A 71,388-nucleotide genomic window follows, 5' to 3' on the forward strand; every position below is an offset into this window, starting at 1 on the left:
ATCTGGGTAGGACCAAGGAGCAGGAGAATGCAACCCCCTGCCCAGAGAGGCTGCTTGGCAAAGTGCCATGGTGGTGGGCTGGCCTTAGCAAGTATGTGATGTCCAGAGCACAAGAGTCCCGGAATCAGACTCTAGGAATGTCAAGATCTCATTGGTTAACAGCATTCTGTTTATGGTATGCTAGACTGATGGAGTGGGGTTGTGCTTTTGGGACTGGGTCATTTAATACCACTTGGGAGACTAAGACCCTTGAAGACTAAGAGAGGCCGAAGAGGTGCCCAGGGTCCCACAGGGAGTCAACAGAAATTTCCAGAGACTCCTGTGGTCCTTTGGGACCTCACGCAAATTCTGAGGTGTTGCTTAGAAATCTTAGAATAAAATTTGGACCCTTGATCTTGCCAAGGTCCTGAATGATATGGAGGGTCCTGCCCATCTTCTCAGAGATATTGTCCCACATTTTGCCCTCTGGGACTTTTTTTAACCTCAGTCACAGAGGGTTGAGGTGACCACACCCCTGGACTCATGATGTGCTCAGTATTCCCTGCTTTAGCCACACAAGCCGACTTCTCATCTTGCAGACTTATTACTCTCTCCTTGGCCTCTGCTCTGGTTCTTCTGTTCAGAGGAACCCTGCATTGGCATAGCTGAGGCCTCACTTCTTCTGGGAAGTGTCCCTGACTTCCTACATGGTAGACTGGGCCAGCTTGCCCATTGGCCCCTGAGCTGTGTGACTCTGTCCTGTGTTTGGCTCAGCATACTCTTGCAACATGCAGTAGGATCTCCCAGCTCCTCTACTTACTAGTCATGAGATCTTAAGCAAGTTATTCAACTTCTCTGTGCCTCAGTTTCCCATCTTATAAAATGGGCTTGCATATAGTAGGTATGTAAGCCTGCTGATGAGCACTTACCTATAGGAGGTGCTCATTCTGTGTGTGTTCTGTAAGGACAGTTGCGCCGGGAGCACTCAGGATTCATCTAACACATGTTTGTGGGGTTCTACATAATAGGTGGTAACCTCAACAGTCCCTGGTCTCCTTGGAGGTGACATTCAAGGGACATAAAATTGGGTGAGCAATGGAGGGTGCTGGTTCCTAGACAGGGTGGCCAGCAAGGGTCTCCTGGAAAAGGTGACATCTAAGCAGAGACTTGAGTGATGAGATGGAGCCAGCCATGGAAGGAGCCAGAGAAAGAGAGCTCCGGGCAAAGGCTTCACAAGTTCAAAGACTCTGAGGCAAAAATTAGCTTGGGCCAGTTCAGGAACAGTAAGGAGTGGGAGGATATGAGGTCAGGAAGTTGGCAGGGCCAGAACCCAGAAGGTGTTCAATAAATCATGAGTGAATGACTATGGGGTGAGTTGTTGCTCAGTTGCTAAGTCATATCTGACTCTTTTTGACCCCATGGACTGCAGCATGCTAGGCTCCCCTATCCTTCACTATCTCCCAGAATTTGCTCAAAGTCATGTCCATTGGTCGATGATGCTATGCAACCATCTCATCCTCTGTCGCCCTCCTATCCTTTTGCCCTCAATCTTTCCCAGCATCAGGGTCTTTTCCAATGAGTCTGCTCTTTGCATCAGATGGCCAAAACATTGGAGCTTCAGCTTTAGCATCAGTCCTTCCAATGAATATTCAGGGTTGATTTCCTTTAAGATTGACTGGTTTGATCTCTTTGGAATCCAAGGGACTTTCAAGAGTCTTCTCCAGCACCACAATTCAAAAACAGCAGTTCTTTGGCACTCAGCCTTATTTATGGTCCAACTCTCACATCCATACATGACTACTGGAAAAAACCATAGCATTGACTATACGGACCTTTGTTGGCAAAGTGATGTCTCTGCTTTTTAATATGCTGTTTAGGTTTGTCATAGTTTCCCTTCCAAGGAGCAAGTGTCTTTAATTTCATGGCTGCAGTCACCATCAGCAGTGATTTTGGAACCCAAAAAAATAAAGGCAGTCACTGTTTCTACTTTTTCCCCTTCTATTTGTCATGAAGTGATGGGACCAGATGCCACGATCTTAGTTTTTTGAATGTTGAGTTTTAAGTCAGTTTTTTCACTCTCCTCTTTCACCCTCATCAAGAGGCTCTTTAGTTCCTCTTCACTCTCTTGTCATTACAGTGGTATCATTTGCACATCTGAGGTTGTTGATATTTCTCCCGGCAATCTGGATTCCAGCTTGTGATTCATCCAGCCTGGCATTTCACATGGTGTACTCTGCAAATAAGTTAAGTAAGCAGAGTGACAATATACAGCCTTGAGAAACTCCTGTCTCAATTTTTCATTGTTCCAAGTCTGATTCTAACTGTTGCTTCTTGACCTGCATACAGGTTTCTCAGGAGGCAGCTTAGGTTGTCTGGTATTCCCATCTCTTTAAACATTTTCTACAGTTTATTGTGATCCACACAGTGGAAGGCTTTAGCATAGTCAATGAAGCACAAGTAGATGTTTTTCTAAAATTCCCTTGCTTTCTCTATGATCCAAAAATTGTTGGCAATTTGATTTCTGGTTCTTGGGTGAGATTCAGCCTTAAAAGGTGGATCTATTCAAAGGTAGATCTTTAAAGTTGGAGAATAACGTTTCACTGCTCACATAGAAGTTGTTAATAGTTATTGGTGGTGTAGCCATATTTTCTTGAGTTTGTACTGGGATGTCTGTCCCTTAGTGGTGCTTAATACAGAGGAGTAAATAATGCAAGTGGGCACCCTTGAGTTCACTTCTACCTGCCTGACGATCCTACCGTTCCAACCTTTTCCATAAGAGATGGTAAAACTGAGCCCAGAGAGCTTCCCAGCACAGTGAGGGTCCAACAGTGAATTAGGCATAGAACTGGACCGAGACTGGACTCTCCCTCATCAGATCTTCTCAGTGGGCAGGGTGGAGAGGTAATCCCCCCTTGAACTGACAGAGAGAGGCCCACAGAGTGATGTATCCAAGGTCCATAGTTCACTATTGTTGGGTTGAAGATCAGATCCCAAGTCTCTGACCTCTGGCTAGTAGGTGGTGTGGGGGGTGTCCTTAAGCAAGGATGAAATACACAACCTCTGGCATGGTTTCAGCTCTAGGACACCATGGAGGGCCTTCTGTCTCCCAAACTTCCCCCCAGTACTGGCTCACTGTTTTCAGAAAAGCCATGTTTAGGAATTCATTTCTCCAAGTCACATCAAATAAGGAAAGAATTTTAATCCCAGGAATGCTTGCTACAGCATCAGAGACTGGAATAAAAGCCTCAAGTTGGAGAAAATGGGGAGGAGCTGTGAGGAAAACATTCCCTTGATGGAATATTCTGCAGCCATTAAAAATTATCATATGGAGGAAGACCTTGTCTTTCAATGAAAGACACAAAATCTTGAAATCCCTTACAGCACGTTTGCAACTACGGGCCAAAATAAAGATAAATATGCACAGAAAAGTGAAGAAGGATGGCGGAACTATGTTTCTCTACCTTCTTTTTTGTGTTTTCCAAAAAGACTATAAAATGTTTTGGTTCAAGAAACACTTATCTTGAGCACTTGCTAACTTCTCCCTTACTTCGGAAGAGAAGAAATGATAAAATTTCAAAAAACATGTCAGGAAACTCATTCTTCTGACTTTTGAGAAGATAGCATTGCCTATGGCAAATTTCTCCAATGACAACAATAATTATTACTATACCAACAGTGGCTTCACGTGCCTGGCAGTGTTCTAAACATCTACCCTTCGCAGAAACTGGCCTTGCCAGAGGCTTTCTGTAGAGGGCTTTGGAATCAGCCTGTTTTCAGTTCTAATCCGTGCTCTGTCATTTCCCAGCTTTGCTTCTCCGTACCTCCACTTCCTCATCTGTAAAATGGAGATTTTAAAAGGGATTATCCCTCGTGTTGTGTACATGCGTGCTCAGTTGCTCAATCATGTCCGACTCTGTGATCCAATGGACTTTAGCCCACCAGGCTCCTCTGTCCATGAGATTTCTTAGGCAAGAGTACTGAAGTGGGTTGCCATTTCCTTCTCCCAGGGATTGAACTGCATCTTCTGTGTCTCCTGCATTGGCAAGTGGATTCTTTACCGCTGAGCCACCTGGGAAGCCCATCCCCAGTGTTGCAGTGAGGATTAAATGATAATGTATCTATCTGTAAAGGGTTTAGAGCAGTGCCTGGCACACAGTCATTTGACTTGATAATTGTTGACTGTACTTTTGTTTATATGTCATTTCTCATCTAAGCCTCACCATGTCCTCATGGGAGAAGGCTCTGTTATTGACCTGTTGACAGATGAGGGTGAAATGACTGGCCCAAGGCCATATGGTTATTGTGGGGAAGAGCTGGGGAGGGTCTCACATCCCTGTGCTCTACTGCCTGCCTCTCCAGGAGTCCCAGGCTTGGCATAACTGGTTTAGCTGGTGAAGGCTGCAGGCTCTGCCCTTTCTGCCCTACCGATCTGCTCTGCTGTCCTTCAGATTTCAACCCTGTCTTGCCCATCACGAAGGAGGGGAGCTACTAGTGTCTGGGTATGACTCGCAGTGCTGTGTAACCCCAGCTAGCTGGCAGAGCCACCTGAACCTCACTCTGGACATCTGTAAAGAGGGGCCCAGGCATTATATTCAGGCCTCACTCCATGGTATTAGAAAGGAGCACCGCTCTGGGAGTCGGAAGCCTGATTCTTCTCTCTCTGCTCCTCCTCTGGGCTCCAGCCTTCTGGCCTGTCAAATGGGCATGGGACAAGTTGGTCCCTGAGCTGCCATCCAGTGCCAATAATGGAATTCTGTATGAATTCCAAGGAGGAGAGTGGCTAAATGCATCCACTTGATGTTGATGGGGCTTTTTCTCTGGTAAGCTTCCTTAGTCTGCCTGTTTCTCCAGTGTATTTCTCCAGGCCCTCCCTCTTCCGAGCCTAAGGAAAGAGGGTAGGAGAAGCCTGAAACTGACTTTTCACAGCTCTGTACACCATGACTCGGAGACAGTGGCCCAAGGCCTTGCGGGGGTGGGGCCTCTGGAATCTGATCCCTGTTATATTCTCTCTCTGGTCAATTTGGTCCCCGGAAGCAGATTTGAAAACCAAGATGGAAGTGCAACTTCCCATGGATAACACCTGCAAGAAAAAGAGGTGCGCCTTCAGACTAGGGCGCAAGTCTGACATCTGTGAAAGGAGAGAAGGAGACTGGGTAAGAGGAGCCCCAGGCAGTGGTGCAGCTTGAAGGAAGTCTGGCCAGAGCCACAGGGAGCTCTGGGCCCAAGACTTCCTGCAGAGGAATCTCATGCTGGGTGGAATACCAGGCCCTGGTTCCCCACGGTGCCCAGTCATCAGCCGATTGTCCTGGAAGGAGGGTGGCCTCAGCTTAGATGCTGTGGCCGACTGAGAGGGCGCTGCAGTGGGAGCCTGTCAGGGACTGCAGTCCAGAGTGGCGGGCACCTCCCTTCGACTGCTGCATGTTTTTCTTGATTCATTTAATAAACATAGCTCTGGGCTATGTGCCAGGTACTCATCTACACACTTTATAAATATCACCTTAGTTAATCCTCACACTCGCCTTTTGACTCATCAGTATTGTGAGCCCCATTTTCAGGGGAGGAGACTGAGCCCAGAGAGGTTAAGTAACTTGTCCAAGGCTTTACAGCCAGTAGGTGGTGAGCCATGGGTCCAGTCCAGACAGCCTGTCCCAGAGGCTGTGGTCTCACCACTGCCATGCCGCCTCCTCTCCTGGGAACCTTTCCATTCTCATTTTGTAGAGGGCTCCGGAGCTCAGAGCCTCAACAGACTTCAGGAAAGGGCCTGACTAGTGCAGCTGAATGTGTGGCAGGGTCCCACATGCTCCTGGAGCTTCTACCCTATTCCTCAAAGCTTCCCACCTCAGGCCTTTGCAGATACTGTTTCTGCTGCCCGGAGCATGCTTTCCCTCCCTCTTTGCCTAGTTAACCCCTCCTCCATTGCTGCCCTGCTTGACTCCAAGATCTAGCCCAGGACAGAGATGATATGCAGTGGGAAGGAGCGTGTTGTAAAGACACAGATGATAATAATGCTAGCTGACATTTATTGAGCACTTCTTATGTGCCAGGAGCCAAATCTAACCCTTTCTGTGGATTACCTCATTTAATCATCACAACAGTCTTTGAAGTGGGGGCCCACAGCTATCCCCATTTTACAGATGAAGAAACCAAGGCTCAGAGAGGCAAAGTGACTTGCCACGGAGATCCAGCTAGGTGTCAGGATTCAAACCCTGATCTTAAATATACAATCCCTCTTTCTAACAGGGCCAGAGGTGCCAAAGGGAGTCTCCCTCCTCCACACCCCCCAGGGCTGACTGCTCCTTAATGGGGGTAGGGGCCCATATCTCTTCCATTCACTGCCACACTCTTATTACCTACATAGTGCTGGGCAAATAATAAGTGCTCAATAAATATGTATCTTAAATGAATGAATAAACTGACTGGAAAAACCTCCTTGTGATGCATCTCCCCCAACTCACCTTGATCCTTTTTGGCCTGAGCTTGGGTTAGTTCATCAGCTCTCAAGGTTTTCCTCTCCTTTGAGGGATGCTGCTGCTACTGCTGCTAAGTCGCTTCAGTCATGTCCGACTCTGTGCGACCTCATAGACGGCAGCCCAACAGGCTCGCCCGTCCCTGGGATTCTCCAGGCAAGAACACTGGAGTGGGTTGCCATTTCCTTCTCCAATGCATGAAAGTGAAAAGTGAAAGTGAAGTCGCTCAGTCGTGTCCGACCCTCAGCTACCCCATGGACTGCAGCCTTCCAGGCTCCTCCGTCCACGGGATTTTCCAGGCAAGAGTACTGGAGTGGGGTGCCATTGCCTTCTCCACCTTTGGGGGATAATTGAGTCCTTATCCTGACTACCACAGTCCTTGACCTTCCCCCATTAAAGCATCTTTCCTTCCAAATTTGAGATGTTCCTGAACCATGGCAAGGTCACCCTTTAAGCAACTCCCTGAAACCTCTGAAAAGGACTGGTTGCAAGAATCTGATCACTGGGCTCCCTGCCAGGTCAGGGGGCCTTGGGACAAGCCCTCAGCATGTGTCAGGGATGGAGAGGCTAAACAGCGTCTCACAAGAGCCTCACATTGAAGCAAATGAGATAGCTCAGAGTTTGGGCCTGAGTCACCCTGAGCCAAGTGTTAATCCCAGCTGTGCGTCTTCAGGCTGTGTGATTTTAGGCAAGTCACTTTGCCTCTATGTGCCTCTGTGTCAACTTTGTAAACTGAGGCTAAATAGGGCTCTATGAGGCCTGGAGCATAATCAGCACTTGATAAATAGAAGCTCTACTTGAACAGGCTTCAGGATATCAGCATCATTCCCTGCCTATCCCTGTTTGGCAGTTGGGGAAACTGAGGCATGGAACAAGCAAGTGCCTTCTTTGGGACTTTTAGGCTTCTGTCTGCCAGATCAAGGCTGGCTCCTTCACCCCACGGTGGCCTCTCCTGCCTCCATCTCTTCCCTACCAGCCGAGCTGAGAACCATCCCTGGCAGATGCTAAGGCGGCTGCCGAAGCTGCAGAGTTGGCATTTCCGGGCTCCCAGGGCTCCTGGCACAGAGGAATCAACCCTTCTCTGCACCCTCTAGCTCTGTCTCCTGCTTCTGCCTCTGCTCATATACCAGCTGGGACCCATCAGCTTCCGGAGAAAGTCAGGCGGTGGCCAGGTGCATGGAGGCAGGGGGCTGTCAATATTGACCTATGCCTGACCCCAGACTAGTGGACAGACTCCTAAGAAGTCAGAACACCCACAGGCTCCAAGTGCACCCCTTCACAGCCTCCCCTCTCTCTCACTCTGGCTGTAGAGGGCCAGGGGAGCAGAGAGGTATAAAGCCTGAATGGCCTGGGTTCAGATCCCTCCTCTGCTGCTTATGGATGAGTTATGTACCCTGGGCAACTTACCTATCCTCTTTGTACCTCCATCTCTTCAGCTGTCAAAGACGATGCTAATGGTACCTCCTTCACAGAGCAGGTGGGAATCCAGTGAGATGTTTAGGATGCTCGTTCACACACAGTTGGTACTCAGTAACATCAGCCATTCTGAATGTGGAGTTCACTCTCTCTGTTGACCTCCTAAACCTTTCAGGCCCAAGGAGTATCTCCTGTCGACTCCTGAGGCTCCAATGGTCAAGGCCCTGCAGTGAAATCCCACTGACCTGGCACATGGTAGGGGCTCATTAAAAGGTCTTCTTGGCTATGACACAGGAGCTTCCCTGGTGGCTCAGAGGGTAAAGAATCTGCCCGCAATGCAGGAGACCTGGGTTCAATCCCTGGGTCAGCAAGATCCCCTGGAGAAGAAAATGGAAACCTGCTCCAGTATTCTTGCCTGGACAATCCCACAGACAGAGAAGCCTGGTGGGCTACAGTCCATGGGGTCACAAACAGTTGGACATGACTGAGCAACTTCTCTTCCTCCTTGGCTGTGATACAGCATGAACTCATGGAATTTTCATGACTGCTTTTGGATGTAGTAAGATGACACTCAGGTTATAAAGGGCCACATAGGCACAGACAAGTTAAGAAATTGCCCAAGGGCTCACAGCTCGTAAGTCTTCAGATATTTACTGAGCATCTACTCTGTGCCAGGCACCATGCTCAGAACTGAGGATGCAGCCGTGGACAGAACAAAAACCTGCTCTCAGGCAGCTCATGTCCACCCTACTGTACTGACAGATAATAAATAATAAACAGGTCGATATGCCAGCTTCCTGTTTACAAAGTGTCAGGAAGACAAGTGATGTGGGGCAGAGACAGAGTGGGGCTGTTTTAGATGGGGTGTGTAAGGAACCTCTCTGAAAAGATGACTTTTGCATAGAGTCCAGAAGGCAGCAGGTGCTTGGTTGGGACACAGGGAATCCACACTCGTGTTGGCTGTGGAGGTGCAGTCTGCAGTCCTGGAGATCCCAGGTCTGGGGGCACCTAGAACTCACCTGTTTGGGTTGGCGTCAAAGTGGATAGTGATTCCCTCTGCTTCAGCTGGCCCACCTCTATGGAGGAGTTAAAAGAACAGGGCAAATGACTTAATTTCTCTGGGTCTTGCTTTTCTTACCTGTCAAATGTGCATTGGTAAGCACATCACACCCTGGGGGGAGAGGAGATGCTTAACAGAGACAATCCAAGGAAAGTGCTGAGCACAGAGTCAGGCACAGCAGAGGAACCCAACCCTTGGTGACTGGAGTGGACAGGTGACCTTACTTTCAATTGCCCACAACCTTCCAACTACCTGGTCTGATGAGTCCCCTTCTCCCACTAGCAGGGTCAGTACTGGCCTCCCCCATGTCCTCTGTAGCCAGGGGCAGTCATATAGTCAGCCCTAAGCCCATGACACACTGGCTAGAGTATGTCAGCCTCTACACTGAGTGTCCAAAAGCACCAGGGACAAAGATCAGGGACTCAGCCTCCAGCGTTGGCCTTGGGGCCCATTTAGCAGGGACATCTCCCTCAGGCCAGGCCTATGACCTATTTTTTTCTTCTTTTTTATTTTGGACACAAGAAGCCTCTTATCCTGGTGTCTGACCCTCTTGGAGATTCTTCAAGCGTGTTTGCTACCATGGATCCTTGATGACTCAGCAGCCATTGTCTGGAAACTCCAGGGTACATGCTGAGTTGCTTCAACTGTGTCCGACTCTTTGTGACCCTGTGGACTGTAGCCTGCCAGGCTCCTCTGTCCATGGGATTTTCAGGTAAGAATGCTGGAGTGGATTGCTGTGCCCTCCTCCAGGGGATCTTCCCGACCCAGGTATCTAACCCTCAGTCTCTAATGTCTCCTGCGTTGGCAGGTGGGTTACCACTAGTGCCACCTGGGAAGCCAGAAACTCCAGTAGTATTATTTTCCCCAGATTGAGTGGAATACCACAGGTTCCATCCTTCTGGTCCAGAATGGCTCCTCAGGGATAGGAAGACACCCAGTTCTTTCCAAGTTCACTCCAAGGGCCGTGGCCTGGGGCTGCTCCTATTGGTGTCCCCAGCTCCCAGCACAAGGTGACTCAGAGGAAAGTCTTAGAACCTGTTGACATGAGTAAATTAGTGGTACAGGATGTGCTTTCCGCATATCTGCCCATCCTGGTTGCTTCCCTGAACCATGTTCCAGTTTTTTGATGTTTTTGTGAGAGTGTGGGGCCCAGAACTGAACACAGAACTCCCCAAAATATATAAGCAGAGCTGAGCAGAAAGGGACTGTCACCTTCCTCAATCTAGATATTGGACTTCTAATGACTTGTCCAGATATTTCATAAGCTTTTTGGTGACCGTTTGCCCGGCTGACGTACATTAGGCTGTTCTGCTTTTATGCTTTCTCCCTGTACTGTTGTTGCTGTTCAGTCACTCAGTCATGTCCAGCTCTTTGCAACCCCATGGACTGCAGCACACCAGGTTCCCCTGTCCTTCACTATCTCCTGGAGTTTGCTCGAACTCATGTCCCTCGAGTTGATGTTGCCGTCCAACCATTTCATCCTCTGTTGCCCCTTCTCCTCCTGCCCTCAGTCTTTCCCAGCATCAGGGTTCTTTTCCAGTGAGTTGGCTCTTTGCATCAGATGGCCAAAGTATTGGAGCTTCAGCTTCAGCACCAGTCCTTCCAATGAATATTTGATTTCCTTTAGGATTGACTGGTTTGATCTCCTTGCTGTACAATGGACTCTCGAGAGTCTTCTCCAGCACCACAGTGTGAGAGCATCAATTGTTTGGTGCTCAGCCTTCTTTATGGTCCAACTCTCACATCCATACGTGACTGCTGGAAAAACCATAGCTTTGACCAGACGGACCTTTGTTGGCAAAGTAATGTCTCTGCTGTTTAATGCGCTATTGCTGTTTAATACGCTGTTGCTGTGCTCTCCTGCACTGATGCTCGACCTCATTTTACCGCCTCTTTGCCCTTAATCTCATTCTGACAATGGCATTGCCCCCTCCCCACCCCAAGGAATGGCAAATTGACTTCAGCTTAAGAACCCATGTGGATTGGTTGGTAGCTGTAGCCCAAAGCATAGTGTTGAGATAGATTTTGGAACTAGTTTGGGCTCAGTGTGGGAGACTGCTCTAATTGATTAATGATGTCTGCCAAGATGCAGGAGTGGAAATGTTAGTCTACTTGAGATACACTTGTCATTCCCCGTCACAGATGCTCCTAACCTGGGGTCCATAGAAATAATACAGGAGGCCCACCATTAACTGAGATAGAAAAAGGATTGCACCTTCAATTTCACTAGCTTCTTTCTGAAACTTATCATTTCTTCTGTAATGAATGCAGGTCACAGATCATAGTGGCATTAAAAGGGCCTGTAACATTGTCACTAATAGATATCACAGATATTTTCTTGTCACATTACAGATGTTCCAGATAACTTGAAATACCATTTACACTCATCATGACTTGGAAATTGCAACAATTTTTTGCTAAATCCTTGTGCTATAATGCATAATCAAGAAGCATATATGTTACTGTAATGTAGATTTATTTTTAATATTTTGATAACTTTAAATATAATTGGTTTCCTTTGTAATGCTATATATTTTATGAATTTAAAGACATTATTCTGAGAGAGGTCCATAGGCTTCATCAGATAAAAAAGGGTTTCATGAACTCTGGACCATCGGGTTTTAGGAGCTCTCTGCCTTTCCAAGGGAACCTTTCTGAGTTCCCTCTGGTATCCTGAGTCTATGAGGGGAGCAGGAGGGTGAGATGAAGTTCTTCAGGCCAGGAGAAGCTGACCACACAGCCAGCCTCTGGGTCAGCTGCCCTGAAGTGCTGTGAGAGGTGATAGACCAGCAGAAGTGGTGGGAGGTGATGTAGGAAGTGAAAGAGAAGAGGTTGTGTAGGTGACTTCCCGGCCAAGGCTGGCTATCTTGTCTCGGGGGGAGAAGCTTGTGTTTGCCAAGGTGATGCAAGGGAAAGAGCCTGAGCCTGACCTTCTAGAGGGGGAGGGAAGTTTTAGCCTTAGAGAAGTCCTAGATCATCCTCCCTTATGAGCTCAGAGGCCCTGGAGTGCAGGAACCTACAGCCTGGGAGGGGGAGACACTTGTCACAGGGGAAAGGGGGTTCAAATCCCTTCATGCAGCACAGACAGCTTACCAGTCATCAACCTCATTCATTCACTTATTCATTCATTCATTCACTCATGTAAGTGACCTGGTAATGTGCCAGGACCTAGGCTGGGCACTAGGCAAAGGGACATGTATGTGGCTCAGTCCTCCCTTCATAAGACACAAGCAAAGCCAGTGGCAACGTAGAGGCTTGATGCTTTGATGGGTCCATGAGGTTCCCTCACACAGCCTGGAGGGATTAGGGAGGGCTCTCTGGAGGAGGTGGTCTCTCAAGTGAGTAGACATGAACAAGGTCTGTGGACGCTCAGGAAAGGTTCTCAGGAAGCAGGGGCAGCAGCATGTGCAGAGGAGCTGAGGAAGAAAGAGGACACAGGGGCATTCTGTGTGGGGGTTGGAGCTGGTGAGAGATGGCTGGAGAGGTCATGCAGGGAGCCTGGGAGCCACGTGGACAGCTCCCTGGCTGTGGTAAGGAAGGTGCGTGGGCCCCTGCTGCCCCATCTGTCAGTGGCAATGAGCTGTGACTTCAGTGGCCTGGGGAAGTTCAAGGTCACCGTCTGGGGTAGCAGAGGTAGGGGAACTAGGGGCCGTCATCTCACCAGGGCTGGCAAAGGCCGACTGGGAAGCTGGGGCCCATGCCTGCCCCACATTGCAGCCTCCATGAAGGTCCTTCTGCTCCGAAGGCCTGAGTGGGCCCTGTTCCTTTATTTATGGGTAGTGTGAGCAATTTGCTCCTTGCTGGCCGGCTGGCTGGGTGTGTGATGTGGGGATTACTCACGCCCCAGTTGTGGTCCGGCCTCTGCAGGCTGCGGGGTAATGAGTGAGGTAATTAAGTGTAAAAGACAGGAGCAGGCAGGGGAGGGCTGAGGGGGGTGAGCAGTCACTGGTTCTTTTCAGGAGCAGGGGAGTGAGATAATGTAGGATAATAGCTCAGCCAGGCCCTGCCCAGGCAGCCCGGCCTGTGCCGAGAGGTGCCCCCCAAACAGCCAAGACAATTCAGCTTTTTCAGGGGAAATGGGGGGGCTTGGGCAGGGCCTGGCTCCTGGGGACAGCTGTATGGAAATGACAGTGCCTCTCCTTGGATCTGTCCTGTGTTGGCTGAGGGTGCAGAGCCGGTGCCTTTGGCTGGGGTTGAGGCTAAGAAGAAGTGGCTAGGACCAGGAAAGTAGATGAGTCAAGATGAAGGGGCCACGTGGGGCTGGGAGACTGAGCTGTGTGTGGGGAGAGAACAGTAGGTGTACTGAGAACAGTAGGTGAGGTTATTGGTGGCTCCAGAGTCTGACTCACTGGATGGGAACTGTGGCTTTGTCATTGATTAGCTGTGTGACATCAGCCTATTGTGTTTCCTCTCTGGGCCTCAGGGCTCTCATCTGTAAAGTGGGGGCGTCCAAACAGTCTTTACCCCACAGGGGCTTTGGAGGATTAGCAAGATGATGCATAGCACTTAGCACACAGTGAATGGTCCGTTGGTGCTTGAGACTCAAGTCCACAACCAGAGGGCGTTGGCCATTCTTTTAGTGAATACGTATGTACTGAGTGCCTGACAGTCTGATGGTTCTGGATGCTGGGAAAACAGTGATAAATAGAACACAGTCCCTGGACTTCTTTGGTGGTCCAGTGGTTAAGAATCCACCTGTCAATGCAGGTGACATGGGTTCAATCCCTAGTCTGGGAAGATGCCTCATACTAAGTGGAGCAACTAAGCCTGCAAACCACAGCTACTGAGCCCATGCTCTAGCCTGCAACAAGAGAAGCCACCGTATTGAGAAGCCCATGCACCACAATGAAGAGCCTGCATGCCCCAACTAGAGGACGCCCGCGGCTGCAATGAAGACCCAGCTCAGCCAGGGGGATAAAAAAGAACAGAGTCCCTTTCCTCTTGGCGCTGACGTTCTAAGAGGGGAGACCTTTCATCATTAAACACATAAATATATAAGGTCACACCAATGATCCCACTTCTGAAAATGTATTCTGTGGATGTGTATGGACACATGTGAAATGAATACATTCAAGGTTATTCACTGCAGTCTTGTTTAGCTCAGTTTAGTCTTATTTCACCTCAGATGCGTCTAAATGTCTATCATTTAAATAAAGTTAAATGAGGTTAAATGAAGTATGGACTAGCCAGAGGAAGACTATACAACTACAAGGGTGAGGTCACTTTTCGTGTACTGATACAGAAAGATCTCCAAGATATATTGACAAATAAAAGGGATATCAGGAATACTTTGGGTAAAAGAGGAGGGAAATAAAAAATATTTTAATACCAGCTTGTGCATATAACAAACTAATAATAATGCTTGTTAGCTGTGGACAGGACCAGGATTGGAATGAGATGGGTGGGAGGGAGATTTTTCACTATGTTATTTTCTATAGTTTTAATTTTTGTACTAGTTCAAAAAATTTTTTTAATTTCAGCTTCCTCTTTCCTCCTTCCCTTTTCCAATATTTGTTGCAGGTGGTGGGCGGGACGTGGGACCAGTCATGGAAAAGCAGCTAAGTGAGCACGGGTCAGAGAAGGGAATCACAGATATGGAAATGGGAAAGGCTAGTGTGAACCCCGTGGTGCTGGGGGAATCAGTGTGAGCTAATGGCATTAGATAAGTGTAGACAGATACGCGTAGATGTAAATGTGTGTGTCTGTGCCCCAGACATGTGTTTCTCAGCTCTATCCACAAAGAGAGCCTAGGAGCACTAATACCCACATAGCAATGAGTACTCATAACACCAAATCTTGGTTGCTAAATGTAGCATTGTCCACTGAAAGGAACCAGGAATCCTTGGGGAAATGACTGACTTGAGAGCCGGGCCAAGGAAAGTACACAGTAAGCCTGGAACATCTACTTTGTGCTATAAAATAAGTAGAAGCGCTCAAGTAATGCTGGGGACATGTCAACAGAGCCTAGGAACTGCTGGGACGATTTGAGCATCAGAAAAAATGATGACAGTGAATAAATGATTACAACACACTGGATAAAAATAGGGTTCTATGGAGATTTCCCTGGTGGTCCAGTGGCTAAGACTCCAAGCTCCTAAAGCAGGGGGCCCTGGTTCAATCCTTGGCCAGGGAACTAGATCCTGCATGCCACAACTGGGGATCCCACAGGCTGCAACGAAGACCTGGCATGCATGCTAAGTCACTCAGTTGTGTCCGACTCTGCGACCACATGGACTGTAGCCTACTCGGCTGCTCTGTGCATGGGATTTCCCAGGCAAGAATACTGGAGTGAGTTACCATTGCCTTCTCCTGGGGATCTTCCTGACCCAGGGCTTGATTTAGTGGCTGAAAACAAGATCTATTTAGCTCACACCTCTGTGAGTCCCAAGTCTGGCACAGTCAGTTAATTCAGTCGCTCAGTCACGTCGGACTCTTTGCGACCCCATGGACTGCAGCATGCCAGGCCTCCCTGTCCATCAACAACTCTTGGAGTTTACTCAAACTCATGTCCATTGAGTCAGTGATGCCATCCAACCATCTCATCACACAGTCAGCTATGCCATATAACCTAACCTAATCATGGGAATGAACTCCATCATAGTCACAGCCCAGGGGATTATGCTGGACAGGCCCACCTAGGGGGTTGGAAATCTTGGGTGCCATCTTAGAATGCTTCCTGCCATGGTGGGAGTTGAGGAACAAGGAAACCAGTGGGGCTATACAAGCGTGAGCAAGGGGAGGAGGAGTGGGAGACAGCCGAGTATCTCGGGTGGGAAGACATACATGTACCATAGAGACCACTGGGAGACTGAGGTCGAGAAAGTGACCTTGGGTATTTTTGCTCCTGAGTAAGGGGAGGGCCATGCCAGTTCCCCATGGACCCACTTGAGATACAGAGCAACCCTGAGGTACGACCCAAAAGATAATTTAAATCAAAGGGATGCAGGCCTAAAGCAGCCCTTGGGGAATCAGTGCACAGCTGGGCGTAGGTGCTGAAGGGGCCTGCTCTACGCCTTTGACCTGGAAGGGGCAATGCAAGAAGCCATAGGATCCTGAAACCTATAAAAGTTTACTGGAAAAATATTTTCAAAACTTCCCAGGGACTTCCCTGTTGGTTCAGCAGTTAAGACTACGAGCTTCCAAAGCAGGAGCCCGGGTTTGATCCCTGGTCAGGGAACTAGACCCTGTATGCCACAGCTGCGATACCACGTGCCACAATTAAGACCCGGCACAGCCAAATAAAAAATAACGAAAACTTTCTAAAATTCAAAGCAATAAAGTTTAATTATGTGTCTACAAAGCAGCATTATGTCAATGGTGATCAACAACAAATTGGAATCACCTAATAGTTACATTGGTGTTATATTTAATATGATTGCATTTTGTTTCCATTTTTTAATTATTGTATTTATTTCTCCATAGGATCATATACAGCATACAAAATAAAAAGGTACAGAAAGGGATGGAATGAAAGGAAATCTCTCCTACTGTTGATGGCTAGCCACTCCTCCTCCTCCCTGGATACCAGTTTTCTGGGCTCAGAGGTGTTTTCTGCACACAAGTGAATGCACGTATACACACTTTACAAGGGTAGCTGCTCTGCCTGCTTTCTTCCCCTTAGCAGTGTATCTTAGAGATGCTTCTGATGACTTTGTATCGAGCTGCCTGGTCTTTTGTACAGCAGCGGAGTGGTCTGTGAGCCAGTTCTGCCTGCAAACCTACCACTTCTCCCAACACTCTTGGCCTCTCCCTGGCCCCTGGGAGAGTCACTGAAGCTCCCGCTCATCTCACTACTTCCGCTCAGTTGATGAGTCTGAGATCTGCTTGCCCATCCATGGCTACCCAACAAGGCTGAAGGCTGAATCACAGCACCCAGAATTGTGCAAGAGTTAGGGCCCAGCCCCAGGGCAAATGAAATGAAAGAAAGCCAGAAGGCAGGGTGGAAAGGAGATGAATTCATCACGTGCTTTAGGCATCTTTGGCTCAGATGGTAAACAATCTGCCTGCAATGTGGGAAGTAGGGGTTCAACCCCTGGGTCAGGAAGACCCCCTGGAGAAGGGAATGGCAACCCGCTCCAGTAGTATTGCCTGGAGAATCCCAAGGATAGAGGAGCCTGGTGGGCTATAGTCCATGGGGTCACAAAGAGTCGGACACGACTGAGTGACTGACACTTTCACTTTGAAGGGCAGGAGGCTGAGGGCTCTGTCCTGCCAACCTGAGCATCATTGCCCACCTTTCCTGTGCATAGGTGTAAGTTTCTCTAGAATGTACCCAGGAATGGGATTGCTGGGTTGTAGAGTAAGTGCAGAATAATGACAAGTTGTTCTCCAAAGTTGTATAGATTGACCCCCCCTAAAACCAGTGTCAAGGAGCTTTCCTTATTCCATGCAAGTGATCACATTTGGATTTGTTCAGCCTTTTAGGTTTTGCCGATCTAGTGGACATAAAATGAGCTTTTAATTTGGATTTCCTGAATTACTAAGAGGTTGAGCATCTTTTCATATGCTCATTGGCTGTTCATGTTTTCTATTTTCTGTGTTTGTTCAAATTTTCAGCTTATTTTTCTTTTTGATTGTCTTCGTCTTGTTGATTTGTAGGAACTCTTTATATACTTTGAATACTAATCTTTGTCAGATTGTTACAAACATTTTCCAGTTTGTGGCTTAGTTTTTCAGTTTTTTATGGTGAACTTTGAACAGTCTTAATTCTAATGTAAATTAGTTTATTAATATTTGCCTTTTATGGTTTGGACTTTCTGCTTCTTGTTTGAGAAATTTTCTCCAACACAAATCCATCCTAATCTTTCTACAGTACATTTGTACATATATTAAAAATAAGACATATTGTATGTCCTATTTTATAGCTACTTTTCTATTTATGGGGCCTTCCCTGGTGGCTCAGATGGTAAAAAGTATCTCCTTCTTGCAATGCCGGAGATACGGGTTCTATCCCTGGGCCAGGAAGATCCCATGGAGAAGGAATTGGCAACCCACTCCAGTATTCTTGCCTGGAAAATCCCATGGATGGAGGAGCTTGGCGGGCTATGGTCCATGGAGTTGCAAAGAGTCAAACATGACTGAGTGATTAATACTTTCTACTTAAGAATATAACATGAACATTTTTCTATGTCTAAAATTCTACAGCATTATTGGTAAATGGTTGCATAGTTTTTTATTGCATGAAACATACTATTTACTGAATCCCCTATGCATGTTGTCATCGCCTATGTTGTTTTCAGCTTTTCATTATTATCAACAGATTTGTCAACAACATCCTGCAGCTATTTGGTCTACATTCATGGTGATTTCTCGTAGATAAAGTCCTAGGAGAGAAATTACCCCTCCAATTAAAGATTTCTGATCCATTGTACCAAATTTGCCAGAGGTCTTACTTGATTCCCTTCCCGGAACAACATGACATTGTATTAAATTGCCCTTCCCAAGAGTCTAGAATCAGCAAAGTAGATGGATGGCACCAAGTAGGGGGTCCTGGAGACTGTGTTTTGAGCTGGGAGTAGTTAGGAGGTGGGTTTGGTTGCAGGCATGGAGATGGTCCCTCTACGGGAAGAAGACTTTACCCCTCTCCTTCCCACTCCCCTCACAGGTAAGACACCTTTATTAGGTGGTTTTGAACAGAAAGAGCCAAGAAATACCTGTTGAGACTGGCCTGGGTGTTACTTCTCTGCTAACTAATTGTATTTCTTTCTTTCTTTTTTACCATGTTGCATGCCTTGTGGGATCTTAACTCCCTGATCAGGGATCAAACCTGTACCCTCTGCAGTGGAAGCTCTGCAGTGGACTGCCAAAGAAGTCTCTAATTAATTATATTTTGAATGGTGTGAGTGGCTGCCCCAACTAGTTTTTCTGTGTGTTGAGCTGGTAATAGTGTCACTTACAGCTGCTTCCAACTGTGACTGGGTAAGCTTTCTCATGAAGTATTTTTCCAGTGAACCGAAAAATAAAAAAAATCCCCCAGAGAATGCTCAGCTTGAGAACTTGAAAACCTTAGAATAGGACTCTCATCTTGCTAGGAGTATCAAACTTTTAATAGATAAGTATTTATGTTAGCAAATATCAACATATATTTAAAATTATTAATTGATACTAAATTTTGTTTATGGCAGTGGTGTAAAGTTTTCCACTAGTGGGAACTGGCTTTATTTATTAATTTTTTAAATGAGACAATTTAAAGAAAAATATTGAGTAAATTATATGAAATACAAACAGAAAGAAAGTAAGAGTTGGTGGGGGGAGGTGGTATAGTTGTGTCGAAACTTTGAGAAACTCTGCCTTGATGGAAACCCCCTCCTTCGAAGAAGTCTAAGACATGGCTGGGTTGGGTCAGGGAACAGCAAAGCCTCAGGACTCTAGGGAGGACTCTGGGCAGCTCCAGAAGATGGAGACATCCTATTCAGAGGAGGGGCAAGTCATTCTTTATGTTACTGAAAACATATGTAGGGACTAACAAGTGTCTTTCCCTCTTCATTGTCACTTAATACTTGTAGCAAATTTGTGCAGTTTCAGGCTATGGGGGAGGTTACCCTATTCCTTTACAGAGAGGAATGGAGGCCTGGAGGGAAGAAGCAATTTGCTTGTGCTGCTCATGGGGTGAGCAGGCTTCCCTGGTGGCTCAGATGGTAAGAATCTGTCTGCAGTATGGGAGACTCAGGTTCAATCCCTGGATTGGGAAGTTAGGGAAGATCCCCTGGAGAAGGGAACGGCAACCCACTCCAGTATTCTTGCCTGGAGAATCCTATGGACAGAGGAGCCTGGCGGACTACAGTCCAAGGGGTCTCAAAGAGTTGGACATGACTGAGTGACTAACACACACACACGCACACGCACGCACACACACACACGCTCATGGGGTGAATACATGGGAGAGGAGAACTTGGCTCTAGTGGTGGCTTTGGAATTTGTGAAGAAGTATATCAGGACTTGGACCTCTGGGGCCAGTACACCCACAACCCTTTGATGACAACAGTAACAATGATAACCATTAGCATTTATTGAGTGCCTGCTGTGTGCTGGCTCTCTGCTAAGCAACCTTGGCTGTCTCCATGAACACTTTACACTCACCCTCTGGTGTCGGATCCATCACTTCCCAGAAAGTGTCGAGGGAGAAATTATCAATTCATGGTGCCTGCTCTTGTAGAAACTTGAATTCCAGTAAGGCAAAAGTAAGGCAGAAAACAACCACAGAAAGACACATGAATGAGGTAATTTCACATAATGGTAACTGCTATGAAGAAAACCAACAGGGCAAAAAGATATGCTTTCTGGAGGTAAGGAAAGGACTGTGCCACATGAGGTCATCAGGAGAGGCTTCTCCGAGGAGGTGACATTGAAGCTGGCGCCATGAATGAGATGGATTTGTACCCAGCCCTATTCATGACCTCAGACCTATGCCACTCAGTCTCATGTGGCTCACAGGTGCTTCTGCCAGAGTCACCTGGCTCCCTTGTTAAGTGTCCTAGAGTTGTGGCTTATGGGCAGGAGTGTCTGGGACCTAGGAACGGAAGGATGATAAGACACCCCAACCAGAAGAGCTCGTACCCATGGGACTGCCCTGTCCAGTTGTAGGGCCTCTGTGTTCGAGGAGTTGTACAATACCCAGAGGTCTCTCCAGGTGATCCCTTGGCCAGAAAGGTGACCAAGTCCCAAAGAGGAGCTGGGCCACGCTTGTGTTGTGCAAGTGCTGGGCTCAAGGGTACCCAGCTAAGAGGGTAAGCTAAGAGGCCACCTGGCACCAGGAAGAGGGGGTGGCTGTTCCTAGTTCACACCAAGGGATGCTGTGGGCTAGTGGTGACCCTGAGCTTGGTGGGTTATGAGGGCAGAGATTGGCCCATGTTGCTTGCCCTTCTCTCTGCTTTGAGGCTTTGCCCCTGCCAGCCCAGGAGGCTAGAATAGGAGGCTCAGGAAGTAGAATGTCACCACTATTTGAGGATTGCAGTCCTTCTTGATTATGGTGAGGGGGGCTTCGCAAGCTCATCACAGGCGTTCTGGGGCAGGGAAGGGGAAGGCCTGGGACGCCCTGGGGTCTTTGTGGAGCTGACAGGCTGAGGAGTGGGCAGGGCCTGGGGCGGGGGTGGCCCAGAGGGGCTTATCTGCTCTGGGCCAGTGTCAGCTCAGGTCCGCAGCCTGTGGTACAGGCTGGAGCTGCCAGCCTGAGACTAGGGACCACAGCGAATTTGCATTTATATTGGAGACTTCTGTTTCCAGGGCCTGGGGGGAGGAGGGTAGCCACCATGGTCAACTGAGCAAGAGGCAGAGAGGAGGGGCCTCCAGCCTTGTCCTGCCAGGGACACGGGAAGTGGCTGGTGGGCTGGGCCTGCCTGGCCGAGGAACAGTGGCACAGAAGGTTCTCTGGGCACAAGGCCGGCCCTGACAGCCTGCCGGTCCACCCTCCTAGCCGCTTGCCAATGTCAGCTGGGAGTTGGCTCTGCCTCATGGGCCTGGGAGAAAGGTCAGAGGCCTGTGCCAGCAGGGGACTGGTGGAGACAGAGTCCTCCTGGGACTGGGCACAACTGTTGTTCTGTCCCACCCTCTTCTCAACCTGTGAAGTGGTTTCAGCCAAGAAAACCAGGGCTCAGCGGCACTGAGCAATTAGGCCAAGGCGATCCAGCTCATAATCCAGTGCCCCTGAAGCTGCCTTCTAGTAACACTCAGGGTACTCATGTGCTCTGGGAGATGCCCTCTGACTCTGGGGTAGAGAAGACTTGGCAGATACAACAGTATCTGATTTGGGGAGAGTCGAAGGAGCTCATCACAGATACGTGACACCCTTAGGACTGGCTTTGTGATGGCTCAGCAGACATGCTTCATTTTATGACGAAGTCCATGGTCATGACCAGGTTAGGACCAGATTGACCCTCGCCTTTGGGGAATGTAGCTTCTCCCTGTGAGATTTCATAAGGGGGAAGGAATGCCAGAAAGGCAAGAAGGAGGGAGAGAGGAAAAGAGGGGAGCATGGAAATAAGGCATGGAAGAAAGGATAGAAGGAAGCATGGAAGGAGGGCTGGCTGGAAATAAGAAAGGAAGGAAGGGAAAGAGAGCAGTTGAGAAGAGGAGTCAAGGCCAGCAGCACCCCACTGGCAGTGGGAGAGAGCCACCCACCCCCCCACAGTGTGCTGCCTCCCTTACGCACCTGGAACTATGGTGAGTCCCCTCCTGGCTGGGGTATGGAGTGGTGCTCCCTCCCCATCCTCCTGCTCCTCCCACTACACCGAGTCCTCCTGGCTTCCAGTGGCAGGCTGAGTCCTGCTCCAGGCAGGGGACAAGTGACCGCCTGGTGGGTGCTCCAGGGAACAGAGGTCAGAGCCCCGCTGTGATCTTGAGGCTCAGCTCTGGTGACCCAGGCTTTATCATCATCCCTTAGTGCTTTGCTGCCTCTGGGGTTCTGTCTTGTTCTTTGGGCTCTCTTCACTGCCCCCCTCCCCCATCCCTCCAGACGGAGGTCTTGGCCCCCTTCCCCCAGCCTGTGACTGTGGGCTTGCAGCTGACAAACCTCCTGGTCCTGGCTCTCCATCCAGTAGCATGAGCCCTCCCTGTCTGTCACCAAACAGTCAGGATGGCCTGTTCCACCTGGCAGGCTGGCTAGTGCCCAGCTTCGTCTTGGGAAACGAGGACTAGCTCTGACAACCTGCTGCCTAGGTTCAAATCCTGACTGTGCCTCTTCCTAGCTGTGTGGACTCGGGCAAGACCCTTCGCTTGTCTGGTATGAAGGTATTAGTCACTCAGTTGTGTCCGACTGACTCTTCGGGACGCCATGGACTGTAGCCTGCCAGGCTCCTCTATCCCTGACATTCTCTAGGCAAGAATACTGGAGAGGGTTGCCATTCCCTTCTCCAGGGGATCTTCCTGACTCAGGGATTGAACCTTCATCTCTCATGCTTCTGCACTGGCAGGCACATTCTTTGCCACTAGCACCGCCGGGAAGCCCTCGCTTCTCTGAGCCCTGGCTATTCATCAGTAAATGGGTGGGAAGCTAAGACCTGCCTCTTAGATCGTTATGTGGATTATATAAGATCATGCATGGAAAGTACTTGGCTCTGTGCCTGCCATCTAGTAAGCACTCAATACCTATTAGCTCTTATTATCCAAACTCTGTCTTTCAGCCTAGTGGGGATGTTAGGTTCCAGGGACCTGTTTCTGTGCCTCCTCCATTAACTTTTTTATGCCTAGTGTCTTATGGCTATTTCAGTATATACAGGATTGAACCCTGCCACTATTTCACTACTGCCACTTCTTCCAGCTAACATTTAATGTGTCCTTATGATGAGCTACACATTGTTCAAGCATTTTAAAAAATATGACTCCAGATTCCTTGACTCTCTTCCTGTCAAGGGGCGGAGTCTATGACCCCTCCTGTGATGGTTTCTAGAAATAAAATATGGCTGAAGTGACACGGTGTGACTTCTGAGGATAGGTTAGATGTGGCCATAATCACCTGTGCTTGGGTCTCAGGGGACACTCGCTCTTGGAACCCAGCTGCCACGCTGTGAGGAAGCTCACAACCCAAGGAGAGGCCGCATACAGCTGTTCCAGCTAATAGCCTCAGCTGAGCTAGGCTTGGCTGCCAGACATGTAAGGGCAGACTCCTTTTGATGATTCTGGTGCCTGGTCTTCAGTTCTTTCCAGCTGAGGCCCCAGGTACTGTAGAATGGGAGGAAGCCATCTCCCATGTGCTCTGTCTGAATTCTTGACCCATACGAATCTGTGAGCTTAAGAAACTGGTTAACAACACTGTACTTGGGGTGGGTTGTTACTCAACAGTCAATAATCGGAACCCTTGCACTGACTCAGGAAGTAGTTGTTATAATCATTTCCATTTCACAGAGGAGGAAATTAAATCCAAGATGCTTCAATGAGTTCCTCAAAGTCACAGAGCACCTAAGAGAGGGGATTTGTCCTCATGAGTCTCATTCAAAGCTGCACACCATCTTCAAGGACATGGTGGGCCAGAGAGGAGATTAGATGCCAATTTGAAGGCCTTGGGGGGCCGCAGGAGGGCACTGTGGTGGAATCTGTGAGTTTGGGGAAGGGCATTAAGAAGGGTGCCATGTGGAGAGGCTGAGAGGCTGAGAAGGGGCTTGAAGTGGCCACTGGGATGGACAGTGCCATCCTGCCATTGTCTGCTGTCTTCTCTCTGCCCTGCCTCTCAGAGCTCTGAAGCGCTGAGAAGGACTCTGAGAAGCCCTTCTCTGTGAAGGACTCAGTAGGAGTCCTAATCTTAGTTCCTCATGAGCTTAGCCCAGCCAGGGATACCCACCAGTTGGGCTGACCTGGGCTGTGCCTTTGGACAGGCAGAACTTGGCTGCAAAGGCTGGGGGCTTCAGGGCCAATATGAGCAGAAAAGAGACCCAGGTGAGTTCTCTGCCCTGTGCACCTCAAGACGGGCCACAGTGCTCCAAGATCACCTGTGCCAACTGCATCTGTTTTGGAGTTGGCTGTGAGTGGAAGAGAACTCCAAAGAAGAGTGCCTTAAAGGAGACAAACACTGATTTCTCCTTCTCATAAACAGTCCGGAGGCCGGCAGTCCTAAGCTAGCAAGATGGCTCTTTGGTTCACAGGGACCCAGATTCCTTCTATCTTACTGTTCCACACTCCTCAACACCTCACGGCCCAAAATAGCTGCTTATTCCCAGTCATCATATTTACATTCCGAGGGAAGGGGGAAGAGGCTCTGCCTCTCTGTAAGGACCTCTCTCAGGAATTGCACGTGGTGTTCTACTTTTCTCCTCTTGGCCAGGATGGAGACACATGGCCATACCTGACTGTAAGAGGCTAGGAAGTGTGGTCTCTATTCTAGTGTCCATGTGCTCAGCAGTATCTACAGGGTCCTAATACTAAGCGAAAGGGAGACCGTAGGCTTGGAAACCACCAGTAATCCCAGCCACACCTGAAAACTGGCAGCCAGAGTGAGTGTTTTTAAACTCATATCATCTTGTTTCCCTGCTTTAATGCGTCCTGTAGCTCCCCCTGCTCCCACTATAAAGCCTAACTCCTTATCCAGCTCTCAGGACCGCCTGATCTTATCCTGACCTTATACCTCTGCTGCCTCATCCTCTCCAGCCCACCCCCAACACTGAACTCAAACCATACCCACACCCACTCTGACCCCGAGTCTCCTCTGTGCTCTGATGATTTGGGATATCCATAATCAGGATCAGCCACAGAGGCAGTTGAAAACTTTAAGGGCTGTGGTTGTAAAAGTCCCTACCATGTGCCAGGTACATACATAACATTTTCCCATCTCAATCCAACCTCAGTGACCTGTTAGGTTGGTACCCTTAGGACTTCCTTCTATAGATAAGAAACAAACATGCTGGGTAGAGGCGTGTCATGATCTCCTTGCTGCACTGCCTTGCTGATGAGAAATGACAACTGTGGGCATGGTGCACAATGCTCCCTTCTGTCATCTTGTGGCAGTCCTCACAGTGACTGTGTCCCTTTTGCAAATGAGGAAATGGAGGCTCAGAGAGGAACAGTGACTCCCCCAAGGCCATGCAGCCAGGTAATAGCCATGTCCTGATTGAAACCCAGGTTTCTCTGCCCCTTGCCTCCTGGGGCTTATCCTGGCCGATTTCAGGCCCTAATCCCTGGAGCTCCACCAGCTGCCCCGTTTGCCTCCCCACGGAGGAGTGAGGACAGACTGCACTCTCCCTTCTGTGGTCCTGGTGAAGGTGGCAGGGATTCCAAAGTCCAGGCTTCAGATGAGGAGATGGAGATGGAGGTCCCCAGAAGGAAGGAACTTGCCCAGGATCCTACCCACCATCAAGGGGATTACTGGCAAGGAAGCCAGGTCTCCTGGCTTCCAGTGCAGGATCTTACACACTCAGCTCATTCATGCACAAATATTTATTGAACGCCTACTGTGTGCCAGGCACAGTGCTAGCCTCTGGGAATCACAGAGATAACAAAAACAGGCATAAATGCCTGTACCCGCCGCCCCGCCCCCCTGCCCACCCACCATGGAGCTAACATTCTAGGGCAGAGTTGGGGAGGGGGAGGTGGTGGAAACTAACCAAATAAATCTTCGGCAGCTACTGTCTTCCCTCTTTATTTCTTTCCTTCAACAAATATTTATTGAGAACTATATTTCTATAAGACAGACGTGGTCCTGACTCTCCTGGAGTGAGGGTCTAGTGGTGGAGACAGGCACTAAATGAGGAGACACATAAATAAACAAGATAAATTCAGATTGTAATAATGGCAGAGAAGACATCAAGGTTAAGTGCTAGCGAGTGAGGGGGAAGGGAGGCAGAGCTTTGGAGGGTGTGGTCAGGGAAGGTTTGAGGGCTGGAGCTGAGATCTGAAGGGCACGAAGCAGCCAAGCAGGGTGTTCCAGTTGGAGGAAACAGCAAGTTGCAAAGGGGCCAGGTAGGACTGAGCTTGGAGGTGTCGGGGAGGAGCAGAGAGAAGGCCAGGTGGCTGGAGCAGGGTGAGAGGTGGCAGGTCAGACAGGGACGTGAGAAGGGCCAGGGTGCCATCGAGGGATACTGAATCAAGAGAGGGATGACTAGACCCACAGGGGGCACCGCTCAGGCAGGCCAGTCGTCCCTACATCTGGGGGTTTCCCAGCCAGACCCCCGAGGGGGAGCGCTGAGCACCTGCTGGCCTGGCACTGTCTGCCTCTGCAGAGATAAAGCCCCACAGCCCCCTGCAGTGGAGCCCCCCTGGGCAGTTGCTCCACCTGCACAGCCGGCCAGGGCATTGTGTGCTGGCTCTGACAGGCACACCTGGTGCTCTCACTAGCCTGCTGTCTGTCCTGATTTAGGGGCTCATCCTGGCTGGTTTCAGGGCCTGTTCCCCAAGGTCCACCAGCTGGGATGAGGCTGGCTGAGGAGGAGGAAGCAGGCTCTGGTAGTAACCCAGGTAGAAAGCATGTCTCACCCTGGCAAGCCCATTGGACCCAGAGAGAAGTAGTCCTGAGCACCTATGAAACTCCAGACTTCCCTTTTCTGTTCACCTTTCCCCAGACGGCAAAGAGCCTGGGGCTCATGCAGGAAGCAAGGTTCAAGTGCCAGTTTAGCTGTGGTGCTTAGAAATTTTCAATCTCCCTCTCTGGGCCTCAGTATCCTCATCTGTACAATGGAAGGGTTGACTTGACTAAATTCAATGTAGACTCTAGAGATAGACTGTGTGAATCTTCACTTTCCCATGTAGTGGCTATTTGAACCTAGGTAAATTATTTTCCGTGCCTCAGTTTACTCATCTATAAAATGGGAGTATAATAATAGCATCTATTTCAAGGGTTGTCTGAAGACTGAGTTATGTGTGCTTGGAAGACTGTGCCTGGTGCTTAGAACACTGCTTGTCCCATGGTAAGTGCTATATTTAACTCTGATTGGTATTATTATTCAAATCTTTAGAGAACATTGAACTGGAAAGACTTAGAAAGACTCTAAGATAACCGAGTCTGTTTGTTTGCAAACTTTTTGGTCTTTGTTTTTAACAAGAGGCTCTGCATTGCTCAAGAGAAATTTTACTCAGAAGCCCAGCTGTTCAAGGGGATAGAGGGAGGGGGTGCTTGCTCCACCTGCTTCCCCGTCTCTGTGTCTGCAGCCCTCAAGGGGGATACTGGAGCATAATTTGAGAACTCCTGTTCAGTTTGTCTCCTTCAGCTCACAGTCAGGAAACTGAGACTCAAGAGAGGGACAGGGACCAGTCCAGGTCCCACAAGGATTGAGTGGCTCAGCCTAGCCTAGAACCAAGATCCCCTGGTTTTCTCAAAGCAAGACAAGGGGCAGGAGCTGGGAGAAAAGCAAGGACCAGAAGCCACTTAGGGGACTGGGTGCATTGTGGCGTCAAGTTATTAGCATGTAAATTACATGCAAATAGATGCAAAACAGCATGTTTTATGCTAATTTGCAGAGTCGAGAGCTACGACATTTTTGGTAATAGGGCAGCAGCCCTGGTCCCTGGGCATTGCCGAACACGCGTCCCTTTTTTCTTTCTTTCTTTCATTATTATGATCGGGCCCATAAATCTTGGCTTGGCTGTAATCCCGCCCCTTCTCGCCTGCAAGCCTGGCTCTTGTCACCCTCAAGGGCTTCCTCTCCAGTCTCCTGGTCCTGCCTGGGCTCAGGGACAGGCCTGGGCAACGGATCAGAGAACCAGGATTCAGGAGCCACTAGTCAGCTCCAGGGCGTGGAAGCTGCTTCTTGAGGAGGGGGTCTGGGTGGAAATCTGATGGGGCTCGGGTCATGGCTGCCAATCCTCTGTGCCAGTTGTCCTGGGCATCTGGGGCATGTCCACCATGCCTTCCCAAAGCCAGCCCTAAGCCCAGGTTTGGCACCTCTGCAGAGCTCCCATGGCCACTGTGGCATTCCCGCTATTGTCTGGGGTTGGCCAGCCTTGCAGGATGACCCCCTCCAGGAGGGCAGGGTCTGCTCCTTTTCTTGTACACCCTGTACCTAGGACACAGGTTTTGGATGTATCTGGTGTTGGAGAACTGAAGCCGTACACAGAGATCTGGCTGTGCACCTGGGTGAGCTCGCAGTTTCTGAAACCGTGCTGCTGGAATTCAAATCCTGACACCTCTGCTTCCTGAGAAAATGCTAGCACTCGTACTAACAGGAATGATGCACCTACCGTGACCCAGGTGCTTTGCTTGGTGCTTACTGTTTAGGCTCTCACTGATAATAATACAGCAAGTCCCCCACATACAAACTTTAAGTTAGGAACTTTCAAAGACGTGAACATGCCCTTGTATGCCAGTTGCTGTACTGTACCACTGTACTTTTCAAGATACTGTAAGATTTAAAATGTTTTATTTTTTTTTTTTAATGTATTATTTATGTGAAAAAAGTATTATAAACCTAGTACAGTACAGTATTATATTGCTAGGTGTTAGTTGGGTACCTAGGGTGACTGTTGTACTTACGAACAAACCGGACTTACCAACACACTCTTGGAAAGGAACTTGTTTGTATGTGGGGGACTTACCATATCTTATAGGGTGGGTATTTTATTATGGCTCCCATTGTATGAGGAGAGGTCAGATGAGTTGCCCAAGGTCACAACCCCAGGGGAGCTGACTAAAGGGGCATTTATATTTATTGAGGACGAGGGCCTCATAAGGCAGTGGTTCTAAACCACTCAGCAAAGCTGCTGTCACAGGAAATCAGAGCTTCTGCCTTACCATCTGCCAACCTTTTGACAATGTTAAACTTTACCTGTGCCCATAGAAAATATGGATGGTTAAGAAATCTCAACCTTTTGTTTTTTTGCAGTCCCTCTACCCATTATGGCAACCCACTCCAGGATTCTTGCCTGGAGAGTCCCAGGGACGGGAGCCTGGTGGGCTGCCGTCTATGGGGTTGCACAGAGTGGGACACGACTGACGTGACTTAGCAGCAGCAACCCATTTTGTTCTGGTAAATGGCTTACTGCAAGCCACCACCTTCTCCATAATACTTAGATAAGACTCTATCCATCTTTCTCATGGCTCCCCTAAGACTAGACTCCCCTTGTTTGTCTGTGACCTTTTCGCTTTTGCCTGAGCCTGCTAAGGCCAAACAAAGACCTTCCCATTCTTTGTCTCTTGGTTGATTAGCTGAGGTTAGAACTGTTTGTGCCATCTGAAACTAGACACAGAGATAAACATTTCCTGTTCAGCTGGTTGAAACGACTTCCCCTGATTGTAAAACATCCCCCACCTGTAACCTGTCTACTCCACCCTATAAAAGTCAGGCAAACCGGCCCAGCCCAGACACCGTGGTCTTGGGCTCGCGGGTGCTTCTCCATTGCAGGAGCTTGAAAAAAAAACAAAATCACCTCTCCCATTGTCTAATGTATTTTGTCTTTGACACTCTTCCACTGTGCCGTTTTTCAGCTAAGGCTCCCGAGCCTTTTTAGGGCCCCGCGTGTGACCTTGGATCACTTCTAAGCATCTCCGGGCTCCGGGCTCCTCTGCTCCAAAACGTGGTGATCACCGACCCTACCTCCCCAGGTTGAGAGTGGAGATCACGCCCGGAAACGCTTGGCGCGGAGCCTGGCCGGAGTGAACGCTCCAGAAATGTCAACCTTTGTGTTTGCAGGAAAGGCGAGCGGCGCTTGGGACACTCGGCCGGAGGAAGTGGAGGAGTGGAACGCGCGTCTGGAGACCTCTACCCACCCCTGCTCCGGCGCTGGGGGGCTGTCCTGGGTCCCCTCCCCCGGCGCCCCCCGGGATCGCAGTCTGGGTCGGGGGTCGGGGAGGGGCATACTCCCCACTCCCGCCCTCCCCGCCGCCCGCCTTTGATTACGGCTAGCAGCGAATCGCCGAGCAAATTAACTTTTTGCACACTTCATTATGCGCCGCCCCGCGTCCCCCCGGGGCCGCGGCCCCGCCCCCGCCCCGCGCCGACAACTTGATTGGGCAATTAATCTTCGCGGTCCCCCCAGCCCCCCGCGCCCGGCCCGGGCCTTTGTGCGCCTGCACGCGGGCCGCCGGCGCCCGCCCGGACGGCCGGTCTGCTAGCGCTGATAAGGCGCGCGCGCCGCCCGGCCCCCGCCTTTGTCCGCGCGCGGGGAGGCGCGGCCGTCGCTGCCGTCTAGCACCCCGTCAGCGCGCCCCCGCCCCCTCGGCTCGGTCCATCTGTTTGAGCTGCGCAATCCTCCAGCGGCCTGGCGGGGGAGGGGTCTCGCTCTCGGGCCGGGAGCCAGCACCCCCTCCACCCGATCGCTCCATGTGTAGGAGAGACGCCCCTCAGCCCCCGAGAAACACACACACGCACACACACAGCGCCCAATTAAGCAGCGCGGTAGTAATTAAGAAGTGGGGGGCGCGAGGCACAGCAGCAGTCTAAGGAATGGAGGGGTTTCCGAGCTGTGTCCAAAAAAAGAAGGGGCCCGCCACCCATCCTGTACTCGGGTGTGTAACCCCTGGTTACACGCTTGGGGCTCTGCAGACTCGGATGGCTGCGGTTGGGGTAGGAAGAGAGAAGGAGAGGCCCTGGGAATTTGTCTGATAAGTCATGCTTCTTTGTGCATTTTTTCCTGGTGTTTTGCCAGCAGTTGACCCAGCCTCAAAAAGGCAGCCTGTGATTAGTGAGTGTTGAGAACCCGGGTCCTAAATGGAGGCTAAATGAAGGACGATTGTAGAGACCAATAGCAAGGTGGTTCAGAAAGGGCTCCCAACTCACTGTGGGAGGCTGTGTTTCAGGTAACAGCTCTGTGCCCAGGGGTGGTGGAGGCCACGGGCTGTCAGCGCTGGGCACCCAGCATGTGCTGGTTCTTGGGATTTTCTCTGGCCTTCCCTGGACGACACAGGACAGGGACTGAAAGCTGATGGGTGAAAGATGATGCTGGAAACAGGCTCTTGAGTTTCCTCCTGCTCCAGGGGTGCAAAGCTTGAGGTCTGTGCAGAGCTTAGAGCTGGTGTGTGTGTGTGTGTGTGTGTTCGTTCCCTGGGAAGTGTCTGCACCAGCTTGTGAAGGGTTCGAGTTTTGTTTGAGTAAAGGATTCTTAGCCTTCACTAGTGCTCATAATAAGGGTGTGACCCAGTGTGCACAGAATCCCCGAGGAGAGGGCTGGCAAAGCAGCTTCATTCGGGTAATCCACCAGCAATGCTGACCGAACACTCACTGTTTGCAGAGTTCACAAGGGCACCCCCAAATGCTAGGACAGCATGAGCAAAGCAGAGCTGCTTGTTGTCCTCACAGGCTCACAATCTAGTCTGAGAGATGGATGAGAAAGAAGATAAACACAGAAGTCATGAGATGATAGAGCTGGAGATAAAAACAAAGCAGAACAACAGTTGGTGTGTGGGCCCCACTTGCTGGACATGCCCTCCCCACCACCACCAGGATGCCCCGATGCCCCGGGAGTGAAGTCTGCACTCCGAAATGCAGGGACCTAGGCTGCCCTGACTCTCTGTAACCTATCTCTCTACTCCCTGGGACCTAGACTCCCCAGCCAGTTCTGTGGCCATCCCAGGGCAGGGTCCCTGGGATGATGGCCTGGCTCAGTCTGCTGTGGGCTCTCCCCCTTATTCCTGTGCAGGTGGTGGTGGTGGTTCCTTCTGATAATGACAGCCTCCAGTCTTGCATGACGGAAAGGCCTCACGGGTTTATAGTCCAGAAGGGGCCCTGTGAGCAAAAGCTGAATTAAAATGGAGAAATACAGCCTCCCCTTCCTCCCCTCCTTTCCCTCCCCTGGCCCAACTTCCCTCATTCCCACAGCCCCTGAGGCCATGGGTGAATAGTTTCTTAGTCCATTTGCCTTGCTAAGCTGAGTTAGAGAGCTGGGTATATACCTCTCTATGCAAAGAGTCAGACACACTGAGCAGCTGAACTGAACTGATGGGTATAAAGTTAGGAGACACCCAGAACCAGCAAGTGAAATAAAGAGAATACTATTTGACTCTGAATGCACCACCCCTCCACTCCCCAGTACAGACTAAGTTTAGATCCCTTGTCAACTCTAGTCCCCGAATCTAATGTTCTGGCTCTAAACATTCTAAGACTTCAGAGTTGTAGACTCTGACATTCTAGAATATTAACATCCTATACATCTTACATGAACATTCTGGATGTCTATGATTTCTGCCCTTGTGTTCTAGAATTCTGGGACCCCAATATTGATTTTTGTTGGGGTCTACACATTGAAGTAACAAAAGAGAAAGACTCCATGCAGAGTCACATGATTTGTCATAATGATAGCAACTAACAGTCTTTCAATCATGCTTTTATTCAACAGTTCTTTTTGTTGTGGTGGTTCCAAATAGGAAAAGGAGTATGTCAAGGCTGTATATTGTCACCCTGTTTATTTAACTTACATGCAGAGTACATCATGAGAAACGCTGGACTGGAAGAAACACAAGCTGGAATCAAGATTGCCAGGAGAAATATCAATAACCTCAGATATGCAGATGACACCACCCTTATGGCAGAAAGTGAAGAGGAACTAAAAAGCCTCTTGATGAAGGTGAAAGTGGAGAGTGAAAAAGTTGGCTTAAAGCTCAACATTCAGAAAACGAAGATCATGGCATCCGGTCCCATCACTTCATGGGAAATAGATGGGGAAACAGTGGAAACAGTGTCAGACTTTATTTTTCTGGGCTCCAAAATTACTGCAGATGGTGACTGCAGCCATGAAATTAAAAGACGCTTACTCCTTGGAAGGAAAGTTATGACCAACCTAGATAGCGTATTCAAAAGCAGAGACATTACTTTGCCAACAAAGGTTCGTCTAGTCAAGGCTATGGTTTTTCCTGTGGTCATGTATGGATGTGAGAGTTGGACTGTGAAGAAGGCTGAGTGCCGAAGAATTGATGCTTTTAAACTGTGGTGTTGGAGAAGACTCTTGAGAGTCCCTTGGACTGCAAGAAGATCCAACCAGTCCATTCTAAAGGAGATCAGCCCTGGGATTTCTTTGGAAGGAATGATGCTAAAGCTGAAACTCCAGTACTTTGGCCACCTCATGCGAAGAGTTGACTCATTGGAAAAGACTCTGATGCTGGGAGGGATTGGGGGCAGGAGGAGAAGGGGATGACAGAGGATGAGATGGCTGGATGGCATCACTGACTCGATGGACATGAGTCTGAGTGAACTCCAGGAGTTGGTGATGGACAGGGAGGCCTGGTGTGCTACGATTCATGGGGTCGCAAAGAGTCGGACACGACTGAGTGACTGATCTGATCTGATCTGATCTGATTTAAAGAATCTTTTAAGTGCCAGACACTGTTCTTGGATTATACAAATAAATAAATTTAAATGTTAATAAATAAATAGATACACAATTTGTTAGAAGATAACATGTGCAGGAGAGAGGGTTAGGGAGTAAGGAAGCACAATTCAAATTGATGGTCAAGGTAGGACATACTAGGAAGGTAATATTTGATTTCCTATTTGTTCTTTCATTTATTGAAATTTGAAATCTCAGTGTATAACTATGGATTTGTTTCTCCTTGGAGGTCTACCAGCTTTTGCTGTACATATTTTAGATCTCTGCCATTAGGAATATAAACATTTAAAATTGTTTTATGCTCTTAATTAGTCAATCCCTTGCTTGTTATGAAATGACCTTATCTATCCCTAGTAAGATTCTTTGCTCTGAAATGAGCTTTTTCTGATATTAACCTAACCACTCTAGTGCTCTTTTAATTAGTGTTAGTGTGGTATATCTTTTTCCATGCTTGTACTTTTAACTTGTGTCTTTATATCTGAAGTGGATGTGTGGTTTTGTTTTTGTTTTGGTAGATGGCATGTATTTGGGTCTTTATAAAAATTCAATCTCACAATCTCTGCTTTTTAATTGGGAGTGTTTAGACCATTTACATTTAATGTGATTATTGATATGATTCGATTTAAGCCTATTATCTCATATTTTCTTTCTCTGTCCCATTTGCTCTTTCCTTTTCTTCTTTTTCTGCCTCATTTCTTTCTTTCTTTTTTGATGTGGACCATTTTTTAAAGTCTTTATTAAATTTGTTACAACATTGCTTCTGTTTTATGTTTTGATTTTTTGGCCCTGAGGCATGTGGGATCTTAGTTCCCTGACCAGGGATCAAACCCACACCCTCTGCGTTAGAAGGCGAAGTCCTAACCAATGGACTGTCAGGATAGTCCCTCTTTCTGCCTCATTTCTGATTAACTGAGTGCTTTTCATTATTCCATTTTCCCTCCTTTATTGGCTTATTATCTATAATTCCTCATTCTGTTATTTCAGTTGTTGCATTAGAATTTATGGTATATGTCTCTAACTTGTCAGTCTACTGTCAAATGATATTGTACCACTTCATATGTAGTGTAAGAACCTTATAATAGGGTACTTCCATTTCTCTCTTCCTGACTTTAATGCTATTATTGTCATGCATTTTACTTCTGTAGATGTTACAAACTCCACCAAATATTATTATTTTTGTTTAAACAGCAAATTACCTTTTAAGGACAACTAAATGTACCTCATGAGAAACGCTGGGCTGGAAGAAGCACAAGCTGGAATCAAGATTGCCAGGAGAAATATCAATAACCTCAGATATGCAGATGACACCACCCTTATGGCAGAAAGTGAAGAGGAACTAAAAAGCCTCTTGATGAAGGTGAAAGAGGAGAGTGAAAAAAGTTGGCTTAAAACTCAACATTCAGAAAACGAAGATCATGGCATCCGGTCCCATCACTTCATGGGAAATAGATGGGGAAACAGTGGAAACAGTGTCAGACTTTATTTTTGTGGGCTCCAAAATTACTGCAGATGGTGACTGCAGCCATGAAAGTAAAAGACGCTTACTCCTTGGAAGGAAAGTTATGACCAACCTAGATAGCGTATTCAAAAGCAGAGACATTACTTTGCCAACAAAGGTTCGTCTAGTCAAGGCTATGGTTTTTCCTGTGGTCATGTATGGATGTGAGAGTTGGACTGTGAAGAAGGCTGAGTGCCGAAGAATTGATGCTTTTGAACTGTGGTGTTGGAGAAGACTCTTGAGAGTCCCTTGGACTGCAAGGAGATCCATCCAGTCCATTCTGAAGGAGATCAGCCCTGGGATTTCTTTGGAAGGAATGATACTAAAGCTGAAACTCCAGTACTTTGGCCACCTCATGCGAAGAGTTGACTCATTGGAAAAGACTCTGATGCTGGGAGGGATTGGGGGCAGGAGGAGAAGGGGATGACAGAGGATGAGATGGCTGGATGGCATCACTGACTCGATGGACGTGAGTCTGAGTGAACTCCGGGAGTTGGTGATGGACAGGGAGGCCTGGCGTGCTGGGATTCATGGGGTCGCAAAGAGTCAGACACGACTGAGCGACTGAACTGAACTGAACTGAACTGATAATATAGAATCTTATATATTTACTCACGTAGTTAACATTTTTTCCTTTGCTCTTTATTCCTCTATAGATTCATATTTCTGTCTGGTATTATTTTTCTTCTGCCTGAAAAGACATGTGCAGGGGAGAGGTGCATTTATCATTTTTTGTAGTGCAGATTTGTTGGTAAAGAATTCTTTCAGCTTTTGTGTGTCTGAAGATATCTTATTTCACCTTCATGTTTGAAAGATATATTCACAGGGAACGGAAATCTATGTTGACCCGTTTATTTTTCTTTCAGTAAGTTAAGATGTGGCTCTACTATTTTCTCCCTTCCGTGTGTCCAATAAGAAATTTGCCATTATCCTTATCTTTGTTCCTCTGTACTTAACATACCTTTTTGTTTTGACAGTTTTAAAAATATTTTCCTCTTTGTCACCAGTTTTGAGCCATTTGATCATGATAGGTAATTTTCTGTTTTTTTGTGCTTGAGGTTTGTTAAACTTCTTGCATCTGTGAGTTCATAGTTTACATCAGATTTGGAATATATTCAACCATTCTTTTTCAAATTTTCCTTTCCTTTGGGGAACTCAGTTTCACATATATTACACTATTTGAAGTTGTTCCACATTTCTTGAAACTTTTCTTGTTTTTATTAAAGAATTTTTTCCCCCTCTACATGTTCCATTTTGGATGATTTTTCTTTGCTGTGTCTGCAAATTCATTAATTTTTTTCTTCTGCCATCTTTAGTCAGCCATTAATTCTAGCACATTTTTCATTTCTGATACTGTAATTTTCATTTCTAAAAGTTTGATTTGGATCTTTTTATATCTTCCACTTGTCTCTTGTCTTCCACTTGGGAACATATAGAATACAGTTTTTTAGATTGTTTTAATGTTCTTATCCACCACTTCTGTGTCAGTTCTGGGTCAGTTTCAACTGATTCATTATTGTCCTCACTATGGGCCATGTTTTCTTGCCTCTTTGCTTGCCTGTAATCTTCATTTGGATGCCAGACATTGTGAATTTTACCTTTGGTGGATGCTATAGATTTTTATATTTCTATAAAAGACGCTTCCTCCTTGGAAGAAAAGCTATGATCAACTTAGACAGCATATTTAAAAGCAGAGGCATTACTTTGCCAACAAAGGTCCATCTAGTCAAAGCTATGGTTTTCCCAGTAGTTGAGTATAGATGTGAGAGTTGGACTATAAAGAAAGCTGAGTGCCAAAGAATTGATGCTTTTGAATTGTGGTGTTGGAGAAGACTGTTGAGAGTCCCTTGGACTGCAAGTAGATCCAACCAGTCCATCCTAAAGGAAATCAGTTCTGAATATTCATTGGAAGGACTGATGCTGAAGCTGAAACTTCAGTACTTTGGCCACCTGATGTGAAAAACTGACTCATTTGAAAAGACCCTGAAGGCGGGAGGAGAAGGGGATGACAAAGGATGAGATGGTTGGATGGCATCACCGACTTGATGGACATGAGTTTGAGTAAGCTCCGGGAGTTGGTGATAGACAGGGAAGCCTGGCGTGCTGCAGTCCATGAAGTTGCAAAGATTCGGACACAACTGAGCAACTGAGCCGAACTGATAAATCTTGAGTTTTGCTCTGAGATTCAATTAGGTTATTTGGAAATACTTTGATCCTTTCAAGTCTTGCTATTATGATTTGTTGACTGTGTCTAGAGCAGTGCTCTGTTAAAGGCTAATTCTGTACCAATACTGAGAGACGACCTTCCTGATTACTCTAACCATTACCCCATGAATTATGATTTTTCTCTATTTGGCACTATATTTTGTCCTGTGTGACTGCTAGGCACTGCTCTCTAATCTTTAACCATATTTTTCCCAGCTCAGAGTAGTTTTGTTACACAAAAGCACCAACCAGTACTCCGTGTAATATTCTAGGGTAGGGGAACTTCCTGAAGAGTTCTAGAATTCTCATTTTGTGCAGCTCTCTCCTGTCTGATGTGAAAGTGAAAGTGTTAGTTGATGGCACCCCACTCCAGTACTCTTGCCTGGAAAATCCCATGGACGGAGGAGCCTGGTAGGCTGCAGTCCATGGGGTCGCTAAGAGTCGGACACGACTGAATGGTTTCACTTTGACTTTTCACTTTCATGCATTGGAGAAGGAAATGGCAGCCCACTCCAGTGTTCTTGCCTGGAGAATCCCAGGGACGGGGGAGCCTGTTGGGCTGCCGTCTATGGGGTCGCACAGAGTCAGACACGACTGAAGCAACTTAGCAGCAGCAGCAGCAGCCTGCCAGGCTCCCCTGTCCATAGAATTCTCCAGGCAAGAATACTGGAGTGGGTAGCCATTCCCTTTTCCAGGGTATCTTCCCTATCCCAGGATTGAACCTGGGTCTCCCGCATTGCAGGAGGATTCTTTACCACTTGAGCCACCAGGGAAAACTCTGCTTTCCTTGGTCTTCGTGGACTCTCAGCTGCATTTCCTTAACTCAGAGCGTCTGCTGGGCATCACCTCCTTCCTGTACTAGGATCTGTAAACGCCTCCCAGGCAGTAAACCTGAGTAACACAGGGCTCATATTGTTTGCTTCTCTTCACTCAGGAATCACTGTTCTTCATTGCCTGATACCCAGTGCCTTGAAAACTGTCATTTCATGTCTTTTGTCTTGGTTTTTGGTTTGTTTGTTTGGTTGGTCTTTGTTCTTTCAAGTGGGAGAGTCAATTCAGTTCCTGTTACTCCATCTTGGGTGGGAGCAGGCATCAGAATGGAACCTTCACAGACTTGAAGGGGGTGATTATAGAGTTAACCATGGGATATTGGTGTAGGGGGGAAGAAGATGATTCCATCCAGATAATGGGGCCAGCCAAGTACAGTGGTCCTGTGCATGTGTTCCTGGGAGTGTTCTAGAAACAGAAAGGAGCCAGTGTGCCTGGAGCAGGGGATGCTGAGGAAGGGGGGGCGGGTGACTTGGGAGAGGAGATGAGGTGCCAGCTTGTGTAGGACCTTGCAGGCCATGGTAAAAACTGTGGCTTTTATAATAGGTGAAATGGGAACTGTGGGAAGGTTTGGGCAGACAAAGGATGATCTTTTGATGTACACTTTACAGGATCTTTGAATTGACTAAATTAACCAAATTAACCAAGAGAGGCAAGAGTGAACACTTGAGACAGCCAGGAACTGGTGCACTGAACCAGAAGAGAGGGATGGTGACTCGGACACATAAAAGGATACACTGTTGTGGGGGGTATTAATGAGGAAGACTTCGAGGGGGGCTCCTGGGGTGCTGTTAGCGTTCTGCATCTTGATGGAGGCTACATCATGTGTCGACTGTGTGACAACTCATTGAACTGGGTGTACATCTCTGGTTGTGTTCTCATCCACATGAATGCAATATCTCAAATAGTAGAATAGAGATGAGGGTGGTTTGGACAAGGCTGTTACCAATGGAGGTGGACAGATGTGGGGGCAGATTCTGGATCTCTTTTATAGGTAAATCCAACCAGATTTGAGGATAGATGTAATGTTAGACATGAGGGAAAGAAAAGGGCCCAGGATAACACCATGAGTGGGTTTGAGCATCTGTTTTTTCATTAGGAGTATAGTTTGTGTGGTGGATGCTGGAGGTACTGATGGTTACCTTTGCTTCTGTGAGGTTAGAAACTCCCTGAGAGTGAAGATGATGATGTAGAAATCAAACAAAGTTGGCAGGAGAGACAAGGTCCATACAATAATATATCAGCTTCTGGATCCAGCCATGCCTGAAGGCAGTACTCTGGTCTTCTCAGTTTCATAAATCAATGGTTCCTTTCTTTTCCTTCCTTTGAGTTGTAACTTAAGAAACCAGACTGATACAACATTTTCATATGCTTTCTTCTGTCTGTACCATCCCAGAGATACTGTATTGAAACTATAGCCTTTCCTTATCATTTTCAACACCTGCCCTACACTTTCTTTCCTCTGGACTTTTGTTCCTATGGTTCCCTCTTCCCAGAATGACCTTCTTTCCCTTGCTTCCTGCCTTCATATAAAAACTTTCCTCCTGTTCAAATCCATCCTGACTCCACCAGCTGAAAGTTGGAGCTGACAGGGCCCTTAGACGCCAACCTTCTACTGCCACTCCCATTTTGTGGATGGGAATACTGAGGTCACCCTAAGATATAGGCAGATTTGGGGGTCAGGACTTCAGTATCCTGATTCTCTCAGAAGCATTTCATGATCCTCCTTGTGCAGTTATTTCTGCCCCCACCCTTGCTCAGGGCTGAACCAAACTCTTCACAATGGTTTTCCTTAGTCTGGGATGCCTTATGTCTCCCTGTCCTTGTGGAAAATTTCCCATTTGAACTTGAAGACTCCACTCAAGGGTCAGACTTCTGGAAGTCTCCTTTTATTACCAGGGTGGGTCAGTGTCCTGCTAGGTACTCCCACAGCTGTCTTTGGTACCTCCATGAACCTGTTCATCCCTCGGTATTGTGAGTGTCTGTATCCTGTCTGCCTCACCTTTGGGGCAGGCTGTTCTGGCAAAGAAGTTTCCCAACCAGTATACGTTAATCAACAAACATGGAGTGAGAAAGAGCACTGCTGGGAAGGAAAACCAGCACTGGGCTTGGAGTCAGGAGGACCAGCTGTTGTCCATCTCCCTCCCCCGCCCCAGCTCTGTGGCCTCAGGCAAGTCATGTCCTCTATTTGAGCCTTGGGTTTTTCATTTGCGAAGGAAGCGGGACATCATGGTGGTTAAAACCTCAGGCAGTCTGAATTTGAATCCTGGCTGTGTGACCTTGGGCAGATGACTTAAATTCTGTGGCTTCAGTTTCCTCTCTTGTAAAATCAGGATAATAAATGCACCCACCTTGTATAGAGTATTTGTAAACAATAAACGAGTGAATATTTATAAAGTTTTCAGAATTATATTGGCACAACATATAAAAACCCCAAATGATAACCATTAAGCGAAAGAAGAGTCCCTTGGACAGCAAGAAGATCCAACCAGTCCATCCTAAAGGAAATTAGTCCTGAATATTCATTGGAAGGACTGATGCTGAAGCTGAAACTCCAATACTTGGGCCTCCTGATGTGACAAACTGACTGATTGGAAAAGACCCTGATGCTGGGAAAGATTGAAGGCGGGAGGAGACGGGGACCACAGAGGATGAGATGGTTGGATGGCAGCACTGACTCAATGGATGTGAGTTTGAGTCAACTCCAGGAGTTAGTAATGGACAGGGAGGCCTGGTGTGCTGCAGTTCACGGGGCCGCAGAGTTGGACATGACTGAGAGACTGAACTGAACTGAACTGAGGCAAAGCAAAAGAAACCCTGTCTTACTGAGAGAGGATGAGAGCTTGGCAGCCATCAGGTGCTGTATGACTGGACTAGGGTTAGTCTCATTAGGTAAGCTGCCTGGGAAAGGCTGGTCCTGCCACTTAACTAGTTATGTGTCCTTGAAAAAATCATACCACCTCTCTGGGCTGCAAACTCCCCATTTATAAAATGAAGTGGCGGCAGGGGGAGGGGCGGGGGGGCGGGTTGGGGAATTCCCTGGGGGGTTAACACTCCACACTCTCACTGCTGAGGCCTTAGGTTCATTCCCTGATTGGGGAACTAAGATCCCACAAGCTGCCAGAATAAATAAATAAATAAATGAAATAAATGAAATAAAACGGAGGGATTGGTCTAGGGCAGTTAGAGTTACGGTATTAGCCTCTCTGAGGCTCGTGACTGAATGTGTGGAGTGGGGCTGACAGCTGCATGCCTGTCGTGGGCTCCTGCGGAGGATTATGCAGGACAGAGTCTGTGGAGCACATGCCGGCCATGCTGGCAACGCAGTGAGTGCTCTGTAAGTCTGCCTATCTTTTGTTGTTCAATCTCTAAGTCGTGTCCAACTCTTTTGCAAATTCATGGACTTAATGTAGCCTGCCAGGCTCCTCTGTCCATGGAATTTCCCAGGCAAGAATTTGCCATTTCCTTCTCCAGGGGATCTTCCTGACCCAGGAATCAAACCTGAGTCTCTTGCATTGCAGGTGGATTCTTTACCGCTCAGCCACCTAAGAAGCTGTGCTTGTCCTTACTGCCACTGTTATTCTGGCTCTGACAGTCCAGGGTTCTCTGAGGTGGGGCTAGACAGAAGACGAGCTGGGTACCCATAAAGTATCGCCCTACTTCCAGTTTAGAAAGATGAGAGCAGCTGTGTGACCTCTGGCCAGTGTCTGCCTGTCTCTGAGTCTTATGCACTGGGCTGTGGCATGAGCAAGAAGGACGAGCAGCACGCCCACTGGAGAAAGAAGAATGTGGCCCCTCCATGCCACAGGGATAGGCTGTGTCTGCTTTTGTGTGGCCTCTGATCTCCCAGGGCCAGCAATGTCCTTGCTACATGTGTGACCATCTCAGAATTCATCTGCCACCTGCTGGGGCCTGGGAGTGGGAGGCTGAGACGGGAAGAGAGAGCAAGGTCCAAATTCTGGCTGTTCCTGTTTCTAGTTCTGTAACCTTGAGCAAACCTCTGTGCCTCTGTGTCCCATTTCCTCACATGTCACGTGGAGACGCTTTGAGTGCTTAGATAGGAGAGTGCACTCCAGACCTGGGGGGTTGGGGGCAGTGAAGAGGTGGTGAACGTTGGCCTAGGCTGGGAAGTATGAACTATTCCCCTGGAGCTTTCCCCAGGGTAAGTGAGAAGCAGTTGGGAGCTTAGAGGCCTCTCTCTGTGTCCTGTAGGTAGAGCACAGACTGGCTGGCAGAGGCCCGGGGCTCATCTTGGGATGGAGACAGATTGGCAGACAAAGGGGCGGCAGGCGGGTGGGGCTGGGGTGCCCCTGGGGAGGGAGGGAAGAAGGAGGGGCGAGGAGCAGGAGGAAAGGAGGCAGGGCTATGTGCAGCCTCACAAACCCTGGACCTGTGATGTCTCCAGCTGGAGGCTAGATTGGTCCCTTCCTCAAATGGGGTGAAGAGGGGTGCTTGTTGGTTCAGCCCTCTGGATTCTGGGAATAAATGAGGGAGGGACTTGGTGGGTGGCAATTGCTGAGACTGTGATAAAACATTCCCTCCTTCCCACAGATCGACTCCCCCCACAACCCCCACCGCACTGCCACAGTGATGTCTAAACAATAGCTCTCCTCTCTTCCGGCAGTTCTCAAGGCTGCGTGAGATTGCTGGGACTCTCCCCCAGGTCTAGGGTAGGGCCTGAGAATGTGCGTGTCTTACCAGTTCCTGGGTGATGGTGATGCTGCTGCTTCTGGTGACACACGTTGAGAACCACTGCTCCACTGAGGGCCTGTCAGTTCAGGTCCTTTAGGTACAGATACTGAGATGGAGCCAGGAGAGTAAGAGGTTTATTGGGGCTTGATGGCTATGCAAGACCAGGGGTGTGGGGAGCAGAAATGGACAGAGAGAACTTGAGACTGCCATGTGGCAGTCTGGCACCACCAACACAACAGGGAGCTCTGGAGAAGAGTCCGCCCAACAGGGAAGCCCCACGCTGAGCAGAAATCTCCTGCTGGCTCGGACATTGGCTGGGATTGCCCAGGAAGGCCGTGACCTTGGCTCAAAAGCTGAGGTGGGTGCTGAGGTTGCTGCAGCTGGAGGCTGTCGGCTCACTGCTCTCCTGGTACCCAAAAGGCAAGTTCTCCCTTGAAGGGAGAACAAGCATCCTACCAAGCCTGCTGTGGTGTCTGCCATGTGCCAGGCTCTGGGTAGAGCATTTACCTGGATGACTGAAGTTGCAGAACCAGAGCAATCTGACAACTCAAATCTAGTTGTCCCTATTTGAAAGAAAGCAAAAGTGAAAGTCACTCAGTTGTGTCTGACTCTTTGTGATCCCATGGACTATACAATCCATGGAATTCTCCAGGTCAGAATACTGGAGTGGGTGGCCTTTCCCTTCATCCAGGGGATCTTCCCAACTCAGGGTTTGAACCCAGGTCTCCCGCATTGCAGGCAGATTCTTTACCAGCTGAGCCACAAGAGAAGCCCAAGAATACTGGAGTGGGTAGCCTATCCCTTCTCCAGCAGATCTTCCCGATCCAGGAATAGAACTGGAGTCTCCTGCATTGCAGGCAGATTCTTTACCAACTGAGCTATGTCCCTATTTAACAGATGGGAAAAGTGAGGTTCTGAGGGATGAAGTCATTTGCCCAGAGGTGGAGCCAGAATTTGAACCCCTCTCATATCATAGCTGGAGAAGGCAACGGCACCCCACTCCAGTACTCTTGCCTGGAAAATTCCATGGCAGAGGAGCCTGGTAGGCTGCAGTCCATGGGGTCACACAGAGTCGGACACGACTGAAGTGACTTAGCAGCAGCAGCATGTCATAGCACTCACTCCTCTCCACCTGGGAGGTGAAGAACACCTGTGCCTTTTACAGCTGGGGACTCTGAGGTGTGGAGAGGTCAACAACTTGCCTGACTATGCAAATGAAGTCATTGGAAGCTCTGGTGTTTGAGCCCTGTTCTGACCCATCTCTTCTAATTGCAAATGCTACTCTTGGATACTGATAGGAAGATGGAAGAGCAGAATCTTGGGGCTGGAAGGGGTTTGACCAGTGGGGACACTGAGGCCCAGGGAGGTCATCAGCCATGTCTCAGTTCCTCTCTGTGCCTGCTGTGTGGGGTGTTACCATCATCCATGCATTTGGCATACAGCATTGGGCACCTGTGGGTCAGCCTTCCAACGCAGGGCACTTGGGGTGGGAGAGGTAGATGTGGTACAAGGGTGACTGTGCAGCCATGGAGGAGGCACTGGAGACTGGGCAAGGTGACTGACTCAGGTAGGGTTGCATTCAGGGAGGCTTCCTGGAGAAGATAGCTTGAGCGGAGAAGTGAGAAGGGCATGCAAGGCAGAGCGAAGACTAGAAACAAAGACTTGGAGGTGGGAGAATTCCTGTTGCTTTTAGGAAATTGATTAAAACCCAGCAAGTCTGGAATGCCGAGACAGTGGGTGGAGGGAGGAGGAAGGTATGGCCAGAAGTAAGGCAGAGTGGAATGTTGGCCAGGGAGTGTGGTTAAGCTTTGGACCCAGACTCTGTTCAAGGTAGGACTGCTCTCTGCAGGAGACTTCTGATCTTCAGGATTCTGAGTTCTCCATATTTTCCTCGCACCTGACTCCTGACTCATCTCACCTTTCCTCAGACTCCTCTGTGGCCTCCAGCCACTAAGGTGGCCCCCAAGGATCCCCTTCTCCTGAAATTCACATAAACTTTGAATTCTAATAATGTGGACCTGTGTAACCAGTTGGATTTTCTGGAAATTGTGAAATGTGACTTCCAAGGCTGGGTCTTGAGATGTAGTGCCTTGGTCTTGGGATTTGGTCACCCTGGGGAGGCCAGCTGCCGTATATGAAATCACTCTAGCAGCCTATGGAAAGGCCCACCTCCAGCTGTCACCATCTTGCCAGTCCTATGAATGAACCACTCTGCAAGCAGATCTTCCTGCCCCAGTCAAGCCTGCAGATAAGTGCAGCCCCAGAACCACCACTCAAGCTGATCCCAAATTCCTGACCCAGAGAATTCCTGAAACCCATTAACTTATGGTTGTTGTAGTTATAAGTCACTGAGTTTGGGGGTGATTTGTTTTGCAGAATCAAACAATGAGGGCTCTTCCCCACCCCTTCTTGGCTCCTCCTGTTTGTTGCTCTGGTGGCCTTCTGTAAATTGTTCACTGATTCATTCACGAACATTTTTCGGTCACCTCCTGTGAACCAGGCACTGGAGACACAGGTTACAATAGACCAGGCCCCTATCCTCAGAATTCCAAGATTCGGGCCTCCTATTTTACTGTGATTTTCTAAATTCATCTGCATTAAGTCACCGATTGTTTGAGCTGAATGTCTCTTAATGACTCCTAACCTTTTGGGAGATTTAACCCCTTTTGAGAGTCTGATGAAAAACAAAGGCCAGAAAAGGTTACCTATACACAGAATTAAATTGGGGTGCACTTTCAAAGGGATCTCAGGCCACCCAAAACAGAATCTGAGCCCCCCAGACTCCGGAGTCCCCATCTGGCCCCTAGTGGACATCAGCTCAGTGAGGAGTAAGCAGGGCCTCAGCTTTGATCTGATGTTTATGTAATGACACAGCCTGGGCTGACGGCAGGGGGCCTTCTGCTTGGTCCAGGCCGAATGGGAGTGGCCTGGGCTCTCCTCTCTGTGCCCTTGGCCGACTGTCCTGCAGAGAGGCTGGTGGGTCTGGGGTGCTGAGTAGGTCACTTGAGAGAAGAGGGTGAGCATACCCGATGGATTGTGTACAAGCGACTTCTCCAGCTGAGCTCTGCCTGGTGCTGAAGCTGGTACTTGGCCCAAGCCTCCACCTTGTGGGCTCCGGAGGCTGGGGAGCGTGGAGGCTGAGGAGCGTGGAGGCTGAGGGTGCAGCAGCCTCTGGCTGGACCGTGGGCTCCAGCTCTGCAGTGGAGCTTTACGAGTCCTGGGCCCTGGGGGATTTAACCTCACCTTCTGACTTTGGCTTCTTCAACTTTGAACTGGGGACAAGCCCCCTGAAGCGGGGCTATGGGGTAGAAACACGTCCTCCGGACAGGCACACTGGGGACTCCTTGCCTGGCAGACCCTCTGGCTCTTTGGCCCTCAACCTCCTCTTGCTGGCTCTGGGCAGCTGTTGGCCTCATCACCTCTCTCAGGGAAGCCACCATTTCCGGCTTCAACTCTCCACCTTCTCAGGAGCCTGGTGTGTGACTCAGGAAGGAGCTGTGTAAGTGGGACGAGGGGTGGGGAGGTGGGGTGGGTAGCTCTTGGGGGTGCAGGAGCAGGGGGAGGGGTGGCACGGGCAGAGGGAAGCCTCCCTTTCCCAGGTCCCCAAGGAGGGGCTCCCTTTACCCATGGAATGTTTGCTTCCCCCGCCTCCACTCTTTCCACTTCTCTCATCTTTCTCCTTCTCTCTCCTTCCATCTTTGTTATTCTTTCCTTCATTTCTTCTTTTTCTCCTTCCTCCCTTCCCTCTGCCTTCTGTCCTTCTCTCCGCCTTTCTAGTCATTCTCCTTCCCCTCTCCTTTACCCTCCTTTTCATCTTCATAAAGATTAACAGTGTGGACCCTGGCTGTCTTGGGTTCAGATTCCAGCTCCACCACGTACTGGCTGTGTGACCTCAGGCAAGTTACTTAATCTCTCTGTGCTTTGGTTTTCTGAACTGTAAAATGAAGTGCTCACCAACAGGTATGTCTCTTGAGGATGTTATGAGGAGTAACAGGCCAGTGACTGAGGTTGTTATGAGGAGTAACTGAGGAGTCACTGCTCAGTGAGCGTCTGCTCCTCTGTTGATATTCTTCCCTCCCCTCCTTTTCTCCTTCCTGCTCGTGGGCTCCCTCCCTCCCTGCCTGTAGACCCTATGCTCCAGCTCTCCCGTCTTCTCTGCTTGGATCTTGGGCCTGCCTCCTGCCCAGGCCCTGCCCTGCTCCATCCTTCCTGGACCAGAGAGGAGAAGCAGGAGCACAGTCGTGGGGCCAGGCTGCCCCTGGAGCAGTTGCAGAGCCAGGTGGTTGGAGCTCTTCCCCAGCCCCGCCCATGACGTGCAGAGCTGCCTTTGTGCCGTGGGGTGACAGCCTCTCTCAGCACCTTACTTGGCAGAACTGTGCATCTGGCCTGGGTACAGCTCAAACACTCAGCCTGGGAGGCGGCAGCCTTGGAAGGCTGGGTGCTCCAAAGCCCCCTTCTCCTCCACTTGCTGGATGGCTGGCCTCACAGGGACCCCCGCAGTGCCTGCCTGGTACTCCCCACACAGCAGGAGTTCAATCAGTGGGTGGGCACGGAGGGTGATATCAGCCTTGCTTTGGGCCAAACGCTGCTCTAAGTGCAGATTTCTTTCATCATCACATCAGTCCTCTGCCTCTCTAAATCCCAGTTTTAGAGATGAGCAGACTGAGCCACTATGGCTCAGATGGTAAAGAATCTGCCTGCAATGCAGAAGACATGGGTTCGATCCCTGGGTCAGGAAGAGCCCCCGGAGAAGGGAATGGCAACCTGCTCCAGTATTCTTGCTAGATTTTTTTTCCCATGGGCAGTCACATGGGGTCACAAAGAGTCAGACACAACTGAGTGACTATCACACACACAGACTGAGCCACAGAAAAGTGTGGGAAACTGCCTCAGGTTGAATGAGTGGATGAAATGATAACTTCAGGAGGGGAGGCATTTTACTGAAGAGGAAACCAAGACAAGCTGTTGACCTATAGTCACCTAGGTGGTGAGGGAGAGACATCAGGACTTGACCCCAGGAATCCAGCACTGCTTCTCACCTGCCTATAATCACGATAGAACAGTGTGGCTGGGTCCCTGCCCACGCTGGGCTTGGGCTAGGAGGAGCAGCTATGAGCAGAGCAGCAGCAGCGTGAACCACTGACCAGGGCCCACCACCAGCCAGTGACCCAGTCCCTGCCACACTTCTGAGAGTATTGTCTTTATGTTTCAGGTGAGGTGCCTAAGGCTCAGAGAAGGCAAGCAACATGTGGATGTGTGTGTCAAGATCACACAACCAGTGGATGTGACTCCCAAGTCCTCCTTCCAATCTTCCAGGAGGGAGGCCTGGGAGACAGGCCTGGGGTGCGAGGACAAAGAAAGAAGGCCATGCCCAACACCACCCCATTGTTCAGTTTCTGCTGCCAGGGTTACAACTCAGGGCCCCTCTGCCCACCATTTGCAAGAAGGCCTGGTGGTGGGCCTCTCCACTTTGTCCTGGAAGCCAGACCTGGCAAGGATCACTGTGCTCACCTTTCTTCCTTCCCTTTTCTTTCCCTCCTTCCCCCTTTCCTTACTTTCCTAAGCTTTTTTTTATTAAGGTTTAAAATATACAAACTAGGGCTTCCCTGGTAGTCTAGTGGTTAAAAATCCACCTGCCAGTACAGGGGACTGTACAAGGTTCAATCCTTGGTCCGGGAAGATCCCACATGCCACGGGGCAACTAAGCCTGTGTACCACAAATACTGAATCAGCAAGCCTAGAGCCTGTGCTCCACAACAAGAGAAGCCATCGCAATGAGAAGCCTGTGCACCACAATGAGAGAGCAGCTCCTGCTCGATGCAACTAGAGAAAGCCCGTGAGCAGCAGCAGAGACCTAGTACAGCCATGAATAAATAACCTTTAAAAAAATACACACTAAAGTAGCTAGAGCACACACATCTGAAGTGTGCAATTAAATGTGTAAGTATACACCCGTGTGACTACTATCCATATCTATACAACACTTTCCCCACCCAGCAGGCTGCCTCCTGCCCAACCGCCAGGTGGCCACTCTTCTGACTTTTTATCACCATGAATGTTGTGTATTCTCAGAATTTGTATAAGTATTCTCACTGTGCCCTATTTGACAGACGAGGAAAAACAGACCAGATACCTGCTGGCGACTCAGAGCCAAGCACTACGTGCACGGTTTAAAGTGAAGAGACATGGGCCGTAGGTATTGTCCAGCCCTCACCCGCATGCTCATACTTTATTTATCAGAGGAAATGCCACTTTTAGCTCTCCGTTGATAGGATGGTCAGACACTTGATACTGCTCATCCGGAGGGTCTCACAGGAATCCTGGGGTTTTAGCAATCCAGAAAATGTAGGGAGGGTCAGGTCCCTTCAGGATCACCAGTGAGATACTTGCTGTCTGTACTGGGTTGAATGACATCCCCTTCTCCCAAATGCATGTCCATGCACAACCTCAGAATGTGACTTTATTTAGAAATAGGGTCCTTGCAGATGTAATCAAGTTAAGATGTGGTAATAGTGGAGTAGGGCAGCCCTTAAGCCAATGCCTAGTGTCCTGATGAGAAGAGGGAAATTTGGACACAGACGCAGGTATAGAGAGATGGCCATGTGATAATGGAGGCAGACACTGGAGTGATGCTTCTACAGGCCGAGGAATGCCACCCATTGTGGACAAGCCCAGAAGTCAGGAGAGACCTGGAGCAGATATTTCCCCAGAGCCCCAGAGGGAAGATGGCCCTGCTCACACCTTGATTTTAAGTGTCTAGCCCCTAGAACTATCAGACAATACTATTATTATTTCTGTTATTTTAAGCTATTCAGTTTGTTTTGCTGCTTTGTTACAGAAGTCTCAGAAAACAATACAGTCTCTAACCCTGAGGTCTTGGGAGCTGCTACTTTTGACCCCAAATCTGGATAGGTCCATTTTAGGAAAGAAAACCCTAGAAAAACAAAGAGGCTGCCAAGGATCCCCTAACAAGAGCCTGAAACTCAGAACACAAGCCATCATCTTGTTGGGGTGAAAGAAAGAAAAATATCCCTCCTCTTAGGAGCTAGTTCTAAAACAAGAGCCAAGAGACTTCCCTGGTGGTCCAGTGGCTAAATGCAGCATGCCCAGGTTCAATCCCTGGTCAGGTAACTAGATCCTACATGCCACAACTAAGACCTGGCAGAGCCAAGTAAATAAATATTTTTTAAATAAACACATAAAAACAAGAGTCAAAAGGCATCTCAACAGGTGACCTGAGGTGTGACATAAGCACTTTGCAGCTTTCATACAATGAAACTAAGTTTGCAGCTGCCACGAGAGCTGACTTCTTTGCCAGGCAGGGTCTGCTGTCATTTTGGCAACAGCTTTTGTTATTCCCACTTTACAGATGTGGAAATGGAGGCTCTGAGACATTACATGACTGAGGCAGCAGGTGTGACAGCCCAGGCTTTGGGACCTTTTGACTGTTGGTAGGTTACTTTCCCTCCCTGAGCTTCTGGCTGCTGAACTACAAGTACCAAGATGCACTTCTGATGGAGCTGTCTTTTCAAGCATTATCCCACTATATCTTCATACCTTTCTGGGAGGCTGCCATTACCAACCTCACCTCACAGTCGATGAGCCCAAGTCTTGAGGGAAGGGATGTACACAGGACATGTACAAACTGGAAAATGTAAAAGCCATTCTCCTCTTGCAAGGATGTCATGCAATTTGAGTTGAGTAAAAGATAAGAATGTAGGTGAGCCTGGCACAGAGATAGTGCTTAATAAAGTCTTGCCTGAGATGTCACAGCTGGTGAGTGGCCAAAGGGGAAGTCACACCCAGATCTGTCACCCTAGAGTTGGCCCTCTAAGCTCCTTCTTCCAAGTGAAGCCCAGAGGAGGTGCCTGGCACAAAGTGAACCTTCAAGAAAAGTTAACTGGTTCAAAGTATTATTTTCAGAAAGCTGAAAACATGAAGCTCATGCAAATACAGAGTAAGTACACGTCAAAGGTTTATTTAACTCCGTAATGGGGGAAACAGAAGGTTGGTAAATCTGATTCAGTAAAGGACAAGATGGTCCTGAGGTGAAAATCTTACAGGGCAACAAAGTCATAAGCTTTCCCATTATTTTTACTATAGGACAGAAATCATTTGCAACTGTGTATCTTTTTTATAAGATAACTTGTAACTTCACTGAGCAAGGACATGGATCAATAATCAACAGCAAAGTCAAACAAAGGTGTATCACCTAGAGAAACAGGTGCCCTGATGGGCTGATCAGACAGTGCTTATGATGACATTGAAAAGACACACAGGCTTCCTTTTGTCTTGTTTCTTATGTTTTGGATATATTTGCATTACAGCAGCTGCTGCTGTTGTTATTATTGTTATTTTTCCTATTCTCTCTGCTGAAAGGCAGCTCACAGACCTGATAGGTTCCCAGAAGCCCAGAAACACACAGACCTCACCCTGCCCCCATTTTCATGCAGGGACACTGGGACAGAACCTTCCCCTAAGGGTGAGTGCGTTGGGAAGGGCACACAGGTCAGGCAGCAGATCACACCCAGGCTGAAGGGGGCTGGGAACCATCAGAGGGGCCTGCTGCAGTGTTGTTCTGTAGACGACACATCTACGAAGGGATCTCACTACATTCCTTGTCAAGTAAAATAAAGCGACCCGTAGATAATAGGTAGAGCATGATTCCATTTAGGGTGGTACATGTGTGTGTATATGCAGATGCATTTATGAATGTGCACGCAGAGAAGGCTCTCTGGAGAAATATCCCCAAACTGACAGTCGTGGGGGAGGTGAGGACGAAGGGGGAACAGCCTTGTGAAACCTAGGGCAGTTTCTAAATTGCTTACCTCCAGTTTCTTTTCCTTGTTACTTGTGTCCTCATTAAAATATATTCCTATATGTACTTACATATATTGGAAGGTTTCTGGAAGGTTTGGTTGGGGAGCTAAGGATGGAGGGCGGGTGGGCTTTCCCACTGGTTCCCTTCTGTACTCTTGGGCTTCTCATCACTGGTAATATTTCTGACCATGAACGCACCTCCACCCGAGCAGTGTCTGAGGACGGACCCTAGGCTTGCAGGCAAGGATCAGGGGCGCCTGCTCCCAGGTCCCGCGGGGTGCGGCGGAGGAGAGAGGTGCGGGCTTCATAGGCAGCCCTCGCCGGCTTGGGGCTGGGTCGGGTCCGCAGCTGACGGCGCGGGCGGGGCTGGGGAGCAGGAGCAGATGGACGGGGCGCCGGACGGCTCGGGGTCCCCCGGTCCCGTCCAGGTGGCTCGGGCCGACTCTGGGCCAGCTGCGGGTGCTGGGGAGGGGCGGGCAACCGGGATGGGGAGCGGACCCCCGTTTTCCATGACAATGCCGAGGCGGCGCGTACAAAGGCGCCGCAATCAGCGTTTTATTGGTTCGAGTTAATTATCTGAGGCGGGGAGGGGGCGGGCGGGGCTAGGCCATTCCCTCGTGGGGCTGTGTGTGTGTGTGTGTGTGTGTGTGTGTGGCGAGACCCGAAGAGGAGGGGCAGTGGGAAAGCGGCTCTTCCCAGTCTGAAGAGGCAAAGCGCCACCGCCCCCTGGTGGGTACTTCATTCATTCGTTCACTCATTCATTCGCTCAGTCCCTCGCCCAGTCAGTGTTGCTTCATTCATTCATTCGTCCACTCATTCATTCGTTCACTCACTTGCCCAGCCTCAGCGTTGTTCTTTGCGAAGCATTTCTTGAGTTAGTCAAGTGTTAAGTGCTCAGATTAGGGCCAGACAAGTGGGTCACATTTTAAAAATGCCGCGTCCTGGGCTGGGCCCCTCTTGGTTCCTCTCTCACCAGCCAAAGGCTCTCTAGTGCTACAGGCAGACTTCTGTACAATCATAACTTGCCGCCTGGCAAACGCTAGTCGAAGGGCGGCAACGGGGCGTGGGCTCAGAGCAAGACCTTCTGCAGAGGAGGGAGCCTGAGAGGGCTGGCTGGACGAGGCCTAGTCTGAGATAAGGCCGGAGAGACAAGAGGTTATTAGCCAGCTGAGGGGGTGGAGGGCCTGGCCGAGGAGGGCTTTGCCGGTAGAAGGGTCGGCAGGTACACAGGGTTGCAGCAACAGCAAGTAGGGTGTAGCCAGGAACACTGGCTCACTGGGGAGAGGCCTGGAACTTACTCTGCAGGGGGGTGGCCAAGCCGGCGAGGGTCAGATGAAAGCATAGGCTGTGGGTGGAGTGGGATGGGAGCACCTGTCCTGTCGTTTCTAGTTTATCCTTCTTTCCTTTAGATTTGGAGAGAATTTGGCTGTTCTCTCCATCCCCCACCATCTGCTTGCTCCCATGTGGGCTCAGGCCTTATCATTCTTCCCCTTTACCACTGTCCTGATGTCTCTTTGTTTTCCTCAGCCCTTCAGTCTACCTGTACTCCATTTCCCAAAATGACCTTTCTAAAAGCAAAGCTATGCGGCACTACTTTTTAAACTTACAAACGCACAGGATCTCAGTGGCTGCATGTGGCAGAAACCCCATACTGATAGTGGTTCAAACAAAGTAGAGGCATTTCTCTCTCATGTAAATAAAGTCTGGTGGCTAGCAGTCTCGGCCTGGCATGGTACTCCGTAGTTTGGAGAACTAGACTCCTTCTATCTTTTTCATATATTGGCTTTATATGGCTTCTACTTCATGGCCCAGAATGGTTGCTCACACACAAGCCATCACATTTGCATCCTAGAGGGAGAGGCTTCCCGTCATTAGAAAGAGGTCAAGTCCCTTTAAAGACCCTTTCTGGAAGTCACATGCGATCTTTCTGCTTATATTTCATAGGCCAAAACTTGATTGCATGGCCACAGCAAGCTACAAGACAGGCTGAGAAACAGTGTGTGTTCCAGGCATCCTGTGTCCAGATGAAAACAGTGGGTTCTGTCTCAAAGGAAGAAGTGAAGCCTGGACACTAGAGGCTTATTAGTCTTATTAGAACCATTAGTCTTGTCACTTCGAGGAGTGTGTCCTGCAGGTGCACTCACCCATGTGACACGTGACATATCTACAAAGGTTATTCACAGCAGCATTGTCTGTAACAGCAAAGGACTGGAAACCTTACTAGGGGACTGGTTAAACACATTTGGTGACATGCAGGCACTGGAGCACTATGCAGCCATAAACACAAACGAGGACATTCATGGCGCACTGACATGAAACAGCTATCCGATATCCCACCTCGGAAAACAGTTTGGCAGTTTCTTATAAAGTTAAACATACACCTATCCTATGACCCAGCAACTTCGCCCATAGGTTTTTGCCTCAAAGAAATATATGTTCCCACAAGGACTGGTCCACAAACATCCATAACGGTTTCATTTGTAATAGACAATAAGTGGAGCCAGTTTGGTGTCCGTCAACCAGGGGATGGATAAGCAAACTGGCTACTCCACATTGTGGGATGCTACACGGTGGCACCAGTGAGTAAGCTAGTGATCCATGCAACCACCTGGAAGAATCTCAGAACACAGCTGAGCAAAATCCAGCTGGACACGAGAAAATTACTTGCCGCAGTGATGTTATTGATATGAAATTCTAGAACAATTGAAATAAATCAATTGATGGTGATAGAAATTAGATCAGTGACTTCCTCCAGGCCATGGGGAGGGAATGACTGGGAAGGGATATGAAAGAACTTCTTGGGGTGCTGGAAATGTTCTGTTTCATGGTTGCGTATTGTTTACACAGATACATTTCACTGTATTAAATGATTCCTTTTCACCTTTAAAAGGCACGGTGCAGAACAGTATGTAAATTATGTGTCCTTTATGTTTAAAAAGGAAAGAAATTTGCCTGTATCTGCATAGACTGTCTCTGGGAGAGGCTGGTAACAGTGGCTGCCTGCAGGTTGGGAACCGGGTGGCGAAGGAGACTTCTTTGCCATGTCCTGGTATATCTGTTGACTCTTAATATCTTTGCCATATCCCATTACACCTGTTGACTCTTAATTCAGCTCTTACATAGCTGAATATATTACCTAAATAAAAATTTAAAAATGAAGAGATCAGTTACATGCAAATTTGACATCAACATGTGCTCAGTGCTCAGTCATATCTGACTCTTTGTGACCCCATTGACTGTAGCCCGCCAGGCTCCTCTGTCCATGGGATTCTCCAGGCAAGAATACTGGGGTGGGTTGCCATTCCCTTCTTCAGAGGATCTTCCCAACCCAGGGATCGAACCCATGTCTCCTGTGGCTCCTGCACTGCAGGTGGATTCTTTACCGCTGAGCTACCGGGGAAGCCCTGACATGAACACGCCCCTGCTTTAAATCCTTTAGTGGTTCCCCAGCACCATTAGGGCAAAGTTCAGACTCTGAGCTGCTTCTGCCTTCTCCGGCCTCATCCAGGCAGCATCCCTCCAGGTACTTGTCACCTGCCTGCCGATGGCTCAACGCCAGTGCTCTCTCAGTCCTGCGTGCCTGTGCTCTTACCTCAGCCACACTTTCCTGCAAGGGTTGGCTGCTTGGCGAAGTTCTCACCAGCCCCCAGGCTGAGTGGGTTGCTCTGGCCTCCATGGTCCTCCCTTCTTCCTCATCTGTCCAGACTGCCATGTGTACTGGTGCTCACTGCAAGCTGGACCACAGGGTTCCCGGAGATGGATAGGAACCTGCTTCCATGTCTGTTCCCCTCTAGACGGCAGGCTTCTCCTGCCAGAGACTGCATTAGAGCTGCTGGCCTGGGGCAGAGGCCTTGATAAACGTGATGTTTTGAAACCAAGGCTGCATAGAGGATCCATCCCATGACAAGGCCAACACAGCCCTGCTCTCTTAGGACATGTAGAGAAGACACATTTCTTGGCATTGTGTGATCTTAAATCCTGACCCCTGGCACTTATGATCACCTCCTTTGGAAATAGGGTCTTTGCAGATGTAATCAAGTATGAGGTCACACTGGATTAGGTAATCCAGTGACTCGTGTCCTTATAAGAAGAAGGAAATTTGGACACAGACACAGAAGGGAGAAGACCATATGAAGATGGAGGTTGAGATAGAGGGATGTGTTTACAAGCCAAAGGACACCAAGGATTGCGGGCAATCCTCCACAGCTGAAAAAGCAAAGAAGCATCCTTTTCCTTCCCTGGAGCCTTTAGAAAGAGCATGGCCTTGCTGACACCATGATATTGGATTTCAAGTGTTCAGAACTGTGAGAGAATAAATTTCTGTTGCCTTAAGCCATCTAGTTTGTGGTAATTTCTTACTTCAGCCCCAGGAAACTAATATTCATGCTAAACCAATCAACACCTGAGACAATCCTAGGCAGTGACAGTGCTTGGGAAAAGTAAAGCAGCTCATAAACAGGGCATGTACAGAGAGCTGACTGGGAACAGCAGCCCCATATCAGCCAGGATGCTCAAGGAAGGCCTCCTGGAGGAGGTGGCATTTCTAGATGAGGAATCCACCATGTGATGATCAGGTGCTGGGGGCAGGGGACGGGCTTGGGGCTTTTGTAGGCTACTGGCTGCAGCCCTGACCATGGAGGACACCTTGCCAAGGTCTTTGGGGAAGTCCCCAGAAATGAACCAGGAAGAGACTGTCTTCTCTTTGCCTCTGTAGGTCTTAGAATCTGCTGCGTGGTTGGTGCGGGTTGCCCCGGGTTGAGCCGGCTGGCAGTCGATGGAGGAGGCCAGCCTCACAGCTGACACTCTGCGTGGTAATTGTGATTAACTGTCGGGTCCTCTTTCCTGCTCGGGCCTTAGGCTGCGGGTGTGACAGCTGCGGAGTGAAGCAATGAGGCCAGGAAGGGGTTAATGGGCTGCCCCTCCATCTGAGCCCTTCAGACAATGAGAGGAGGTGGCGGGGGGCTTCTGGTGGGGGGGTGTGGTATCAGCTGGGGTGAGTGAATGGAGGGGACAGAGGCCTTGTCCCCAGAGAAAGGATGTGAGTGCTCTGTGGGAAGAGGGGTCAGAACCCTCCCCCTGCTATTATTTCCATCCAGCCCTAGCATCTTCTCCCTGCCTCCACCCAGCTCTTGCATCCCAGACAACTGCCCTCTTGGCTCCAGAGTGGGCAGCATCTTCAGCCTTGTGAAATTCTGAAAGAAGGAGTCTGAAAGCCAAAGAACTGGAGAATTGTGAAATGTCATTGCTGGCGGGAAGCTCATCCATTCCGATCATTTTCAAACTTTTTTTTTTAATTATCAGCAGTGGAACACAGAACCCCCCACCCTACCTCATTTTTCTCCCCAAATAATGAATAGTGCATTGATTACCTTGAGAACAGTCTCAGCGCCAAGCCTGCCTCCTTCATCCCCAGTTCCGCTGGAGGCATGACACATGTGTAAGTTAGGCGACTGTCACCACAATTGATATATAGAATATTTCCATCACCCCCACCTTCCCTCGTGCCTGTTTGTAGTTCATTTCTTTTCCCTCAATCCCTGGTACAGTAGGTTGAATAAGGGTGCCCCGAAAAGGTGTGAGTTCTAACCCTGAATTTCATATATGTTACCTTACTTGGAAAAAAAAATCTTTGTAGATGTGATAAAATTAGGGATCTTGAATTAAAGATTACCTTACATTATTCAGGCAGCCTCTAAACGCCATCACATCCCTTATAAGAGAGAGGCAAACACGCAGAGGAGAAGCTGATGTGGCCACAGAGGCAGAGACAGGAGTGATGTGGCCTCAAGCCAAGGAGAGAGCCACAGAAGCTGGAAGAGGCAAGGAACAGCTTGTCCTTGGGAAACTTCTGAGGGAGTGCAGCTTTGCCAACACTTTCGTATCAGACTTCTGGCCCTGGAATTACAGGAGAACCAGTTTCTGTTGTTTTAAGCCACCCGGTGTGTGGTACTTCGTTACAGTAATCCTAGGAAATGAATACACCCAACAACCATGACCTGTTGTCTGTAGAATTTTGCCTTTTCAAGAATGTTGGATAAATGGAATCCTGCAGTATGTAGCCCTTTGAGTCTGGTTTCTTTCACTCAACATAATGCATCTGAGATTCATCCATGTGGTTCCATTTGTCCGAAGTCTGTTCCTTTTTATTGCCAAGTAGTATTTCATTATATGAATACACCACCACTTATTTCTCATTCACCAGTTGAAAGGCATTTGGGCCTGTTCCAATTACTGGTGATTATAATAAATAAGGCTGCTATGAACATGTGCATGCAGGCTTTTGTGTGGACATGAGCCCGTTCCTCTAGGGTAGATATCCAGGAGTGTGATTAGTGGATCATATTACAACTATATTTATAGTTCTGTAAGAAATTGACAAACTGTTTTCCAATGTGACTGTACCATTTTCATTCCCACCAGCACTTAGGATTGTTAGTTTTGTTTTTTTTTTTAATTGGATTTTCAATAAGTATGTAGTGATCACAGGATCACGAGGTTGTTGTGGGCATTAAATGCTGGAAATAATGCCTGTAACATGAGCACGTGGTCTCCACCTCAGAAGCCTTAGCTCCTCCTTTTGTTATTACTATGGGGAGGCCAGGACATAACCGAGGCTGGAGAACTCAAGGGCCTGGTGGGCTAGGCCAGGGCTTTGGGGAGCAGGCAAGCACATATCCTTCTGGAAGGTCAGGGTCCCCAGATCCTGAGATGAAGATTTGTGAGCCGGTGGTTTCCCAGGGAACACTCTTTAGATATTGAGGGAGTGAGAGTGGTATGGTTAGGCAGTTGCAACAGAGGAGGCCTTGGGGAGTTCCATCAGGAGCTCTTGAGTGGGGACAGCCCTTCAGAAATGTCACGATCTACAACAGGCAGGTCAGACCTCTGCACTGACCAGTCTTTGGAGTGACTTCTGGAGGGATGAGCTGTCAGCAGCCAACACTGCAGGCATGGGGGCGGCGGGGGCGGGGCTGGCACTTCAATCCAGGTGATGTCGGCTAGTGGGCAAGGCAGGCCCAGTGGTCACAGCTTTCAATTTTTCCCAAGTAGCAGTGAATCTACATTTTGATGTTGTCTCCCAATTTTTAAAAATACTGGAAACTCTTTCAGACTTTTAGAACAATGTGAGGAGCTGACATGCCAGGCACAAAGGCTGAAAGGGGCCTGGGACTGCCTGTTGCTGTCCCCTGAAATAAAAGCGACTCTGTCACCAGCTGACCTCTCATCAGCACCCGGTTCCCCATGGAGTGATCTCCACAGCGCAGGTAACTTTGAGTTATGCTCCGCACAGCATCCATAGAGTGAGGCTTGGCAGAAACTGAAGTTAAGTGAAAACAGGCAGATCCCAAATGGATGATTTGCTGCTGCTTGCAGGGTATGTATTTGCCAAGAAAGGAGACGACAACAATAAAAAACCAAACAACACAATGAAAAAAATGGCCAAAACATTTGAGCAGACATTTTTCCAAAGAAAATATACAAATGGTCAGTAAGCCAATAAAAAGGTGCTCAACACTAGTCATCATTGCATGCGTGCTCAGTCGCTTCAGTTGTGTCTGACTCTTTGCAACCCTATGGACCGTAGCCCAGCAGCCTCCTCTGTCCATGGGATTCTCCAGGCCAGAATACTGGAGGGGTTGCCATGCCCCCTCCAGGGGATCTTCCTGACCCAGGGATCAAACCTCCATCTCTTAAGTCTCCTGCACTGGCAGATAGGTTCTTTACCACTAGCACCACCTGGAAGCCCAGTGATCATTAAGGGAATGCAAATCAAAATCACAATTAATGAGATAGCATGTCACACCCATTAGGATGGTTATTGTTTTAAAAAACACACACAGAGAAACAGTGTTGGTGAGGATATGGAGAAAACATAATCCTTGTTCACTGCTGGTTGGAATACAAAATGGTGCAGCTGTTGTGGAAAAGAGCATAGCAGTTCCTCAAAAAATTAAACATTAAATTGCCATGAAAGTGAAAGTGTTAGTCGCTCAGTAGCCCGCCAGGGATTTCCCAGGGAAGAATACTGGAGTGGGTAGCCATTTCCTTCTCGAGGGTGTCTTCCTGATTACCATATGATCCAGCAGTTACACTTCCGGGCACATAGCTAAAGGATGGGAAGCAGAGACTTGAGCAGATATTTGTACCCCCGTGTTCATAGCAGCGTTATTCGAAACAGCCAAAAGGTGGCAGCATTTCCAGTGTCCATTGACGACAGATAGATGGATAAACAAAATGTGGCGTATGTAATGGAGTGTTACTCAGCCTTAAAAAGGAAGGAATTTCTGACATATGCTGGAATGTAGGTGAACATTGACGATGCCATGCTGAGGGAAATGTGTTGCATAAAAGGACAAACATTATTTCATTTATGTGAGCTACCTAGAGTAATCAAAATCACAGAGATGAAAAGTAGTATCGTGGTTGCTAGGAACTCGGGGGAAGGGGAAATGGGACATTGTAGTTGATCAGGTACAGAATTTCAGTTTGGAAAGATGATTAAGTTTTGCAGTGTTGGTTGCACACCAGTGGAAATGTGCTTAGTGCCACTGAACTGTATACGTAAAATGGTAACTTCTCTGCTACATATATTTTACCAAAATTTAAAAAAATAAGACAAAAAAAAAAAAAAAAAGAAAGGAGAACAATTCTCTTCTAACGTGGGAGCCAGCTCCAAGATGGCACCCAGGGACCCAGCCTGCCGCTGTTCATGCCTTGATGGCTGCCTTGTGCGGCCAACAGGTAGTGCAGGAATGGGAGGGTGACTCCTGGGTTAGGCCATAAAAGGCCCGGCATCTTTCACTTTGTTCACTTGGTCACTGGCTGGGGGGCTGGTGGCCATCTTGTCATGAGGACACTCAAGCTGCCTGTGGAGAGGAGCCAGGCTCTTCAGTTACAACCTGCATCATGTAAGTCATCTGCCTTGGGTATGAATTCTCCAGCCCCACGAAGCCTTCAGATGACTGCAGCCTCATGAAAAATTCTGAGCCAGAGCCACCCAGCTAAGCCACTCCTGAATTCCTGACCCACAGAAACGGTTTGAGATAATAAACGTTTATTGTCATCCTAAGCCACTGAGTTTTGAGTTCATTTGCTGTGCAGCACTTGATAACAAATACCTTCTCACCAAATGTATGTCATGCATTTTATTCCATATCATAACAATTTCTCTCACACCCACACATCAAATTCATCAAATTCTGTGGGCTCATCCTTCAAGATATACCTAGAATTCAAATCCTTCCTTCCACTTTCACAAGCACCACCTGTGCCACTGCCTCGGCTTCCACACCGGTCTCCCTGCTTCACTCCTTCCTGGACTGCCTAGGCGGCCAGAGAGGTCCTGCCCTCGTGCCCAAGTGGGGCTGTGACAGGAGGGTGACCTCATGGCGTCGGGGGGCTGCAGGAAGACTTCAAGTAGGAGGCTCCCCTGGGGAAATGGCAGCATTTAGCAGGGGCCTTCCCAGGGGATGTCTCCTCTCCTCCCCACAGGGGAGTGGCTCCTGACATGGCCAGAGAGGGTGGTGTCAGGGCCAGGTGAGGGGTGTGTTGTGCTTCTGTTCCCTGCATAGCACCGAGGGACCTTGCACTCGTAGTTTGGCGCCGCCCTGGCTGAGAATGTGAGCACGAGAAGGGGTGTGTCCATGCATCCCATACGCCTGTCCTCAGAAGGCCAAGGAGTGCAGTGGTTTAGAGCAGAGACGCTGGAGTTAAAAATCTCAGCTCTTATGCTCTGGCTGTGTGGCCTTGGGCAAGTGGCCCAACCTCTCAGTGCCTTCATCTTCTCCTCTGTAACCTGAAACGAAAAATGCTAATACCTACTTCATAGGGCTGTTATGATTTATTGAGTTAATGTGTACAGAAGGCCTTGGAACAGTGTTAGCTGTTCCAGCAGAACATTTTCTGCTCTGCTAGGGTTGGCTGTTAATATTATTATGGGCATAGCTCAAATCCCTGCTCTGCCACGGACTTGCTCTCTGACCTAGCACAGCTCACTTTGCCTCTCTGGGCTCAGTTTCCTCACCTGTAAAATGGGATCGCATTGGCACTATCCATAGCGCAGTTGTGAGGATTCAAGATCTTATATGGGAAGGCCTCCTTCTCATGTAAGGTTGGTTGTTGGTTAGGCACTTACGCGAGATGCTGGGTGTGTCTGCCCGTGTGGGCGTGGCAGGCACTCGTGCGGGCACCTTCCGCATGGATGAGCCCCCGGCCCCGCCCTCCGGTCAACAGGACCCTAGCTGATCAACCCTCCAGACACACCCTTTTCTTACCCCTTCTCCTGCTTCTTGGGTTGCAGCGCCACCTGCTGGCTTAAAGCTACATTGCATCCAGAGTTCCCTGTCTACATGGCGGGAAGAGAATAAATTCTGGAGCTCTTACTGTGTGCACCTATGTCGACATAGGTGTCAATCTCTATAGTGTCACCTTCATGCAGCAACCTCAGGGACGTCACACAGAGCTAGCTGTGAATCTGGGTGGGATTCGAATCCATATCCCCTTTCTCCTCACTCCAAACACCCTTCTAGAGTATGTTCAAGTTCTACATGTGGACTTGCCCTTCCCTGCACTCAGGAAGGAGCCGGAGCGGAGGTCGGGGGTCCGTGGGAGAATGTCATAGCTGTCCCCCAGGGCTCGGATCGAAGAAGAAAGAGCACTGAACTGTGAGTCCTCAAGGTGGAGCCTCTCTCTGGCTTCCCCAACTATCAGCTCAACAACCTTCGGTAAGTCCCTAGCATTTATTCTAGCCCTTATCATTTTGAAACGATAGTTACTGCGGGGGAGAGCATTTAACGTGGGTGAGGAGAAAATTGAAAGTAAACACATTTTTTAAAAAAACACTGAAAAATCTTTTCAATCTTATAAAATAAGGCATTGGAAGTTTTCTGAATAGAGTCCTTTGCAGTAATAAATACACTGAACATAAAGAGTGGCAGAGTGTGTTAGCCATTGCATTGGTTTGCACACTATAATTTTAGATTCGCTCTCGCTCAGATGTGTGGGATTCTGTCCACGCCCCCAGCATCTTACTCACAGCTGGGCTCATGTCCAGCAGAACCGCCCACACTGTGTACCCTGTAGGCATCCTCCCTTCCCTCTCTTTCTTTCTGGACACACAGTTGCCTTTCTGAAGTTACATAATAAAAACAGCTAACATTTATTGAGCAGGCACTGTTCTGAGACCTTTATCTGCATTAATTCACATCCTCCTCCTAATAACGCTATGAAGTAGCATTATGACAGATGAGTAAACTGAGGAGGTGAGAAGTTAAGTGACTAACTCAAGATCACAGAGCTAGTAGACGGTAGAGCCTGGACTTGAGACCAGGAAGTCTAGGACCAGAGCCCATACACTTGATGGTCATGCTACCCATTTGAAGAGAGGCCGCAGGTTGAGAGTAATACGGCAAGAAAATAGAAGGAGGCTGAAACCGTGATGATTGTGGAGCAACACTCTGCCTGGAACCCAGATTAAATGTGACAGAGAAATACACTTCTCTGTTTCTTAAGCTTCTATAATGTGGGGGACATTTTGTTACACAACGGAATTCTCATATTTGTATATGTGTGTGTGTGTTAGTTGCTCAATCGTGTCCAACTCTTTGCTACCCCATGGACTGTAGCCTGCCAGGCTCCTCTGTCCATGAAATTCTCCAGGCTAAAATACTGGAGTGGGTTGCTCCAGAGATTTGTATATGTATGTTTCTCCATGTGTAAGCATATTATATATATATAATTTCAGTTCAGTTGCTCAGTTGTGTCCAACTCTTTGCAGCCCCATGGACTGCAGCAAGCCAGGCTTCCCTGTCCAACACCAACTCCCGGAGCTTGCTCAAACCCATGTCCATCGAGTTGGTGATGCTATCCAACCATTTCATCCTCTGTTGTTCCCTTCTCCTCCTGCCTTCAGTCTTTCCCAGCATCAGGGTCTTTTCCAATGAGTCTGTTCCTCTTATCAGGTGGCCAAAGTATTGGAACTTTAGCTTCAGCATCAGTCCTTGCAATGAATATTCAGGACTGAATTTCCTTCAGGATGGACTGGTTGGATCTCCTTGCAGTCCAAGGGACTCTTAAGAGTCTTCTCCAGCACCACAGTTCAAAAGCATCAATTCTTTGGCGCTTAGCTTTCTTTATAGTCCAACTCTCACATCCATACATGACTACTTGAAAAACCATATATATATATATACATATACACACACACACTCACAGTCAGTCACACAGAAAGAGGACTTGAAAAGATAGATACCAAAATGTTAGCCTAATTAATTCTGGAGGAAGTGATTTCTGATGATTCCTTTTTTCTTCTTGACAATTTGCTGTACTCTGAATTTTTTTCTTTGAGCATGTGTTATTTCAAAACTCGACAAAAAGAACAGTCTAAAGAAAGGAAGCATCCTATAAATAGATCCTATTGTTTAAATCACCTTCATTTGTTCATAGGAGCCTTCCTAGGTCACACACACATACGAACATAGATTTTACAGAAGATTTGACTTTGCTTCCTGTGGGCTATGGAACTTTTCTTCAGATGTTCTTTTTACTGAACAAAATGCCTTGGGGATGGTTCCATGTCCCCACATAGAGGGTGGCCTCGTTGCTTGTAACCAGCGCAAAGCACTGCCTGATTGGGTGTGCCGGGCTACAGAACAGCTCTGCTGGTGGACCTCTGCAGTTTCCAGTTTTAAGCTACTGAAAATAACATGATGAAAGCCTTGAGACCTGCCCCTCTGCATGTTCATGGGCTTTGAAGTCTAACTAACTTCTAATCCGGGACCCCTGCTTATTTGCTGTGTGACCTCAGGCAGCTTACTGTGCATCTCTGAGTCTCTATCTCCTCACCTGTAAAACAGGGGAACTATTAAAGCTTGCTCCATAATATTATTGTGAGAATTATGACATCTAAAATTTACCACATGCTTACTACATGCCAGGCACATTTGTAAGTGCTTCTCAAGTGTTAACTAAGTTACTGCTCACTATAGGGTGACATGAGGTAATGCTTAGATAGAGGCCCTAAAGTTTTCTAGAAGCTTCCAGCTTTCAAACAACCACCATGAAATCCTCTGGCTAAATCTTCACGTGGAACCATTCCACAGACTTCTTAGAGTTGGTGGTAAAAGGAGCTATTTGTGTGATCTCAATCTTTTAAAATTTATTGAGATTCATTTTGTAGCCTGACATATTGTCTATCCTAGAGAATTTCCCATGTGCATTTGAGAAAAATGTATTCTGCTGTTTTGGGGTGGAATATTCTACAAATGTCTTTTAGATCTAATGGTTTATAGTGTTGTCCAAGTCTTCTATTTCCTTGTTGATCTTCTGCCTAGTTGTTCTATCCATTATTGAAAGTGGGGTATTAAAGGGCCCACTTATTATTATTGAATCATCTATTTCTCCTTTTAATTCTGTCCATTTTTGCTTCATATATTTTTGGGCTCTGTTGTTATATATTCATATATTTGGGGTGCATATATGTTTATAGTTTTTATATCATCCTGATGGATTAACCCTCTGATATTGCTGTTTGCATGATATATATATATATCATCCTTTAACTCTCAACCTATCTGTATCTTTGAATCTAGAACGTGTCTCCTGTTAGAGCGTGGTATTTTTGTCCAATCAGAACTACAGTGACATCTGCCATTTTACTTTATATTTTCTGTACGTCTCACGTCTTCCCCCAGGTTTTACCTCTATAAACATCATGAGGGGAAGCAGGAAAGACCATGCCATTGCAAAACCAGAATTGTAATACATGATTCACAACTCTGGCAAGTTCCAGTGCCTCAGCTACTCATTCTTAAAGGGATAGCACTAGTCTCTGCACATTCTGCCTACAAAAGCAGTAATTCCTCGTCTCTTCATTTCAGTTCCGGAGGAGTCTGTGTGTGTGTGTGTATCCTGTGGACTGATAGAGTTGGGGCCATGGGGTGGACTGGAGTTTTCTGTTTCTATTTCAAACCAGATGACAATGACAATGAACTGAGAAGGCGCTGTATCTCTCTGTGGCCCCGTTTCCTTGTCTGAAGCCAAGGTTTTCCTGTCTGGTTCGCATGCTTTGAGACTCACGTCTCTGACGCAGAAAGATCATGTAATACAGAGCCTAGGCATTCTGGGTCCAAGTATCGGTTCCCCCACTCACTGGCTGTGTGACTTCACATAAGATACTTAACCTTTCTGTGCCTCAGTTTCTTCATTTGCAAAATAGAACTGATAATAACAGGAAGTATTTCATAGTGCTTCTGTGAGAATTAAATCAGTAAAGGCTCAGGAAGAGCCCAGGGCATGGGGAGACCTGTAGCGGATGACCGCAGGAATGGCCCCGTGCCTGGGCATCTGGCCCATCAGGAAGGGCGGCAGTGGGAAGCTTTTAGGTCACTGTGGTGGACATTGGTGGGGGGCTGGACACTTCCTGTTCGGGGATTCCAGTGGTGACCAATCCGATTTTATTTTATTTTTTTTTTTCCAATCCGATTTTAGATGGCTCCACAGGTCTCTCCTCAGAGCAGTCCTGATTTTACGTTTCCAGGTTCTTGGGACCACCTCCCTCCAGGATAAATCCGAAGTATGATACCTCAGTATTTAAGCCAACAGCTCATTAGAAAGAACCCTGGATTCAGAGCCAGGGTCTGTGCCCTGACTTTGCAGCCCGTTTTCTGGGAAACTCTGGCTCATTCATTCCGCCATCTGGACCTCTGCTTCCACATCTGCTGTGTGATGTCAGATTCTGGGTGCTGTTTTATAAAGGCTGTCATAACACACATCATGTACCTTATAAACTTAAAGAGTCTGTGAGGATGCAAGAGGGCACACCACTGGACCTGTTTTCTGTTGCTGCTTGGTTACCTCAAGCAGCAGCCTGAAGTGATGCCAATTTACTATCTCACAACTCTTCAATTAGAAGTTGGACACAGGTCTCATAGAGCTAAATCGCAGTGTCCACAGGGCTGTGTCCTTACACAGGAGAAGAATCCATTTCCGTACTCATTCAGGTTGTCAGCAGAATCAAGTTCCTCGTGGTCACAGCTTCCTGCTTCCTTGATGGCTGTCAGCCAGGGCTGGACTTGGCTCCTCAGTGCCTCTCTTCTTGGTCTTTGCATATAGGTTTTTCCTGAATCTCAGAGCCAAGCCACTTGGCATCTCTCTGACTTCTGCCGGGTCTTTCTTTCCTTTCTCTTCCTTGCTTCTTTCCCTGCTTCCTCCTCCTTCTTTTTCTCCCTCTTTCCTTTTTTTCTTTTATTTTCCTTTCTCTTCCATTCCCTCCATCCTTCTTTCCCTCCTCCCCCTTCCTCCCTTTCTCTCTCCAGCTGTGATGACACATAGCACTGTGTAGGTGTAAGGTGTATGACTGTGATGATCTGACACACGTATATATTGTAACCTCAATAAGATTAGTCAACACATTCGTCACCTCCAATAGTTACTATTTTGTGTGTGGTGATAATACTTCAGATCCATTCTTTTATTGATGTTCAAGCATATAATACAGTTTTTTGGTGGTTTTTTTTTGCCTTTTGTGTGTCTTTTTTGGAAAAACATATTTTCACTTCCTGTGTCCATTCTTAATAGGATTGTTTGGGGGTTTTTTGGCTATTGAAGGGTATGATGCTGTATATTTCTTATTTCTTTCACTGACTCTCTTCTTTTTTAATGTTTATTTTTATTTATTTATTTGATTGCACCAGGTCTTCGTTGTGGCTCGTAGGATCTTCGACCTTCGTTGTGACATGTGGGATTTTTTTTCTTTTCTTCTTTTTTTTTTAGTTATGACATGTGAACTCAGTTACAGACTGTGTGATCTAGTTCCCTGACCAGGGATGGCAGGGATGGAACTGGGGCCCCCTGAATTGGGAGCGCAGAGTCCCAGCCACTGAACCACCATGCGGAGTCCCCAGTGAGTCTCTTCTGATTCTCTGTTTTTTAAAGGCTTATGTGATTAGATTGGGTCCATTCAAGTAATCCAAAGTAACCACCCTATTTAAGATCTATAACCTTAATTCTATCGGGGGTGTCCTCAGGGATACCCACCCGCTGCCAACCCTAGGCAGAGTCCAGAGTCCTGATCTCATTCTTCCGGGAAATGCCCTTGGTTGGACCATAAAGACATCATGTGACTTGGGTCAGACTTGTAGGGCAGGCCTGAGGTTAAGGGGCATTCAGGGTCTCTAGCAGATATTCTCACAAAGTGGAAGCTTTTTAATGAAAATGACTGAGCGCTCACTGTTTGCAGATGTGAAGCTAATTAATCCTCACCAGAACCCTGAAAGAGCGAGGCTTTTATTGTCCCCATTGTACAGAGGAAGAGACCAAGGAGAGCTGACTTGTGCAAGGTAACTTAAAGGCTGTCAAGGTCACAGGACTCCCAAGGAGGTGGGTGGAAGTGAAACCACAGGGAGGGCTGTCAGATGGAGGTGCCTTTTCCAGTTACCAAGTCACTGCCCTCCCACCTTGTCCTTGACAGAATGTACTGCTATGGCTAGCACTGCAGGCTACCCGCTCTTCTGCATCTGCTTCCTGTGTGTGTAATTAATCTTGGAGCGTCTTCCCATGTCAGTACAGAGAGATGGTCTTTGTGCTCATCTTCCATTCCAGTATCTTTTGTGGGTGGAATGACTAGAAACAATCCAAATGCCTTTGGAAGGGCAAATACAAATAAAAACATTTCTTCCTGGCACCAAAAAGGGAAAGAGACATCCCTGCTCCTTTCTCTTAGAGCATTTACTTTAGAAAACTTGCAAATTTTTTCTCGGATCCTTTTCCCTTGTATATGAGTCTTTTTAAAAAGCTGAATAAGCCTCTTGTCAGTTTTTCTATCCAGGAATGTTTTTCTCAAGGATGGAGGAACTCTCTGTTTGCAATGTAAATATCAGGAAGCCATGCCCCCTTCACCCACTCTCCGAGCCAAGTGAGGAGCTTAACTTCAAGGTTTGGCTCCAAGTTCCAATGCCACCTTCATAGAAAGGTATGGATTCTTCTTTCCTGTGGACGAGGACAATTAGCTAACAGACAGCCACCCCACATGCCAGCTGAGTTCAGGATGACCAACTGTACCATCTAGTTCTCTTTCTTGAGGACAAGTTGTCATTTGAGAACCTGGATATAATGTTAACAGGTTGTGTCTGCTGGGCTTTATAAAAGGGTGGAGTTTCTTTCCACCTCTGCGGTCTCTTTAGCGGTCTGTCCATGATGTATACCACAATCACATGGAACATATATTCAATAATCAATTTTCTATGTTTTCTGCTTTTGTGGGAGGTTTTTGGATGTGGTGGGAGATTTTTAAAATGTTGTCTCCAACACCTTCAAGTGCCTCTCTACAGAGGGCTGGCTGAAACAAATCTGGCAGCTCCACACAGTGGAATACTATGCAGTCATTACAAAGAATGAGAAAACTACATTTTCACTGTTGCGCGAAAATGCAAAGTACACAGTGATTTACTACTCTTTATGTAAAAAGACTCTATATTTGAAATTGTTTACACTTGCATAATCTCTGGAAGAATAAACTAGGAACTAATAAAACTGCTCATGTACGTGTTAAGAGGAACTGGACAGAGCGGGAAGTGGAGAGGGATGGAATTTCTTTTTTGCTAAATATCATTTTATATTTTATGATTTTTGAAATATGTGACTTTATATTATCTATTCAAAATAAAAAGGAGGGGTGGTGGTAAGCAAACAAAACAAACCTGTGAAGAAAAGAAGTCCCAGGATCAGACCTTCTCTAAGCCCTTGATTCTGTTTATTTCTGAGCTCAGCCTTCACTTTAGCACCAACTGAAAGCTGATTATATTGAAACATTTTTTTGGCATTCATGTTGGACTTTCTCTGGAAGAATGACCTTAGTGTAAAAACAAGGAATATCTTTATTTATTTATTTATTTTTAAAAAGATAAAGCCCAAAAACTATCAGGTAGCTAACACACTCCTCCCCATTCTCCTCCTCCCTCCCGTTCAGAGGACTGCCTCCCAGTTCAGAGTCAGCCAGTGAAAGGGGTGGGGGAACTCATGTTCAGAGTCTTGCTGTGGCCCCTCCACCCCAAACCTCTCCTTCTGCCTCTTAGGAGGTCATTTACTCTCCAAGGAGTGAGCCTTCCTGGGTCAGCAGGGGTAACAAGAAAGGGTAGGTGAGGTACAACGTTCCTCCATAGTGGGACTCCAGGATGCCTAAAAGAGAGTCCACCATTAGCCATCTGTTTTCTAGACGCTTCTCTGTGAGAACAGGGGTGGAAAGGATATGGAGAAGGGAACATCTCTCAACCCTTCTAGCCACTTCTAGGCTTTGTTGATTGTCACTCCTGTTATTACTCTTGGTCATCAGATCAGGACATGCTGGGTGCTTCTCCCTTTTATCCCTGTGCCAAACCTATGACATAGGTGCTAATAATTCACATTTTGTGGAAGAGGAAACAGAGGTACATAGCAATAAAGTGACTTCCCCAAGGTCACATGGCTTATAACAGGCGGCTCACCCTCCCAGCTGTTCCCCTTCTAACACCATCCAGCTGGGTGCTGCAGAACCGCTGTCGACGTGAAAAATATTCACAATCTAAAAGTTAAAGAGTTATGTTTTATTCAGCGGGAATTTTTAGGACGTCAAGCCTGGGAGGCAGCATCTCAAGTAATGCCGAGAGAACTGCTCTGAGGAGGTTAGGGGAGGAGCTAGGATACAGGAGTTTGGCCACAAAGGGCAGGTAGTGGAAACATCAATAGATTACTGTTATGAAGGAAAACCAGAAACTGCAAGGTAAGCAATTCAGCGCTTTTCTATGTATTTAGCATGAGTCTGGGCTCACTGAAATCATCCCTCTGACATGCACCTCAGCTATCTGGGGCCAGTATCCTGTGTTTTCACATCCTGAGTTTCCTCAGGGCTCACTGGCTCATGTTGGACACCTGCAATCGCTGGTGGCTGTGATATCCTTTGCTTATTAATATGGTAGAAAATAGTTCATTTCTCACAGTCATCTCTCAAGAGCTAAAACGAGATCTGAGAAGCTAGAACAGCAGGCGCTGTGACAGAGTTGGGGTGGGCTGTGCTTTGCATTTCCATGTCCCCTGGGAGGCCCATACTATTCCCCACGTTTCCTGAGAGGAGTTTGTGTTGTACACAAAAGTACTCAGACTCTGCCTCCCTACTGGTCTACCACTGGCTCTGTGACCTTGGGCACACACCTTGCCTCGAGATGTCCCAGTTTTCAGGAGTTAGTAATGAGGGCGGGGCCTTATGATGGATCACGTCCCTTCAGCTGGTTTAGGCGGAGCACTGCAGGCTGCAGAAGTCAGCGGATGAGAAGAGCCTCAACACGTTGACCAGCGGGAACATGACAACCGCTCCCAGGAGCGAGCCCAGCTGCACCGCCGCCCCGCACCATAGGAGGGCGCTGCGGCTGTGATCGCGCAGGATCACACCCAGCATCACCTTGACGTAGCTCAGACAGCCAGTGAACAGCACCCAAGAAACCACCTGCAGAGACACGTTGGGAGAGATGCTGAGTGAAGGTGACTTTGGGGTGAGCCCCAGGGGCAAAGGGCACCTCTAGGGTGACCTAACATGGCTAAGAGAACCCCATGGAATAGCCTCTAAGTGCAAGGAGAGCTAATGGGGCCCCCTGAGTTGACCTCCCCAAGGATAAAGGAGAACCCAATAGCTTTCTGTCCCCCATGATCAAGTCAGGACTTCCCTGGTAGCTCAGCTGGTAAAGAATCCACCTGCAATGCAAGAGAATCCAGTTCGATTCCTGGGT

The 71,388-nt window shown here is 48.1% G+C and overlaps 1 protein-coding gene and 1 long non-coding RNA gene across 3 annotated transcripts in view; one reads left to right on the plus strand and one right to left on the minus strand.

Moving 5' to 3' along the window:
- Window positions 1–26,229: 26,229 nt before the first annotated feature.
- LOC113903172 lies at window positions 26,230–32,684 on the plus strand. Its single transcript, XR_003514039.1, has 3 exons — window positions 26,230–26,304; window positions 27,178–27,248; window positions 29,967–32,684. It is a non-coding gene; the product is annotated as an uncharacterized LOC113903172 (long non-coding RNA).
- A 37,507-nt stretch (window positions 32,685–70,191) lies between these two features.
- The window catches only part of SLC52A3 (solute carrier family 52 member 3), a 16,475-nt gene continuing 15,278 nt past the window's right edge, over window positions 70,192–71,388 (minus strand). For both annotated transcript variants that reach the window (XM_027558921.1, XM_027558922.1), the window contains exon 6: window positions 70,192–71,108. In XM_027558921.1, the coding sequence (XP_027414722.1) occupies window positions 70,896–71,108 (213 nt within the window). In that variant the 3' untranslated portion in view covers window positions 70,192–70,895. The remainder of the gene's footprint in view (window positions 71,109–71,388) is intronic.

The sequence above is a fragment of the Bos indicus x Bos taurus genome, chromosome 13 (assembly GCF_003369695.1).
Source record: "Bos indicus x Bos taurus breed Angus x Brahman F1 hybrid chromosome 13, Bos_hybrid_MaternalHap_v2.0, whole genome shotgun sequence".
Classification (NCBI taxonomy): domain Eukaryota; kingdom Metazoa; phylum Chordata; class Mammalia; order Artiodactyla; family Bovidae; genus Bos; species Bos indicus x Bos taurus.